Source organism: Crotalus tigris, unplaced genomic scaffold (genome assembly GCF_016545835.1).
Source record: "Crotalus tigris isolate CLP2741 ecotype Arizona unplaced genomic scaffold, ASM1654583v1 scf7180000018686.200002167:472752, whole genome shotgun sequence".
NCBI lineage: Eukaryota > Metazoa > Chordata > Lepidosauria > Squamata > Viperidae > Crotalus > Crotalus tigris.
Genome location: NW_024097146.1, coordinates 406 through 72,494, shown reverse-complemented (window position 1 = coordinate 72,494; position 72,089 = coordinate 406). Strand labels below are relative to the sequence as shown.

Here is a 72,089-nt window from a genome sequence, read left to right as displayed (position 1 = left end):
TGATTTGGTTCTACTTTTTGTTTTTAATTATTATTACTGTAATGTTATTAATAATCATAAAAGGTGATTGTCTTGTTAGACCCACAGTTAGCCATTTTCTCAGCCAAATAAATACTCTGATCTTTTTAATCTTTCAGGTTATAACTGTTGTTCAGCCTACATTTAACAACCATAGATTCTTCTAAGCAACAGCATGAGCATTTGACAATGAAGTTAATTCACTCTTACAAAACAAGAGGCTACTTAAAAACCCTAAATTCTTCCAGCTACCTGTGCTGACTATGAGAAACATTGCTAAAAAAAATGAAGTAATATGGAACTGTTGAAGCAAAGACAGAAGCTTTACTTCAGGATCAAGACAAAATATTTTAGAAAAACAGATGTGCAAAACAGAACCCATGGATCACTGTAAATGGATTCTCAAAATGTTTAGTAGAATACTACAGTAATTCAAAGTACAATGCACTTTATATAATAATGATCTGCATGGGAGATTTGTCAAATGAAAAACTTTTCTGCATTGCACACCAAATTAATTGTCTAAATTATGTGAACTAAATCTTGATAAGTTTGAAATTTGGGATAGGTATGAGCTTTGAGCCGATAAAGCAAAATCAAATTGTTCAGCAACAGCAACATCACATATGCTTGGGGAAAAAAATGACAGGGCATTTGGAGAAAGAAGCATCTTGCCAATAGTTAAACAAAGAAATGGTTTTATTGTGCTTTGGGAATGCTCAGCAGCCAGTGCACAGGAAATACTGTGTGGGTGGAAGGAAGAATAGATTCAGCTGTATATTAACAAACTGCAAAATGCTACACAGAGACTGAAGGAAAATTAAGCTGAAAAGAGGTTGAGTATTTCAAAAGACAACAATCCAAAATATATCCTGAGATTAACCATCAAGTACCTACAGAGAAGGAAAAACAATTTTGAAAGTGGCCTTAATAGTCCCAGATTTGACTCTTACTAAAAACCTGTTGAGGGGGATATTAAGCATGGAGTGTGTAGAAGGGGATCTAAGTATATTTTTATATGAGAAGAATTCTGCAAGGAATAGTGGAAACTGTTCCTAAAGTAAAAATAGAAAACTCTTATCAGGTTATAGGGTGTGCTAGGAAGCTGTAATTTCTATCCAAAAAGGTATTACTGATTCTAATACCTTGAAATTTCTCCAGCTGCCATATTCATTGCTTTATTATTTTCAGTTATAAACAACTGTATAGAAATAATAACCTTGCATTCAGATTTTCAAAAACAATTTCCATACCATGTAGAGATTGTGTCAGCTTCTGTTCACTTGTGATTCATTGATATATATAATTTGACCTAGAGAAACTAACTATAGTAGGCAAATATAATTTTAATCTAAATGTCATTTACTTTCTGTTTGAATAATTATTATTTTACACTTTCTTAAATGCATGATCTATACTCTTCAGAAGATGACAAATTTATATTAGAACTTTAGGTTTAATTATACATCACCATTACAGCTAAGACATACAAATAATTAATATAAAGAATATGTGAGCTACATAAACAATATTAAATGAAAAATGATAAGTAATTGCTACATGGCCAAAACTGGAAAGATGGGTGTAAATCAGAAGGCATCATTTCCAAAGTGGTTTTATTTTAGAAATTAAACACTACTGCTTGGGACCAATGATATATTACAGAATATTCTGTTAGCATATTGCAGCAATTAAATATTCGAAATCTTTTGGCAGTTTCTTGCTTGCATTTCTTTGATGTTCAGTCAAATGTGCATGTAACCACACATCTATTTTTTTATACAATTTGGCTCAAGTCACATTTTCCAGACAGAGTTTCATATTTCATGACTACAATTCAAAGAAAGAGATACCTTTGATCATATTAATTAGGGAAGGCAGAACACAGAACTTATGAAACTCAAATTAATTTTGATTAATTCAATCAAAGCAGTTTAAAAATGAAACTATGTGCATTTAATAAAATAAAATGTATATGTATTAATTTAAAACAATTAAATATTAATAATGGAATTATTTTAAGGAACCTATATAAGATAAGATTTTCTTGCTGTCTACATTTTGTTATGAGCAAGGCTTTTTTGTCATAAAACGCCCAGAATGGAGTTCTGGCACCTTTTTGGGATGGAACCTTGTAGGGTAGGAAGGCAAGTTGTATGATATGTGTGAGTTCCGGCACCATTTTTTTTCTTTACAAAAAAAGCACTGGTTATGAGCATTCTCTCCTATTTTCCATCCAAATACAACTGGAGCTTATCAGAACTGGATTCAATATTCAGGCTGCTGAGAAGTAATGACCAATTTCAGAACAGACCATTCATCCCTTGAGGTTTAGTAAACATAAATACTCCTCTGTGTCTCTGACTTTTGGCTTTAAGGTGGCCTAGAGACATGTCTTACTTAGAATGTATCTGTGTTTGGTCAAAGTCCAAGACTGTTGACCTAAGGGCAGAGCAACTTGGTTTTCTGATATAGGCTTGACTTCTGGGACTCAAGCTAAACTGTTTCTTGCTTTAAAAAGTATATATTATTATTATATAAAAGTAAAAAAAATTAAGGTTTTATGTTACTATCTTATTCTACTGCACCAAAAGGAGTCAGAAGTCAATGTCTTTTTTTCCCCTCTTCCCCCTTTCCCTCTTTATCTTTCTATTATCTTTACTTTCTTGATATGTTTTGGATTTTATATTTTGATAAACCAATAAAATTTGTTAGTGAAACAGGCAATTGCTAGAGCTGCAGCCCTATACAAGACGAAAGGAAAGGAAAGGAAAGGAAAGGAAAGGAAAGAGAAAAGAAAAGAAAGGTGGATCATGACATGGTCACTGAGATTTTTTTACTCGTATAAAATAAATCAACTTCAAACTTAAACTTTTGTGCTTTAACTCTTTTAAATGTCAGTACAACGTGTATTTCCTTATTGGTTCTTCTGAACCAAAATACTTGAATAACTCCATCTTTCCTCAGTTGCAGTTAAACTGAGCAATTGGGGGAGAAAGAATTTAGTAAGAGAGGTGACCAAGAACACAATGGTTACTCTGACTGAGCTCCAGGGAACCTGTGTGGAGATGGGACAGAGTTCCAGAAGGACAACTGTTAAATATTCAGTTCAATGTGACATTGAAGAGGCAGTAGGTGAAAAACAACTCTATTTTAAAGTCAAAACAGAAACTAACAACCAATGCTCCACCCATACTTATACACTCAGCCTAAAGGTGGCAGCCAATAGGAACACAGTATTCTCCCACTTAAATGCATAATAAGTAGTCTGCAGAGAGAAAGTGTGGCTTGTTGGCCACGTGGCCTGCTAACCATTTTTCACAGTTCTCAGCAACTCAATTCTCAGATTTAACTCTATACATTACAACAACCATCACTGCAGCCCTCCATGGTAGAGTGGCTAGATGGAAGCCACTCCTGGTGCAAAACACATAAAAGCCCACTTGGAGTTTGCAAAAAACCACCTGAAGGACTTCTCAGATTATGAGGAACAAGATTCTCTGGTCTGCTGAAACCAAGATTGAACTGTTTCGCCTCAATTCTAAATGTTATGTCTGGAGGAAACCAGGCATCGCTTATCATCTGCCCAATATCATCCCAACAGTGAAGCATTGTGGTGGCAGTATCATGCTTTGAGAAAGTCTTGCAGCAACAAGGACTGGAAGACTGGTCAGGGTTGACCAAAGCTTAATGGAGCAAAGTACAGGGAAATCCTCAATGAAAACCTGTTCCACAGTGCACAGAACCTCAGACTGGGCCAAGGTTCACTTTCCAACATGACAACGATCCTAAGCACACAACCAAGACAACATAGGAGTGACTTAGGGACAACTCTGTGAATGTCCTAAAATGGCCCAGCCAAAACCCTGGCTTGACCCCTATTGAACATCTCTGAAGGGATTTGAAAATGGTTGCCCACCAATGATCGTCATCCAACCTGACTAAGCTTAAAAGGATTTGCAAGGAAGAATGGCAGAAAATCCCTCAATCCAGGTATGCCAAGGTTGTCATGTCATACTCAAAAAGACTTGAAGCTGTAATTGCTGTTAAAGGTGCTTCAACGAAGTACTGAGTGAATGGTATGAATACTTATGCCAATGTAACATTTCAGTTTTTTTTAATAAATTTACAGACATTTCTAATCTTCTGTTTTCACTTTGCCATTTTGGGGTATCAAGTGTGGATTAATGAGAAAAAAAAATGAATTTCAACAACTGTAGTATCAGTCTGCTGCATAACAAAAGTTACAAAAATGAAGGTGGTCTGAATACTTTCTGAATGCACTGTATATTGCTAACATCCATTCATCCCATACATATATCTCAGAGGTTGATACAGGTCTGCCTAACATGTGTTCCATCAATTGCCTTATGCAGCCTGTGGGCAATTTTTGAAAACTCATTATAATCACTTCCTCTAAACAAAACTGCCACCAGGAAGGATTCCTGAAGCAGTCCCATAAGATAGGCAGCTGAGCATCTCCAATACCTCCAGGCCTCACTAACATTGCCAGATTGATTGCAAGCTGCAAGACAGCTGATGGTTATGCCAGGTATTCCTTTGTGACCCAATGCTTTTATTTATGAATGAGGCCCTTCCCCCTCCACAAGCTGTGAAGATCTGAGTTAGTATTATGAGAATTTATGCACAGCACTATTAATTGCCATAAATACAAACGATAAAATTGTCCAAAGATTTCCTGGCTACCTGGCTACTATTCTATTGTGTTTTAAAACTGTCTGAAAATAAAGTAATAGCAAATTAGCAATTTTGCAGCCACATACATCCCCCAATACATTTTGCTATGGCAATTAATTGATACAAAGAAAAGTAGGTTTCAAGCAATACATATATATAGGAAGAGAGAAACTTTAGAGCAGGACCTCCATGGGGCAAGGAAGACTAATAGTTGGTTTAACCCAAAGATGATTTTTCACAAAGTAACTGGACTTTCTTGTTTTTCTTTGAAGATATTTCACTTCTCATTCAAGAAGCTTCTTTAGCTCTGAAGAAGCTTTTTGGATGAGAAGTGAAAGATCTTCAAAGAAAAACAAGAAACTCCAGTTTCTCCTGAAAAGCATCTTTGGGACAACTATGACCTGGATGACTGAGAATCACCATAGACAGAATAGCTAGTTTGAATTCAACAACCAGCAACAAAGTTCAGTGCAATGATAAAGCCAGCAAACATCCCCCAAAATCTGAAGAGTTGCAACAGTTTAAAGAAAACTACTAGTTCTGCAGTGATTTTGAGTTGACTCTTTAAAGCATCAAGGAATGAAATGAGATAGATCCAAATATCACCCAAAGTACCACAAAATATTGGTATGGAAATGCTCATTGTAAGAGAATAATTCCTATAATTAGTTATGCAGATTAGTTATGCTTGAAGGAAAAAGTTTTAGAAAGATGGAAATATATGTAAGAGAAGGTATCAACACGTGTAATAGCACTCTTTCCCAAAGTAAATTAAACTGGAAAAAAAACCTTACAAAGCTCCTTGAAGATGAAAAACTAAAGAAAATAGAAATGTTTTTGACAGATGAAACTACCGTATTTTATGGTGTTTAAGACGACTTTCTAAACCATGCAAATCTTCTCCGAAGTCGGGGGTCATCTTATACGCCCAGTCGTCTTATACGCCGGAAAATACAGTATAGCTGTTACTTTACTAGTATGTTCAGAACTGATTTCATGCTGTCTGGAATATTATGAACATGACACGAACATAGTGAAATCACATGTTTGACCTAACATTAGAAATAGGTATGAAAAAATTAGATTCCATTGTAAATATATAAAGCCCCTCTGAAAGATCAAAAGCATTATATAAATCTAATTAAAAATTGTCCAATGACTTTCAAGTAACTAGAGCACAGTATGCAAAGATGTCATGGTAATGTTAAAGAAAATGTTAAGATAAACAAAACAAGTGGAGTTTATTATTATTATCTGGTCACAGCAATGTGAACTCACAACTGCCAATTGGCTTTCATGCACATGAGTCCTTCCCAAGAATTAGGATGTCATAATGTATTGAGTAATACAAGCAATGTGGCATTTTATAATTGATATATGGAAATTTTGTCTAAGTGCTGTCCAACATTTTTGGGTATGGTACTAACCACTGGGATGACCATGGCTAGTTTCTACTATAATCTTTCAACTTCAATTTTCAGATCTTAATACTTTGTCATCTTTAATTCTTTATCTTCTATCCCACTGTCTCTTGGTATCACCACATCAATTACCCACACTTTCTTCTTTTCAACCATATTATATATGAAGTATAATTTCCAAGATTTTATAAATTTGCATTCAGATAGCCTACAATATTTTAACCTATTTTAGACTACTTTTTCAATTATACGTTCTTACCAATTTTTCATTACAAACATAATACTTTCTTCAGAGGTTCCAGTGAATCATTTTGGCAACTATATTATGTCATTGTCTATAATCAGTTTGTGCAATTTTCTGGCACAAACTGCTTATAGAGAATGACATAACACTATTTCTGTAAACAAAACCAATCCATTTGCTGCAAATACTAATTGGCCATAATAGTGGCAACTGTAATTAAAGCAAACTGTAAATTTTTAAAAAGAAAATATTTTAGAAAATTGGTTCTTTTCAAAATGTTTTTTTTTCAGAAAAATAAATTCAAAGGCACATTTCTTCACAAATTATTTAACATTTATTATTTAAAGAAAAATTGTTAAGTGTAAATATATAATATGTAGTTTGTCAAATAATATATAGTTATCTCAAAAGCCTTGAATTTAATTCCTACTGAAGCCTTATTTCAAAGCCCAGATAATCCTTTACAAAATTAAACTCATACAATTTCAATTTAAATATTTTGACTAATTGTTTATTTTCATAAGATGCTTATTCAATAATATAACCTTGTTATAATATCTGTTTTAGGAAAAATAATTGCACTGAAACTAAATAATCAACCATTTTCTTTATCTTTCTAATAAATTATTGATCACCCAAAATATATATATTCAAAGGTTATTTTGAATATGTTTCCACTGTGATAAAAATCATAGAATTATAGACTAAGAAGAAATCATTTAGATCATTAAATGCAGTGTATTTCACATAAAAATTGCTTCTTTGGAAAGACATCTGGATCTCTGAATAGTTATTACCAGTGCTTTTTTTCTTAAAAAAAAAAAAAGGTGCCGGAACTCACACACATCATACAACCCACCTTGCCTACCCTACAAGGTTCCATCCAAAAAAGGTGCCGGAACTCAGTTCTGGGTGTTCTATGAAAAAAAAAGCCCTGGTTATTACCTGGTATATATTCCTTTTACTTTTTAATTTTAATCCTGAAGGAAATACAGTACACTACATGAGATACAGTGTGATGTTACTGTATATGCCAGTGCTCCATAGATATGCAAAAACCTAATTAACTTATTTCTTAAATATAACAGCCTGATATTTTCTCTAGTTATCCCATAAATCAGTTTGATGCTAATGGAACTTAGTATTATTTCAGGTTTGATAATGTCTTGTTATTTTAGGTTGTGGTCTGTTTATTTTATTTAGCTCAATATTATGATTTCTGAAAAGCTTTCTTAGCTAATTAAATATAAATTTATCTCTAATTCTGACTTGAAACAAACAAAACATAAAGAGAAGGTCTAGAATTTCTTTTCGGGGTCCAGAACAAGATATGTTTAATTAAGCTCTGTGGCCAAACTATTAAAGCAGTTGCAATTTTCCCAAAGTTCACACAACTGCTTCTACAAACACACACATATATATTTGTAGACTTTTGAAAACAGTGAATATAATTGGGCTTGCCTTCCATGGGATTTATTGTGATCAGAAAGAAGAAGAGCAGTACATGCACAGGATCGCGCTGTATGATTAGACAGTATTATTTATCCGCTTATTGTAGATGCATTTTAATGCATAGGGACTGTAGAATACACATTGTCAAGTATCTGTAAATTCCCCATTATGATTTGCAATGGGTTCATTGTTAGTATGGTAGCCATGAAATTCTGAACTACTCAGAACCTTCCTGCATGGGCGGAAGAGTGAAATGACCCAATATCAGAAGCCCAGGTGAGATCTAGCATCTTGGACAGGATTACTGCTGAACTGGAAGGCCAATACAACAAAAGCATCCCTAGCATGTCTCTTTGGCCCAATTATACATATCCACTAACGGGCAGAACTGCAACCCAAGCCATCATCAAAGTCCTGTGCAGTGTACAAGCACTATACTCTCTCTATGTTGGATTTAGGCTAATGTAATACTTGGAGCTTATGTTGCATACATCTTATTCAAAGACACTTGCTTCCCATTCAGGTTTCAGAAGTGCATCTGCTTGTCATCCAATCTTAGACTGTGAGTTGTGCAAAGTTCTTATTAAAAGTACACCAGACATTCAGTATCATCAGCTTGAAACCAGATTCTTGAGCAATCTGGTTATATGACTCCTAAGATACCTAAGATGCATTAGGAAATGGTATCTTTAGCATTTCTCATTCTTACTTCCTTTGCAGATTGGCCACCATAATGCCATATATCATGTATTTCTGATATAAGTGATTTTCTCTTTTTCCATATTTCACAATTGCCTCCTCATTCCTGTCCCTCCAACCCCATCTCAACACTCAATATTTCAAGACTGGTTGTATTGTGTCACCTAAAATGTCATACTAAAGAGCCCTATCTCATCGACACAAATCATGTATCATGGATATACTTGTATGAACTGAACTTCTATAGTAGCTTTTATGCAGGGCTTTTTTTGTCATAGAACGTCCAGAACGGAGTTCTGGCACCTTTTTTTGGATTAAACCTTGTAGGGTAGGCAAGGCGGATTGTATGACGTGTGTGAGTTCCGGCACCTTTTTTTTTTTTTTTTTTACAAAAAAAGCACTGCTTATATAAAAGGATCATCAGTGTTCTGATAGGATTAGATTTCTAACTGGTATAATAGCTTTATAACAAAATAAAGGAAATCTGGCAGTTAATATTTGTTTGGATACAGAGAAAACTCAAGTGAGATTAGATTTATTATCTTTTATCCCAGAATTGAACTTGAATGAATTTGTATTAAAGTTAATACACACACACACACACAAACATACACATTACTTTGGGTCAGTGTTAACTCCTAGTGACTGCATGGACTAAAATGCTAGATAGATAGATAGATAGATAGATAGATAGATAGATAGATAGATAGATAGATAGATAGATAGGATAGATTTCAAAAAGGCAATTGCTGAAAATGATAAATTACAATGGCCATTTTCATTATGCTAAATCCTGGCCCTTAGCAAAGCTTTTAGAACAAAGAATATATATAAATTATATATAATTCAGCACTAGGGCTTTAAAAGTAAGATGTTAAGTACAGTTATATAAATAGGGATTTATCTTTTCATTTTGCAGCTTATAAATTCACCAGCATGAAACAGATTTTCTGCAGTTTCAATTAGTTTACATATCCCAGTTTATTAAAAAGTGGTAAATTGATATTTTTTCCCCTGAATCAGCACCAGGACTAAATAATCTACTTCTGTAAAAATGCTGACATAAAGGGGAAAACTATATAATTATTTTATTTAGTTTTATTAACAATAACAGTAGCAACAATTGTATGTGTTAATATTTGAACGAAGTTTCATTTAACACTGCACACATCTCTTACTTAGAATCATAGAGTAACAGAGTTGGAAAGGACTTAAGAGTTCTTCTTGTCCAACCCCCTCCTCAAACAGGAGACCTTATACCATTCCAGACAAATAATAATAATAATAATAATAATAATAATAATAATAATAATAATAATAATAATAATAATAATAATAATAATAATAATAGTAAAGTTGGAAGGGACCTTGGAGGTCATCTAGTCCAACCCCCTGCTCGGGCAGGAAACCCTACACCATTTCGGACAAATGGCTGTCCAGTCTCTTCTTAAAAACTTCCAGTGTTGGAGCATTTACTGCTTCTGGAGGCAAGCTGTTCCACTGATTAATTGTTCTCACTGTCAGGAAGTTTCTCCTTAGTTCTAGGTTGCTTCTCTCCTTGATTAGTTTCCACCCGTTGCTTCTTGTCCTGCCTTCAGGTGCTTTGGAAAATAGCTTAATTCCCTCTTCTTTATGGCAGCCCCTGAGGTATTGTTGTTGTCTAATCTCTTCTTGAAAACTCCAGTGATGAAGCACCCACAACCTCTGGCGGTAAGCTGTTCTACTGATTAATTGTTTTCACTGTCAGTAAATTTCTCCTTAATTCTGGATTGGATCTCTTGTCAATTATCTTCTATCCATTACTTCTTTTCCTGCACTCAGATATTTTACAGAATAGACAGACCCCCTCTATGATAGGCCTGCAAGTGTTGGAAGAATGCTATCATGTCACCATTACTCTTTCTCTTGGCTAGATTAGACATACATACTATTCATAACACAGTTTAGCATCCAGACTCCTAATCATCTTTGTTATTCTTCTCTGCACTTAACCTTTTTTTCTCTTATGATGACGAGAGCTGGATGCAGTATTCCAAGTGTAGCCTTATCAGTGCAGTATAAAGAAGTTCTATCACTTTATTGGATGTTGATGCTGTTTATTTATTGATGCAGCTTATGACTGCATAGGCTTTTTTGCAAGCTGCAGCACACTACTGCTTATATGTAAGTGGTTGTCCACTAGGACATCTAGAGCCTCTCACACTTACTGGTATAGCCAGATACTACCTATTCGATACCTGGGCATTTGGTTTTTTTTCCCTAAGTGTAATAGCTTACTTTTGTTACCAATGAACTGCATTTTATTTGGATAGGCCCCAGTGTACAAGTATTTCAAGATCCTTCTTGATCTTGAATCTATTTTCTAAAGTTTTGGCTATTTCCGTAACCTTAGTGACATCTGCAAATTTGATGATTTCCCCTTCTATTCTCTCATCTAAATTATTGATGAAGATATTGAAGAGGACTGGGCCTAAGACAGAACTTTGGGGTACTCCACTTCATGCTTCCTTCCATGTAGATGCAATTCCATTGAGGACAATTTGTTGAGTGTGATCAGCCAACTGTGAATCCATCTGGTAGTGGTACAGTCTAACTCATATTGTTCTATCTTATCAAGACGTAAGCTGTAGCCTACTTTGTCAAATGCCTTACTAAAGTCTAGGTTAACTATGTCCACATATTTCCAAGAGCCACAAAGAATGCAATTAGGTTTTTGTGGCATGATCTGTTTTTATGTTAACTTTTAGTAATAGCTTTGCTTGTTTCTAGGTGTTTGCAAGTTTATTTGATTATCTTTTCTAGAATTTTCTCAGGTATTGATGTCAGGCTGATTGGCCTGTAGTTTCCTGGATCCATTCTTTTCTCCTTTTTTGAAGATTGGAACTTTATCAGCTCTTTCCAATCACCTGGTAGTTCCATGTTGGAATGGGACACCTCATCATGGCCATCTCGCTGCAGCCAACTCACCATGGTACAACTTGTGGCAGCCAACTTGCCATGGGAAATTCAACACAGGATAACTCAGTGCAATAAGGGCAATAAATAAATGCAATAAATCCACTACTGTTTCTTTGACATTATTTCCATTGACAAAAATGTCAATGGAACATTTATTGCATTGATTTATCCTGCATGGATTATCCAATGGTGAGTTGTACCACAGAGAGTTAGCTGCAGTGAGCTGTCCAATAGTGAATTGGTCATGGCAAGATGTCCATTGTGAGATGGCCATGGCATGTTGCCGCATCTAATTGGCCGTGGTGAGATGGTTGCAGCGAGTTTTCCTAGACCCTTCTCTGTTGCTGCAGGAACATTGAAAGATTTAGTTCAGTGGTTCTGAGTTAGAGAAGACAGCTAGCAAATAATCCAAATCTCTTTAGCAACTGCCAGAAAGATTAAGAAAGATTGAGATGAAGATGCTTTCACCCATAGTTGTGCACATTAATTTCACAGTTGTACCCATAGAAAGTTCTCTGTGCGGACTAGACATCCTTCTGCTGACTGTAATTTCTGAAAGAATAACAGTTTTTTTTAATTTATTGAACCCCATGCTTCTTTATTTCTGGAATGGCCTAAAAGTAAGATCTTTAAGTGGAGATAGTAGAGTGTCTTTCTCCCCCACTATTAAACATAAAATATTTAAATATAAAAATATTTAATAGTTAAATATTTTCTCCATTCTTATTGTTACTATTCTGAGCCATCAGGAATCCATCAAGTGATAGATTCCACATCACTCACTTCACTTACTGCTTTTTCATCACATAGTCTCCCACAACAAGTGGTTAAATCTTCTGTATCCCTTGGCTTGACTATATAGATTGCTGGTTATTCATAGCTTATCCCATGGCTGCTCTTATTTTTCCTGCTTTCATACTAAATCTGTAATCTTCCTTTTTAAATGGCATATACTTCCACTAGTATAAATGATTCTATGTGATCAGTAGGAATGTGTTTCATTAACATCTCTAATACATGCTGCTTGCTGTGTACATTTCATGTAAGAACAAAGACATATAAAGCTTACTTTCCACAAAAATTAATACTGCAAATTAATCCAGCTAAAGGTCCCTTGTATTCATCTGAATTTTTATGTATCTAAGTGCACTCATAATAACAATGAACAGATTGGTTTCATTCTTAGAATATCAATGCCATTTAAATAAATTTCAGAGATGAACTATTTTTATATTTGATTGTCTGTCTAGAATGATTTGTAATTATTTTCATTTTAATGAGATCAAAACCTGTAGTTTCAAAATCATTTTAGTCTGTCTGTTTTCCTCCCTCCCTCTCTCCCTCCTCCCCTTCCCCTCTCTCCCTTTTCCCATTACATATCTAGCAGGAAACAGGATAAATTTTGGGTAGAATCCAGAACACATTAGTCTTCTGTTTCATGCTGACCTCACGCAATTAGTCCAGGAGAGAAAGGAGTCTTCTGATACAAAATTAATTAATAATGGTATAAAAGAGTCTTTCTGAATGTTACCATTCATTTAAATGTATTTTTCTAAATTCTTGGATAGACTTATCTCAAGAATTTAGGAATAAACAAAATGGTATAAAGTGATGAAACAAATCTGCACAAGAACATACAAGTTATTTAGTACACAATATTCCAATAATGACCTAATTAATACTATGGCTTTGGATTTCTTCCCAAGTGATGGATCCTGTCTGTTGTATCACTTTTGTCTAGCAAGGGACAAAAAAAAAACCTTTGGGAGCTCATAGACAGTTATCACCTGAGTCAAATGTCCAATGGCTTATCATGTCAGAATTATGGTACCTATTGATCCTATTAATATAGCATTAATTTGCCTAATACATTTTGCTGTCAGAAGTGAAAGACAAAATCATACATCCTGCTTGGTGCATACATTAAGACCAAGAAAATCAGTAATCAAATCTTATGTCAACACCATTGACAGAGTAATGTTCACCAATATATTGAAAACACAGGAAATTTAATGATCTCCAGGAGACATTCTGTGATGGATACCAATCTTTTTTCAATAAATAGAATAACCCAGATAACCTGCTGTCTGAAATGGCCATTTTATTATTTATCAATTCAGTCAATCACTCAGTCAATAATATAGGGTATGGTATGTTAGAAGGCAAAATTATTGTATTATGCAAAAAGCCATATGTAAAAGGATAATTTTAAAGAGAAGCTAGCTTTATTTTAAGGATGTGCCCAATCTAGAGATAAAAGGAAATATTTTTGTAACTATAAAAGTAAGTAGCAAAAGACATATCTACTGTAAATTGGTATTGCTACCAATTGGAACTCAATTGTGTATAAACTAAATACAATTTCATAGTAGACTGCAAAAAAGGAGAGAATTTTAACCATGAAATGTGATTATAGAAATAGATTAGCAAATAAATAAGCACTCTAGCATCATGTTGTTCCCTGGTTTGCAAAAACATTTCCACTATATCATGAACTTTCTGTAACACCCATTGACATGAACACAAAAAGATCAAAACTCTGCCTAAAATAGTAAATCTGCCAGTTTTACTTTCTTTCATATTACTGTTGATTTGAAACTCAAATAATTTCCATTTCACTTATTAACATATCTGAAATTTTAATAAATTCTCATTTTTAGAAAAATATTCAGATGAAGTTTTCACCCCTTTCTAATAGCAAATTGAACTATAATGTGATGTAATTTCAACCTGTGGATTGACCTTGCTTCTGTAAATACAGGATTATTTCCCTAGGCAAGAACTATGACAGATTCTCTAGGAAAAAACTATGACAGATAGACCATGGTACTATTTTTAAAAGTAGCATTCTCTATAATAACTGTTCATGACAGTATAAGTTCACACATGCTCATCTTAACTTGTGCAAAATAAATGTACTTTATTCTAAATTAATTCCAGATCAGAACATAAAGCTAAATAATTTAGTAGTTTTCCCATAAATATTATATATTTATAATATTTTCATATCATTATATTCTACATAGCCTCATATCATCATAGCCTTATAATGAAATTAAAATTAAATCTTTTATAAAAGTGTTGACAATGTACATAGGTTATCTAATTTATGGTGTGAATTCAAATTGACAACAGTTAATGGAGACAATTCTGAAGACAAACATCTGCAAACAGATAATACTACAATCATTTGCTTCAGGAAAAGTAGTTAAAAATGTTTGCACTGGATTCAAACATGTTAAATCTAAAGTTCATCAAAAAGTTGTATTTTTTCTTAATTGTTTTGTTTAAAAGCATCTTTGATTGTGTGTAAATCAAGAGCACAATGTTTCATTTACAGCAATTCTGTGTCCACCGTTTTTCCTCAACAGCCTGAGTTTTCTGTTATGGGATGAAGATAATAGTGGAAATCCCTAAATTCAAGATACTACTTTCACATAATTTATGACTGATAGACCCACAATGTGTGAATTAAAGCCTACTAAAATTCAGCTTTTTTTCTTTAACTTAATCTATACTGGTAATCATTTACTGAAAGAATCTAGTAACAGAAGGTTAGAAATATGTGTTTTTCTGATTTCAGAAAATTGGAAAATTGATGTTTTACAGAGTTATAATAAATTTATATTGGAAAATTAATGTTTTACAAACTGAGACTTCATATTTCCAAACAAATCTATGTAGGCAGTAATATTTTATGATAAGATGTAAAGAAAATGTGATTAGCAAAATGAGTTGTTTGGTAGTATTATCTTGTTATGGATATTTTTTTTCTAAAAAATCACCAGATATCTTACGTTTGCTGCTATGTTTAAGTCTCAAGTTAAGCTTTTATTTGCTTAAGCTTCTAAATGAACAGTAATTCATATAATTGTAAAAATAAAATGATAGGAGATTAAATGTATTCCTCTGGACTTCTTGAATGTTATGCCAAATGAAAATGGATATGATTAATTTCCAGTTGCAATAGTCTGGCACAAAGCCATTCAAGAAATTGCACTCAGATGAAAGGATTTCAGTGCCAGCTGAAAAACGAAATCATATGGTTCTTCTTAAGGAAGAAGGAAATAACCTTGGGTTAGTAATCAATACAGCAGACTACTAAACAAAGTCACCATTGGAATTCATTTCTGTGAAAAATATGTCTTTGTAATTGTATTGAAGAATTTTAAAAAGGAAAATAAGAACTAATAGAAAGTAAGAAAAAGAAAAGAAGCAAGCTAGAAAAAGCTAAAAGTGCAATAAAGTAAAAAAGTAAAAAAATTGAAAGAAAAAAGAAAAATAGCTTTCAATCTTCTATACAGCACTTATAAGTACAATAACTTAGAATTATTGAAAGACAAAAATAATATAAAGAACAAAAACTATTAAGAATCAAGTTAACTGAAAATGAAAGCAGAACCAGAAAAAATCTAATTAATTTAAAATAGAAATCTGTCACATTAAACTTATAAAAAGCAATTACAACATACAGAATACTAATTCAGTATGAGTATTAGTAGCATTAAGAATGCTAATGTTATTCTTTTAAAATATTTAAAGCCTTTTTCAATAAAATCAACATTTAAAATTAACTTGTACTCACTTTAAGAGAGTTATTAGATTTCCAATTTAATTAATTATCTATTATGCCAAAAATGCCTTGAAATAATATAATGTTTTCATTTTCTTATAAGCATTTGCTTATTTTATATGACTTTCTCACCAACCTGATTAAATTACTCTGTGTTTACTTACTTGGCATTCTCTTCTCCTATTTGGATACTGCTTGCAACATCAAATGCAATTTCTGTGGTTTCAAGTCTCTTAGCCCCAGAGAGTCTGCTGAATACATCTAGTTTATAGTAGTCTAAGATGTCTATCATTATACTTAATTGTACAATTAAGTATAATTTCACTTTGAAATTAGTGGAATGTGTGTGTGATTTCAAGCAGAGAGAAGGAGCTATTACAAAAGTAATCATATAACCAAGTGTGAGATATAGCCATGTATGCCTTCTGTGGAAACATACTGACAACATTTTATAAAATTTAAAATATTTCTATGCTTCCCTCTCTTGAAAGCTCTCAGAGGCTAACAATAAAAAGTATCATACAAAAAAAAACATTTGAAAACTGTTTGGAAGAAACAAATCAGTGCAGTGAATATATTAAGTATCTGAAAAGTATTATAAGAAATGGATATACAGTATATATTGTATATATAACATCATACATCCACGAATGCACCCCAACATTCAATGTATGCCCTTTCCCTGGGTTAAGATGGAAAGGCCAGGTATTAATTGTTCCCCTGTTACCTTAAAATGGGTTGCTGGACAACATTCAGAAGATGCAAATATTTTCTTTTTTGGTGGGCTCAAATAATAAATTTTCAACGTCTTCACTCAGCAGTGTTCTAGATGTCTCTTTGGCTGTTTCATCTCTCTAAGTTTTTCAGAGAATGCCTTCTGAAAACCAGTAGGATCTATTAACTCCTGAGGTAAAGGGAGATCTAATAGATCTTCCCTATTGCAACTGTGCATCAGATTGAAAAACTCTACCATCAGAGAATTGATGGGGCTAAGCCCATTGTCAGCCAATTTTAAATCACATTTCACCCTTCCTCCAAAACAAAAAAACAGTGTCACCCTATGTGCATTGTGGTTTCATAATGTATGGCCATCTCCAGACTTCTCATCCAAAGAAAGCAGATTGAGGTCTTCCGGCAAAACACAGTCTTTTGCAATAAGGTCCAGAAGCCTGGAAGGGATGCCAACAGACACCACAGGAAGTTGTATACAATCAACAAACCAACCAGGCCAGTATCACAAACAAGCTGACATCTGATTTTCAATGTTTGAAATATTTTCATTTTTTCAAATAACATTGGTGTTTAAAAAACAGAATGCTGGATACTTGTTCCACTATTATGTAAGGTAAGAGACTATAATGCAGTGATAGAAGTCCCAGGCTAAATTCCTGACATTTCTAGATAGCAAATCATATTAGGTGGACTTTATTTAATTGCAAAGACCAGCTGCACATTGCAGGAATACATCTGTTCATAAAAACAGTAACAGTTATTAAAAATAAAAGTATGAACAAATAGATTAGACTTGTATTTAGCATTTAGCATTTTGATTAGTCATAAATTTATTTTTAAAAAAGATTGTGTCAGAGATATCCAATCAACACAAGAACAAAAGTTTGTAATCCTCCTGAAAATCTTAATAAGTAAAAACATAAGCCTTTTCATCCCATCTTTAGCAACTATAATCACTTTAATACAAAGCCTTGTCCTTGAGTAAGATCTTCATATTCTTTTCCTCATGCATTTTTGAGCTCTTTCTTGCTTTCTGTGATTATGCCTGCTAGATTTAGAAGATAGTAAGCATAGGACAGTATGCATTGTTATGCATTAGTTCGTCTATTATATTGTCAGAGTTGCTCACAATTAATTAACATGCTCTCATACTTTGGTTTTAGATCATCCATGTCATTTATTATTGTTTTGTATGTTGAAATCTTATGGGATGCAAGCTGAAACTTTTATGCCATCTCATCAAATGGCATTTTTCTAAGGAAAATCAAGATGGAGGAAACTCCAGATCTTATCATCCTGAGACTCCATGTTATCAACATCAAGTTCTCCCTCTAAATGACACATTATCTCATATTTTAGGATACCAAACTTTTGTTTGGCCCCACTGAACAATTTTCTTTGCCAAATAATTAGCATTTTATTTTATTTTTCATTTGTTCTATTTAATGTAGGCTTTTAAGTAGTTTTATTACAGAACAAATATGATGGCATATCTAATTTTTTATTACAATTGTAATTTGCAGAGAAATTTGCACATTATATGAGAATGAATTGTACTGAAATTTTACAAAAAGTAATACAGAAGTTTTACACTCCTTTAAATTCATTATTTAGGGTTAGAACAGTGATGGCGAACCTTTTAGAGACCAAATGCCCAAACTGCAACCCAAAATCCACTTATTTATCACCGGGTGCCAGGTGATAAAGGTAGGTGTGGCCCACTGAGTGGGTGTGGCTGTGGTGGTCATGACAGATTGGGTGGGTGTGGCCAAGGTTGGCATGGTCACCTCAATGTTGCTCGTGTGGAGGGACGCCTGTGGGGACCGGGCAGGGTTGGGGGAGATCCAGGGGGTCTCTCTCAGGTGGGGCAGTGGGCAGGAGGCTCGTCCTATGGGGAGAGGCGAGCCAAGGTGAGGCAGGGTGGGGGTGCCATTGTCGCAGGGCAAGGTGAGGTAGGGGCTGGAGTCGCTGTTGCCTGAGACCATTGCCCCCACACACACAGAAGCCAATGAGCGCATGGGGGCTGACAGTGTCCGTCAGCAGCCACAGCCTGCTGGCTCCTCGACCGGCGCACTCTGTGGCTTCACAGCCCTCCACCAGCAGTTCAGAGAAGCCGTCTCTGAGCTGGATGGCCATCTGACAGCTGAGGAGGCGATGCAGTGCGTCGTGCCCAGAAGAAAGGAGAGCATGCCAGGCCAGGAGGGATGGGACAGGGGGAGGGAAATCAGCCATGCTAGGATGCATCCGGCCATGTGGGACCTCAGTGAATTAGTGGGCAGCTGGTTGAAGACGGATGGTTGCCATCTCCGGGGCATGGCGCGCGTGCCCACAGAGAGGACTCTGAGTACCACCTCTGACACACGTGCCATAGGTTCACCATCACTGGGTTAGAACACCACTGTATGAAATTGGCAGCACCAGTAACTTTTATGGGACTAAAACCCATATCAAAATTTAAAATGGTAGGTTAATTTGTTATAGTTGTTGAAATGAACAGTTCTTTGGATATGGTGTTTATTGTTTGGCTTGAAACAGAAAGGATGAATGATCATAAATTATTTTATACTTTCATGAAATTCAACTAATTAATGCATTAAAATGATGCACAACAATTTAAAAGAAAAGATTGGTGAAGCACAGCTATTACATGGAACATAAAGCAAAGCTCTAACCTTACTATCTTCACAATGTCAATGTCTTAGTGCAAGTATGATATTACTAAGAATCAGTCACAGAATCCAGCACATTTATTTATTCAATCATCCATTTATTCACTCATTTATTTAATTACATTTCTGGATCTCCCCCCCACCCATCTCAATGAAAGAGGGACTCTTTTCCCCATTAAGTTTACATAATATAGTAGTTCCAAGTTAATGAGTTTGGGGTAGCAGTTTCAGTCAAAGTTTCTGGGTTATTTATGTTTAGATCATATGTTAGAATTTTGAAGTATATCTGACTAACCACAAAGTAGAAAAACAAATTCATATTAATTATTCAAGAACTCTATTATAAACCTGTGTCAGGAAGGTATACATGAAAATTTTATTGTAATTCCAGAGATTTGAAGTTACAATATTGTGACACATGTTTAATTAATTGCAGTCATCATATGTATGTGTACATCATAAAAATAAAACTGCTGAGAAGTTGTAGTGGATTGTTGAAGGAAAAGTCTTCATCAGGGTTCAGTCCAAGCCGGGAATAAACAACATGATGACTGTTTAGAAAGAAGGTTGCAGTTTATTGAAGAGGAGAGCCAGACAGAAAGATGGCTCTGGAAGAAAAGAGAGGGAGCACATGTACGGAGTGGGTTTTATACCCTCTGAGGCTCTTGAGTTTGTTTTCTGTTCCTGTTTGAGGCTTTGTATTTCTTGTGTCATGTACTTTGACCTGAGTCTGAGTGTGCCCCTTTGGCATCTGTGGGTTAATCCTATTAGTCCTGTCTTAGAATTTGGGTGGGGTATGCAGATTTTAGGTGTCTTTGTCTTCTTAATCTTCTATCTGGAGATCTTCAACTTTCCTGAATGGATTATTAATCTGCATTTCTACAGAGCTGGTTTCTGTTTGGGGGAGGGAGACTTGGGGCTATTAAGAAAAACTGGGCATGCTTTTCTGCCTCTTTAAGATCCTTGGAAGAAATATAATATTCTGTCCTTTTAATATTTCCTTCTCTAGGGGGACTGACTTTCCACAGAATGAATCAAACAATCTCAGGATTAAAAGATAATCTGATCCAACTTTTAAAAATATTATTTTAATCATAATTTTACAATATGCATATTAATACTGTGGTATGTATATTAATCCTTTTTATGATTCAGAACTAACCTGAATACCATGTCAATATATTTTCTCTGTCTCTGTGTCTATGTATTCAGCTAAAGGATGGTGATGTTTCACAACAAGAGAGAATGTCTCAATATATCTTCATTTATTAATATATTAATAACCTATATTTATTCCCATGTATGGGAATCTTTTGTGTTACCAATATTATATCATTATTACTGTTATTGCTCCATTGTTTGTTTAGAGTAGCAGTGATGTGATAATAATGCTGCAGATGACATTGTCAAATATATAACAGAGAAAATTTCAGGAACTTGATTGCAAACTAAGTACATTAAATCTATCAGAAGCTGAGCTACCTAATTTCATCCCTATTTTGACAAAATCACAACTCCAGATACTGGCATTCTGCAATGAATTTAAACAGTACAATCAAATATTGGGAAGAATGGCCATTCAACTGATTTTTTTTTTTTAATAGAGGCTTGTGTTTTTAATCCAGATTTTTACAGAGAGTAACAATCTATTCTAGAATCAGGCTGTCTTTTAGATTGCCAGATTATCATTCCCATTCCCCTTTAAGATTGTTTTATGAGTTTAGAAAAAGCAATACAGAAATAAAATATTTGATGAGGTTGGTAATAGATGTTGGATTGTGAATACTTTTTTTAAAGTTTACTTTCTTTCCTTTTTTATTTTTCCACTGTTCTAAGAAATCTACATAGATGGAAAAGGAATGGAATAATTGGGAAATTTTGTGTTTCAGACATGAAGAAACCAACATTTTATTTTTTCTTCTTCTAAGTAAATCTGAATAATAGATACAATCTTAATAAGATCTGGTAAAACGTAATGTAAATGCTAGCAATCTGTTCAGCAATTAAATCCATTCCCTTTGTTATCTGGCCTTCCTTACCATTTCTTAAACACTGTAGATTGTATATACAAATAAGAAAGCATAGGAAATATTAGTCTATTCAAACATTTCACTCAGTTTCTGCTGCCATAATGCCAGATTTAACCATTTTTGACAGGATCATCCATAACTATGAGCAGCCAAAGAGTCTTGATCTCTATTCCTGAGTTTCAACCCCTATAATATTTCCATTGTTTCTAAAATCAAAACAAAACATATTAATGGCATATCTTGTTTAGAGAAATGGCTGAGATATTAAGTCCATCTCCTTTGAGACCATGGTTATTTCTTTTTCTTTTTTGTGGACACTTAAAAGGCAAAATTAGAGCTAATCACCCATTCTTTTGTGTGAGCTTTTAAATTTTTCCCCAATTCTAGATATCTGAATATGTCTTAATTGCTGATTATCAACACTGAATTTTTCAAGCATATATTAGGTAAAAACCTATTTGTGTCAATGCAGCATATCTTTCTGCTTCTATATAATGGAAGTTAATTAATGGAACATGTTGCTAATTTCTGATATCATAAATCCTATTGAATTTGCACCCTTGCATATATTTGGCTGCAACAGTTGTTTAATTCTTCTCCAGTTTACTACCAGTTCCTATGTTTAAAGTTCCTGCAGCAAATGAAGTGATTTCTATGTCACTCTTTTTAATGAAAATGTCGTTGGTTGTTGGCAGTGAGAAGCTGACAATCCCTGAACATATTATTGTAAAAGGCAATACCAGGATTTTAAAAACTGCTCTGAAATTCATGAATGTTGGCTCCAGATTATTGTATGCAGTTGAGGCTGGTTTCTACTGAGCTATAGAAATCAGATTACTCAAACAAAACCAATTCTATTATGAAATAAAAGTACTAAAGTGTTAGACACAGGGAAAGGTGCAATTGGCTATTAAAGGTGCATTTGGCCATTATGTTATGAAACACCTTTTCAAATGGAGAGAAAAATCAGGCATGAGAATAATTCAGCAAGAATATTTCTGCCTCCCAATATCATCCAAAACAAGAAAAGATTTTTTCAGATGGTCAGTTGCATTAATCAAAACGGAATTTGCTTCAAACTCTTTCACATAGCTATGTTCTTGCAGCCAGTGAGTTATAACATTTATTGATCAAACTGCGAATGGTCATTTTCGGAATTAATCTATATGAAGATTATTTGGTGATTGATTTTTCCAGCCTGTTATTTTTCCTGATATATTTAATGCCATGTGAATTCATTCTATTTCCTAGTACTTTTTTTTGTATTGCCAAATAACTTATCAAGCCCCGACACCTATTTTCCAGAGAATTAGCCTTTATTATCAACTCTGACTTGCCTCTATATTGTCAGCTGAGATTACATGAAACTGTAATTATATTCTTTGTCATTTCAATAACAAAAAAGAATTGACTCTAGTCAAATGACTAGGACAGTGATGGCGAATCCTTTAAAGACCGAGTGCCCAAACTGCAACCCAAAACCCACGAATGCATCATCAGGTGCCAGGTGGGCATGGCCCATTGGGTGGGCCGACTATGGTGGTAACAGCAGACTGGGTGGGATTAAAAAGTTCAATCAATCAATTCCAACTTTGCAAGATCTTTTTTTTCCCGCGAGTAGTTGAAATTAACTGATTGAACCTTTTTTTTTTTTTGGTGCACGGCGGCAGAGGCCTAAAGCAAAAAGATTTTATAAAAGCCAGCTGAAGGCCTAGGACTGGGGCGACGGCACGTGTGCCCACAGAGAGGGCTCTGAGTGCCGTCTCTGGCACTCATGCTATACATTCGCCATCACTGGACTAGGATCTAAAGAAAGCCAACAACATGTGCACAAAAGAAGAAAACGCTGCCTCAACAAGTGTAGGAAAAACAACTGAAAATTTCCAAAGGTGTGTCTATTTGAATTTTCTTGTAGCTGACAACAAATTGTCTCATGTTTATTAATAGGCTGACAAATGGATTTAGTGGACTTAAGATCTTCACATTTAGTGCCTGATGTTATTACAGTACAAAAATATTTCTGACCAGGGGATGTCCAGGCAAGGAATCAAAAAAATCAAGATGGCAGCTACGAGTAAAGTTTTTTTATGTGGTTCATATTGCACACTCAAAGACCCCACTTTGATATTTGATCTTTTTAACACTACTGCCCCACCATGAATAATCCTATTCCTGATGGAGTAACAGACACCTAGAATGTCCAGGAAGAAATTATTTTTGGAATTCTGAACTAAAGCACTTCACGCTATAAATTTTTGTCAGAAACCTTGCTTATGTAATTATGATATGAAAACAAATCTGCTATGAACATGTGAATTTGAGAAGCCTAAATGCAATGGGGAGAGATGAAACAAAGCAGTGTTGACTGTTGTATCATGTTATAGACAACACTTCCAGAATATTAGCCGTGAGCCTTGTTCAGTGCTCAGAGCTATGACATGCTGATTCCATTACCATGAGAGAACAAAGCTAAGATTTGTAGCTGGCCACATTAAAGAAGCCAAAGCAACATTATCATTATCATCCCATAAAGTTCTGATAGGCAGAGAATACAATGGGGTAAAGAACTCATTGCCTGATTATTCATATCAATGTCAGAAAGCACATCATAAATATTTATAAATAAATATTCAGCGCTTCCTACCATCAGTATTTTCTGTTTTGAAAGATGCTTGCAACACTGTATATTATCTGTATTCATTCCAGAAGCAGCAGAAAATTCACTGAATCTGCAAAGCTCTTTACATCAAAGGAACTCTCCATTTCAATTCACGTGTCCATCATAGCAGGTTGCTGCTTCAATTCACAGATACTCCAGTGTAGATTCAGACAAACCTTTATCAATTTGAAGTGAAATTTAAAAGCTTTATATATATCTAGTTCTCAAATCAGCAATCAATCATATCACACTCTTCCTCACCAATAGATAAACAGAAGGATCTCTAGCAAATCAGTTTTCATCAGCTAGCCCAGAAGGGGAGAAGGCCTTCCTTATCTCCCCATTCCACCCCAAAGTGAAAGATAATAAATTTCAAATGTGTTATCAGTCTGCTATAGGGATATTTCCCATGACATGGCTATGTATTAAAACCACGTGACATATTTGAACTTTCTACTATAATTGGACAACAAAATTGGAATGCAGAAAGATATTCACCTTATCGGGCGACTCTATCAAAATAATACTGCAAATTTCTTTCCTTTAAATATCACATCTGTAGTAGAAGGAAACCAAGACCAAGTATAATACATTTTCAATGACAGCATTGGCTGCCGCATGGCAGTGTGAGCTTCCATCACTCGTTCCAGCTCCTGCCAACCCAACAGTTTGAAAGCATACAACCATGAGTACATAGATGGGTACCACTTTGGTGGCAATTTAACAGGGATATGAAGTGAGTCCCCAACTGGGTATCCTCTGGCAACAGTGTTGTCACTGGCTGATCATGGAAATGATTTGGTGCTTCTTACACAAATGTACAGTAATACAGAGACATCATTGGCTGATCTTTGGATTGAAGTGAACATCTCAGTTAGTTTAGAGAGCAGATCTGAACCAACATCCAATAGTGTCCAGGGGCTGTTGTCATCATACAGCTAGAGAAAACAAATATAATCAGAGGAAAAAGTGGAATCAGCCCAAATCCCTTCACATTTAATTGCATTTGTATTTACAAAAAAGCATATTTTCAATGGCAAAAGAGGGGAAAAGATATTTATTTATTAAATTTATGTGCCCCTCATCTCACAATTTGATGACAGCATCCATACAGGCATGTTTCATATTCATTTATTTCATTAAATTTATTATAAGGAGGTGCAGTGGTTCAGTGGTTAATGATGCTGAGCTTGTTAGCTGGAAAGCTGACAGCCCCAGTTCAAGACCCAAGTACCGTGCAATGGGACAAGCTCACATTACTTGTCCCAGCTCCTGCCCACTAGCAGTTTGAGTAGATAAATAGGTATTACTTTGTGGGAAGGTAACATTATTCCATGCACCTTGGCGTATAGTCATGCTGGCCACAATGCTGGCTCCCTCGGCTAAGAAATGGGGATGAGCACTGTCCCTTAGAGTTGGACATGACTGGACAGGGGAAATTTATATCTTTAAATTTATTATATCTGCCCATTGCAACAGTCTCTGGGCAGCTTACAAACATACTTTTGCAAAGTGCTGTAATATTAAATTTAGTGTATAAAACATCTCCAATACAATAGTCATTGAACTGAGTAAAGACAAAAATTTTGCATTAGATTAATAAATAATTTAAATTTAGAAAAAAGCCATATTTGGCTGCTCATGCCAGTGTTTGACAACAATACTTTTAGGAGTAGCAAAAATGATACCAAACCAATTTACATGGACAATTCATTTCCAAGCTATTATATCAGACTCATTCAAATTCCATACCATGTTCTTCCCAAAATCATCATCATTAGATCCTGGGGAGAGCACATTGGGCAGCAAGTGTATTGAAGCAGTTTCTATCATTCTCAGCATCGTTTGCATCATCCCAAGGTACATTACTAATCTTCCTTAAATGTTTTGCGCCAAGTTTTCCAAGGCTGGCCTCGTTTTCTCTTTCCTTCTCTTCCCTTCAGTACAATTTCTGGATGTCGGTCTTTAAGCATACATAAGACATGGCCAACAAACTGGAGTCAATGTTCATTCACAGTTCTTGATATGTGTTCTCAATCTGATCTTTGTAGTACCTCTTAATTAGTGATGTGGTCACAATATGATACATAGAATATTCTTCTCAAGCAGCATTGTTGGAAAACATTTAACCGTTTAATCATTTTGGCTGTACGCTTCAATGTTTCACAAGTATATGTTGCAGTTGGTATAGCAACACTCTTGAAGAATTTTATCTTTGTGGCAATACCTATAGTTATCATAGACCAAACTGGAAGCAAGCATTGAAACACAGTTGCTGCCATTCCAGTTTGATGGTTAATGTCCTTATCTGTACCTCCATCAATAGACATAATTATACCATGTTAAGCACATTGTTGGACTTGTTCTATAGCCTGGCTATGGACTGTTATAGGCATATTATCCTGAGCACTTCCAACTTGCATAAACTTTGTCTTTTCAAAATTTATACATAAGCCAATCTTTTTGGCTTCAGTAACTAAATTGGAGGTAATTTCTTGAAAGCACCCCTTTGTTTCACCAACCAATGCAATATCACCTGCAAAATCTAAAACCACAATTGTTGGAGATGAGGAAGATGACACAAGTGAAATATATACATCACAGTATGAACTTTGCCCTTAGCATTTGCATGGGATGTTGCCCTGCAAGTATGAAAGGACAAAGTTCTCAAGTCACAAGGAGTCTTCATGCCATCTTGGAGAATGGTTGTCCAATCTGTTCTTGAAAACCTCCATCAATGGAACACCCACGACTGTGGGACGCAAGCCATTTCAGTGATTTAATAATTCTCAATATCAGGAAATTGTTCCTTATTTACAGTAGTTCACTTTCTATTTTCCAGTCATTTCAAAGAATTTTAAAGTTGGCCATAAGGTCATCTTCTTGCTGACTTTTGAAAGCTGAGGATAGTCAAGGAAACCATAATTAGTGGTTCAGAATCAATATGCTCTTCAATATGCTCTTGACAAATAGAAAATGCAATCTCCTACCTCTTGAGTTATAGTACCCCTGAATAAGGGGGAAAAACGTAGTTTCATATGTAAACCCAATCAAGAGCAATTGCTACTATTCCCTAATGTGTTGTTTGCATATGCTTGCCTTAGCTCTGAGCTATGTTATAAGAAAATGGTATCATCCTTTGTATATCTATATCCCCACTGAAAATGAGTATCACATACTACCACAGTTTTGCAGCAAAGTATTTTTCTCAACATCTGCAACTGTGGTGATGGATTATAGCGTAGACTCTCTATGTAGATAAAGTTGAGAGGAAAAACAAGTAATAGCTTGCTTGAACCACCAGAAAGGCCATATTTCAGTGTCTGCTGTTTATATGAGATAGAAAAATCAAGACAAATTTGGAAAAGGGAATATTATTACTTGGAATAGTGAAGATGATTAGAAGGATTAAGGTTGTCCAGTACTGTTTGTTCCAAGCTCAGGCTGCATAGTCAAGTTAGCCAAAAATTCTTACCACTGGACAATGCTTCAAGTGAAGCCCTACACAGCACATGCAATTGCTTGAGTTGGTTTGTAGAAGAAATGAGTTTGGCTCCCAAGGAAGACAACTCCTATGAGCGGAGGCATGTAGTGCCAATACTGAAGTGATGTCAAATCCCTGTATGTCAATATTCTAATTCCTTAACGGCAGTTTTACAACATGTTTCACAGTTGCAGTGAATAACTGTGATCAGAGGGGCATGGAGCTGGTGACAAAATAGTGCCAAAGTCCCATGTAGAAATATCCTTAATCCTATGCCATTATAACTCTAACTGGCACAAATTAGAGTTCTGAAGAGTTAATGCTTGGCGGAGGGACAGACCACCTGCTTGAAAATGCGTCTGAAACAGCTGGATTTTCTTTGAATATTATGAGAGAGTGTGATGCTGCTGAAAGAGAAAGAGCATAAAGGATAAAAAAGAAAGCGTCTTTACCTAACTAGATCAGAGCCAGAAAAGGATTAATTTATGAAAGAAGAGTTGCTAGAGACCCAAGTATTAAACTGTACAGTAAGCTATTTTGGGAAGAGGGGACTTGCAACAGGATATCAATATTTTTAAAGGCAATTCTTTCAAGACTCATCTATGGGCAATATCCCTACGCAGACACCAAATTAACAAAGCTGGAGAAAGCAACAATCTGCACTGTTATCAACTGAATCCAGCAATTAAGACTTTGCAATTGCTGTACTATACAGTAGGTGGTAAAGCATCACTGCCTTTTACATGTCTCCTTGTCTCAGCAGATAAGAGTGCTTGTCTGATCTTGCCTGGGCTTGAGAGCTTAGAGTTGGGCTTAGTAGCTAATATTAAGCAATGCATTTAGATGGAAGACTTCTAAGGAATACTTAGAAGGTTATAGGCTAGACTGGGAATTTAAAAAAAAAAAAAAAGGGATTTCCAGATTGTTTTCAAAGGACACTGCATAGATATGTCCACAAACACAGCAAGGATACAAGGAATGTATCAAGAGATGCATTCATTTTTTGAGGATTTTTTTAACACACATCTTATGTTTCTCAATCAACATGTACTGGTTTTGAATGACACAAACAGAAGAAAAAATATATTAAGACATCAACATTACAACAAGACTTAAAATTTGTTGATGCAAAGAACAGGGCAAGTGAGACAGGCTCCCATGATCAGCTGGGAAAAGTTAAAATATAATTAACAATTTGGCCAAATTAAGATTGGTAGCTGAAAATGGAAGCAAGAAAGGACACATGTGGATCTTTTGCTTTTTTCATGGTCTTCTTCAAACCAGAAGGATCAGCCATGAAATCCTTCTTTGCAAATAAGGAATTCTGACATTATTGCTTATTGAATAATGATTATTATTGATAATAATAATAATAATCAATTATTACTAATAATCAACAATGTTATTATTATTTGAAATACCACATTATTGCTGTTATTAAAAGTAACAAATTTGATAACTATATTAATCTATTGAAGTAAAAGCAAATAAGAACCTTTTTACATCTTAAGGATTAAAATACGTATTTGGCATAAACTTTCAGGCATAACGTTTGATCCAAAAATATTCAAACTGTAATACTTTTGTTAATATTTAAGATATTACATATTTAAGAAAAAATAATCAAGCTTAAATATGTTCATAAGCAAATTCACTTGGAAATATGTCCTGATACACCTAAATGGAACTTACTGCTTGATAAATGGGTTTAGGATTACAATGTCAATTTTACTGGAAAACTGTATGCATGTTTTCCTGAAATGTCTTACAATCATTAATTCAGCCTACTAAACAATAACAGTTTTTGGGATTGTAATAATATTTATTAGCATCACAATTACTTAGAATGATGCCACACAGTAAGCCTTGCTGGAGGTATGCTTGACAAAGTGATGCTGCATTTTACCCAACTGAAAGTTACAAAGTATCAAACAGGCACAAGAGCTTAGTAGTTAAGAGATAAGATTCTAGCATGATGTAATATCAGAAGGTATCGTAGTATAATTAAAATTCTTTTCAAAATATTTGTTCACTGAAGTGTCTTTCTTGCTTTTCAAGTTTTATCACTGATGTGGAACTCCACCCTTATGTGATTTTTTTTGTTGTTGTAAGCCTTATGACAACTGAGGTAATTTCTAAAAATAATCTCTATTAAAACTATTTTACATTGGTTCATCATCTTGAAAAAAATATCTTGGATGTTATTCTGAATTTTTAACATACCAAATTTGAAGCTAGTTCTGGACTTACCTTTTTCTTTCTACTAGTGTATTCATGATTACAATCAATGTAGCAATTTATAAATTTCCAGGCTGGGAGAGAAAAGATAACGATAAGATCAAGTATATTTTTTCATAAACCATATTTTAGAGCTTCTTTTTATCAGAACACCTTAACATCTCTAGAATTATTAATTCTAGAAAGGTAAGCTTTGATTCCCAGGAATGCCTGCTATGGCTGAATAAGAGTTTACTCACTTCTCAAAGGGCAAATTTGAAAATAGCACGGTTACTGACAAAGCAATTGCTGTGCAAAGAATACATAATAATCCTGACTGTTCTCTTTTAAGTATAACTTGATTATACCATCCACTAAGAGGACTTCTATTTCCTGAGTAATATTCACTTGCCAATATAAGCTAAGGCATTTGGACATGCAAAGTTACTAATGAGTCTTGTGATAGTTAACAGTTTAAATTTCATATGTTGTTGACAACATATGCTATAGACAACAGTGCTATAAAATCTGCAACTTGAAGCCACCACTTCATTGTCAAGGCCAACTATATTGACTTTGGCATTCGCTACAAATACTTTTCACCTCAATTAGTATTTTTATTACCTTATAAAATGTAATGATTCATCCACTTACCATATACAAAATCAGGGAAAATCCCTACTCCATGTGCCTTGATTATTTCAAAAGGAAGGAGGGCTGAAACTAGGTAACTTCCAATGTGCCTTTTTAATTCAATCTGGTTATAGTGATCAAAAGAGGCAAATTTTCATTTTATCTTAACTCTGTTATACAAAGTTTCACTGAGAATAACAGAGCAAATCAAATCATACATACTATATATTCATTACTAACACATGTGACACAAATGATGCAACACAAGCAACTCTGGAACTTACAAACATACACAGGTATTTGCTTCCTTTCTAATACATAAAATTTAGGAATTATAGATTTATTATGGGAATGCTATATATATCCACAGAAAACTTAAATCTTTGATAAATGACAAATTTAAACTTGGTTTAACAATAACAACACAGACTTGTACCTATCTCCCTCAGCAAAAGGTTTTGTATAGTTCAGATTTTTTTTATTTAGTAAAATGCATTTTGAAACTTTGATCTATTCCCATTCTCTGCAGCTGCTTTTTGTGAAATATTAAAAAATGCTAAGAATTTATAAAATATTTGCAATTTTCCTTTCATCCCAAGAAGTTGTTGAAAGAAAAATGTTTATCAGGGTCCAGTCTGAGCAGGGAATAAACAAAATGGAGATTGCTTCAGTAAGAAGGTTGTGGTTTATTGAAGAGCAAAGCCAGACAAGCATGGTTCTGGGAAAGCTGACCACATGTAACTGGGAATGGTGGGTTTTTATACCTTCTGGGGCTTTTGAGGTTGTTTCCTGTTCCTGTTTGAGGCTTTGTATTTTCTGTGTCATGTACTTTGACCTGAGTCTGAGTGTGCCTTTTTGGTACTGGTGGGTTAATCCTACTATGTTTCCTATCCTTAGAGTTTGGGTGGGGAATGTAGATTTTAGGGGTCTTTGTCTTTCTAATCTCATCAGCTTCTAGCTTCTTGGCTAAACCATTCTGAAAGGATTATCACATCTGCATTTTTAAAAGTTGGTTTCTGCTGAGCTTTCTGGCTGGGGGGGGGAGAGGTTTCTGTCTTTTTAAAAATCTTCTCCATTATTCCTTTGGATAAATATATTCTGCCTTTTTAATATTCCCCAAAATATTTCTTTCTCTGGATTCTTCCCACAAAGTCCAAAATAAATTTATTGTCAATTCACTCCTACTTGTCACCAAAACAACTGAACAACTAAGCATGCTCACCTCCGTTTTTGTTTTGAATATGGATAGGAATGGTGGTGGAAATTGTCAAATTCAAATAGCCAGAAGTTTTCTATTCTATTTTCTACATAACAAGAATCCTGTGTGGTGAATTGGGCTGAGTGAGAGTGACTGTCCCAAAGTGACCCATGTCACTTTCATGTCTAAAGTAGGATTAAAAGTCCCAGTTTCCTGGTTTTTAGTCTGATCCCTTAACCACTACTAGACCATGCCTTTCCATCATTTTCATATTAAGAGTGCAACTTTATTGCTATGTCAAAAAGAGCTTCTAGGCAAATTAATTTGTAAGCCTGAATCTTATTTTTCTCACATTTTCCCTCCCTCTCTTTCTCCCCCCTTTTTTTTAAAAAATATTCCAATATAAAAACCCATCTCTGTGTTATGATGTAGAATGTTTTGCTGCTGCTTACTTCAGAGCAAATCGGGTAGTAAAAAAAAAAAAAAAAATCCTGCTACAAATTCACAAAGAAGTAAAAATAGCGAAGAGAATGAAAAGGGTGGCTGAAGCCAACCGAACACAAACGAGCAAAGGCAATATGCCAGCCAGAGTGGTTACTCAGCCGGTAGCTTTCTGACCTGGCCGGGGGGCTTTTTTTCCCCCTCAGGTGATGTAAAGCAGCATCTTCGCGGCCTAACCACACCCCTTCCCAGCCCCAGGATAAACACAAAACAGCTTCCACCCGGAACAAAAGAGGTGTGGCCAACAGCGGAAGGCGTGGCTTCGGAGCCGAGCAGGAGGCGGGCTAATGAGGCAGGTTAAAAGAGGGACGGAAGAGAAAAGGGGGCGGAGGGTGTTTGGCGTTGGAACCGTTGGGCTCCGGAGGGCCGGCGCTGCGGGGCATCGCTAGGCTTTCGGCGAGGGAAGAGCGGCGGCCACGCCTGTCTAAGCCTTCGCCCGCCTTGGGGGAGCGGCTTGAGCGCGGGAGGGGAAGAGCCAGCAGCTGCTACCGCTAGTGCCGCCTTGTCCAAAGAAGAGGAAGCGGGGGAGGTAATTGAACGGAGGGCCGCCGCTCCTTTGCCAACCTCAGTTGGTCAGGCTGGGTGTGGAGGGAGCGCCGGGGAAGGGCCGCATACAGCCGGCGAGCCAGTCAACCAGCCTGTGCCGCTCTTGTGGTCGGGACAGGGCTGAAGATAGTGCCGCGCCTTCGGTTCTGCAAAGACATTTCAAGCCTGAGCTACAAATATGTTCTTTTATCTCGGTGCAAAGACAGCGTCAGGAAGGAAGAGGACGCCGGAGATTTACCTTGGGCTGTCTTCCCCGAGTAGGGCTTTGCTACTTGCTATTTTCCAAAACTCTCCGGCCGGCCCTTCCTGTCATTTTCCTGCCCGGACGCCAGAGCCGTGCAGAGCGCCGAAGGCACCGCCGTGTCTGCGTTGTCTTCGTCAGCGCGCGCCTTCTGCGTCCGGCACATTTGCTGGCTTCTGCGTGCACCGGAGCTCTTCCGTGCTTTGTCTTGCGGTGCTTGTCCTGCAGCCCCTGCCCGTTCGCTCGCATCTTAGCACCTTCGGCGCCAGGCGTCGCTTCCTCGATTTGTTAGCCAGGGTCCCTCGCTTCGTCTCGGTTTAGCCCCGGTATTAAGCGGGGAGAAAGGGCGGGGGTGGCGAGAGAGGGTGAAGAAACGAGCATCGGGACCTGGAAGGGAGATCTAGTGAGTTGTGGGGCGTGTTTGCGATCCGGAATCTCGCGAACTAGAAAGAAGAGAAAGCGTGTGATCGAAGTTGGGGAGGGGGTAGAGGAGGAGAACGAAGAAGCTGGGCTCTTGGCTCCTCTTCTATTTCCTCCCCTCCTCACCCGAATTTCGAGAGCCAAGTGTATCGATTGGAGGCGAGGCGGAACAGAGCGGTCGTTTCTCTTCGCCGGTCCGGCTCTTTCTGCCGTCGAGCCCTGTATGCGTGTCCCCTCTGTATGGTCTCCGTTGTGCTGGCGCTGGGGGAGGAGGAGGCAGGCGGGGGGGGGGATGGGGACAGGGCGTGTGTCTGTGTCGAGTGGTGGATCCGAGAAGCAGACGGGCCGCGCTTGGGCCGCTCGAGTGAGTCCACTTTTTTCTCGGCCTCCTCCCCCGCCCTTGCTCCTTGTTCTTATCCAGTGGCCAAAAAGCGTTTTAATATCGAGAGCAGGATGAAAGGGGCTTGTTGCGTCCTGCCAGTTTTATCAGCTGAAACGCGAAGCCTAGTCGTGTGAGGCTGAGAGACAAAAGCCTGGGGACGAATGAAAAGAAAGCGTTGCTGTAGGGAGCAGCCGAACAGATGACAGAAACGGCAAGCTGCAGAGCGACAATGCGAAGGGAGCGGGAGGGGGAGCCGGACGGTAAGTTCAAACGTGGCTTTGGAAAGCTCCGGTGTTTCCTAAGGCTTCCAGGCTTTGAACAAAGAAGGCTAAGAAAAACTGTAGGGGAAGTCCTGAGGTATAAAGGGAGAGAAGCAGGTACAGAGTGGGTTCAGATGGCAGAGTCTCATGGGCGATTCGAAGCTGGAGGTCTGTTCAGAATGAGACGGGGCTGTTCATGGTTTCAAGGTCACTTGCGGTCCAGATAGAAGACAGGAATGTAATTCTAGGTATCAGCAAAGCTTTAATGCTTCTTATTTTGGAGAGAGAGAGAGAGAGAGACTGCTTTGTTTATAATTTTTTTTGCTGGCTATCTTAAACCACAGGACAATATATTATTTATCATTCCGGTGTCGCTGTGTTGCTAGCCTGTATACAGGAAATAGATTTGGGGGGGGGGGTCATCCTGTTTATACATTATACAGACGAGTGGCTCTGTTATGCAAAATGAAGTTCACTGTTATGTATAAGCTAACAAATGTTTGGTACTTTTATTCTCAGGCCAGGACAGAAATCCTGTGGTTTAACGGTTGCAATTGAAAAGAGGTTTACTGAAACACGGGATGACAAAGAAAGCACTGGAAAGAAAAGTTCTTCTATTTCTACTTTACTGGGTTCCTGAAGCACCATGATTTGAAGGACGGATTTGGACTACAGAACTTTGGAAATCTACGTATCAAATGAGGCACAGCCATATGTTTGCAATATATGCTGCATTTGCTGATGGAAAAAATGATCTGTTTTTAGAAGATGCTATTCTGGGGAAATCTAAAAGCCACATATATTTGGGAATGACTGGAATTTAGAGAAGAAACTTGGGAATTCTTCATGTTATCTCTACTTTGGATGCATTAATCTCATATAATAGCATGCAGCATTGTAAGTAGCAACTATAGTCATGGCATTGTGCAACCTTTTAAATGATGCATCATTGAGCTTTGCTACAAACATAGCTATATCTCTAAAGAGGATTTCCAGCAAAACAAGATCAGACATATTTGGATTGAAAGGTGCTTCTTGCCCAAAGATGCCACTGACTATTATGTGAAGGCATGAACAGATTTGTGGATTGCATTCTGTCCTGTGGCATAATTCCATACACCAGGCACTTTGGCTTGGATTTAAGAATCTGTTGTCTTCAGTGAAACCTAAGATGTGCCCTTGATTTGGACCTGTCTCAGAAGGTAGTCTGTAAAATGGCTCAGACCAGCTTGCTGCAGGGGAAACAGTTTTATTGCAGAGAGTGGGTTTTTCACAAACTACAGCACTGCCTCCAGGAAAAGACAAGCTTCAGCAATAGCTCTGCCAACAAACCATCCATTGTGCTGAATTCTGGATCTAATGCTTGTGTTGTCCCTGGCAAAGGTGCATCCTGGGGTGTATTGTTAGTAGGAGGTCCTGGTAGTGGCAAGACAGCAGTTTGCACTGAATTATTATGGCCAAGCTCACCTGCAAACTTACAAAGAGGTTTACACCACCAAGCACTAGCCTTCCATTTTTGTAGGGCACAGGACTCTGATACTCTCTGTGTGGGGAGGTTTATTAGAGGCTTAGTTGCCCAGATCTGTCAGAGTGGACTGATTCAGGGTTACGAGGACAAAGTGAGAGATCCTGCTGTTCAAAGTCTCCTGCAACCTGGGGAATGTGAGAGAAACCCTGCTGAAGCTTTTAAAAGGTAATAAATGACACTTGAGTATGTTTCCTTCATACTGCTTGATCAAATAAGGCGCTTTCATAAAAACAGAAATTGCTTTTCATGTGGGTGGTATTTTCTGCTTACAGGAATTGCTCAAATAAGCCTGTGGAAAAAAGTTCACATGGAAAGATAAATATTGGGGATGGTATCCTGAGAAGTTGGTATGAAACACATTCTAGATTGGCATCTTCTGATAACTGGGACTGGGAGTTGGGAGGGAAGAAGAAACATGAAAGGTAGTTAAAGATTAGAATGTCTCCATGGTTATATTGATAGAAGCCCTTGCTTTTAAAGATAAATATCTGTTTAAAGTTTTCTCAGTGGCTTTCTGGGAACTCTACAACAGTAGACAAATACCAAACAAATTTGGCAGGTTGATCAAAGCATGCGCTCTGGTGCTATCTTGTTGATAATTCATTTTCAATTATAGTTTATGTTCAAGTATAATTTGAAGTTTATTCAAGATAGGAAAGTGTTAAAGAATGTTGATGTTGCTGCCCAAAAATCTGAAATACCTTTTTGCAGCTATAGTGTTGAAGGATGAAAAGCTGGTAGGAGCATTTTATTCCTGAGTAAAGGTGCTTCTACCCCCAAAACTGAAATTCTTCCTTCAGATTATAGAAATGGAAAAGCTAGCAAAGGTTGAAAATGAAATAGTATCTTGAGCATATGTCATGAAATTCAGTAAGTGCTGCTCTGAAACTTTACAATATTTGATGACTTAGTCTGTTTTATTGTCTGTAAAATAAACAATATATGAAATAGATTTTTGAGGCTATTTCATTGGAGTTGGATTTGCTGAGCCCTGGGCAATGTGTACACCTGTAAAGAACTTGCTTTTAAACAAAGTGCATCATTAACAATTTTTAATATATTAGGCTGTATAAATATATAAGTAACTTTCATTCTTGATTTGAAGGCCTGCAGGAATACCTTTTTTATGATAACAGTATGAGTGAATACAGGATCATTATTGACAATGATGTATATTGAAACATTTGGTAGTCTGACTGTGTAAGTTTTATTGTTAAATCATGCACTAGATATAAATTTCATGCAAGTTAAAAGCATCATAATATTTGCAGTGTAACTACTGATTTTATAAGAAGCAACAGTAGATATTAAAAGCTTACTATAATTTGCCAAGGAGGACTATTAAGAATATAAGTCATGATGGCATTTTATCTTTTGTGAAATTTAAGTTGTAACCAGAGGAAGAAAACTTGCATTGGTAGCTATGATCTATAATTCTTTAATGTTCTAGATCACGGGTCCCCAATCCCCAGTCTATGGACCGGTACCGGGCCATGGCATGCTAGCAACCGGACCACACAAACAAAGCCCCATCTGTGTGATGCAGGCAACACACAAAACCATGCCCACTCTGGTCTGTAGAAAAACCTCTCTCCATGTAACCAGTCCCTGGTGCCCAAAAGGTTGCGGACCTCTGTTCTAGATCAAAGCTCACCCCAGATGTTTTGTGTTATAGATCCTATTAGCACTCCCCTGTATATTCACTGATGAGCAATTGAAAATTTGTAATCCAATGCACTTAGGAGGTATCATGAACCTTACTGTAGTAGTAGTAGTAATAGTGATGGAGACCTGCATCCTTATATAGTGCTTTCACAATATATGAGAAATCATTGTGCACTTCCCAATGAGGAGAATTTCCCCCTCCAAATCAGAATGTAAAAGAACAAATAAATAGAAGAACCCTAGTACTTTCATTGTTGATGAGGAATAGCGTTTGCCCCTTACTTTTAGTTAATTCCATTCATGCAGAAATTGATGGGAGCTTCTCCTCTCCTACTTTACTTGATCCTTTATAATTGATTTCAGTTGAGTTATACAGGTCTTTCCTAGTGTAGCCTATATAAATTTTGCATATATAGTCTTTTTGAACGTCTACAAATTTCATATATTGGTGGACATCAACTCCTAGAATTCCATTCATCTTCAAGCTGCCAAGATTGAGAAATACTGATCTTTATGGAATGCGTGTACAGCAGTCTTCTAGACAATTGTATATGGAATTGGGTAAATGCCAGGTGAAAGAACTACCCCAAGTGGTGATGAACAACATAGGAGTATTTGTAAAATAGTCTACAAAATTTCTGTTTAATAGATTGCCTTAATGGTTGTATTTTTCTATCTGCTCAATTACTCCTAACACCTTCTGTGCATAGAAGCAGTCTTTTATTATTTGTAGGCTAAATTATTTACTATTGTTATCTGTTACTTCTTTTTAGAACCATTGTGACATCAACTTGATAAAAATCCTCTTGGAAAGGCTGTGCTACTTTTGTGATTCTACAATACTTAGCACAATAATGCTAAGGAAGTACTGAATAATCGCTATTTGTTTTTCTGAAATAATCCTGTTTAGGTAATACTGTGAATTAAAAAAAAATGTAGGAAACTATGGTTTTTCACCTGAAGTTCCAGTAGAAGTATGGTGAATGATGAGGGGATATTGAAAATTGCTAGTCAAGCAAGCCATACAATAGGCTCTTCATCCCTAAATTGAGTAGTAACACTAGAAAAGAAATGGCATCTGGATTTGATACCCCAAGGTTATTGCCATTTTTCTGTCTTTTGCAATCAGAATCTTAAGAAGAGCTTTTCTTTATCTCTTTGATAAAAATACATGATACTTACAAACCTTAAAAGCAGCAACGGTTATTATGACTAGCAACATTGATGATAGACAAACTCAGGGGAATATCTCACACTGTATTTCAGAAACTGATTGTTTCGCCAAAACCTAAGAATTGTTTTATTATTTCTGCTCCATACTAAAATCTTGGTTTCAGGTTATTGCGGCTTTAAAACCCGTAAACAAAGCTGCAGCTTGAAGTTCTGCTTTTGAAATGCCTATAAAGTCAGTCAGTCAATCCTCTCTTTAATAAAATCACAAACTAGAAATGGAGTTTGAATCTTCAATTGTGGCACAACAAAATGAGAGTAATTTCTTTTTTTGCACAGACATGCTAGTAATGTGAAATTTGTGTGCTTTAACATGTAAATAAGAAGGTTTCCTAGAAATATATTTTAAGATTAACTTTATAAAAGAGGAGGTAACAAAGGCTTGCCCATTAATGGGGCTGAGAAGGTAATATTCATACTTACTAATTTTCATAGTCCTATATGGAACATATTAATCTGAAAGTCCCAATGATTTCATTTAATACTTTAAAACACACAATACCAACACACATTATAAAGTACCATTATATGTAACCAGAAAATAATTTGAGCAGTTATCTTTTATGTACATTTGTTGTATAATTCCCAACCTTCAGTACTGGCTGAAAATCCTGGAGTTGAAGTTCTAGATCGTATGAGAACATAATGTTGAGGGAAATGTCTTTATGTCTTAGTGTGCTCACATCGGAATTTCCAAATGTGTGGTATTAGTGCAGTTATGTTCAATTTGTTTAGGCTAGTCCAAACATAGTAAGACTTGTACCAGTGTGGTGGGAATCTTCACATAGTGTTTATATTCTGAGAGCAACTTTCCAACAGAGATAATAAAATGCATCTACATGCTTTAAGTGCTCCGATGACATTTAGGAAAATCCCTTCAACTTGGTGAGAAAATATTGTTAGCAACTACAGGTCTCTTTAGAGCTGCTAGTGGTGGATGTTCTTTGAACTGGACAACTATACTGGAATCATGAGCAGCGTTTCTAAGTACATTAAAAATGCAGGATTATGTTTCTATTCAGCTATTTGAATATGGTAGAATTTAGAATATTAAACTTACCTAGAAAGAAAATATATGGATGTGCCATGTATAACTTCTATAATTATTTAATTTTCATTTTATTCATTTTTAACTCAAGATGGTGAACCTATCTAATACTCTTTCCTCCTCCTATTTTCCTTTCAACAACAACTGGGTGAAGTGACTTGGGCTGAGAGAGAGTGATTGGGTCAAACTCACCCACCCAGTTTTCGTGTCTAAGGCAAGACCTGAACTCACAGTCTCCGGGTTTCTAGCTGGGTGCCTTAAACACTAGACCAGTGGTTCTCAACCTATGGGTCGGGACCCCATTTGGGGTCGAACGACCATTTCATAGGGGTTGCCAAACAAGGCTGTCCGCCATTTTTTCCCCTTTTCTTTGGCCACGCCCCTGGCATCCGATGATGTATAAGTGGTTGGGGGTCACCACAACATGGGGAACTGTATTATGGGGTCGCAGCATTAGAAAGGTTGAGAACCACTGCACTAGACCATAATGGCTCTGTCAGATTCTGATTGCTTTCAGATGAAAGAGGTTGTATGAAATATATTATTACTACAGGACATGTAAGATCCAGTTTCCTAAAATGATACTATGTATGTGTTGTTGTTGGTGGTGCATTATAATATTCATTGGCATGATCTAGGTTGTAGCTTGAAAAGAAAATCTATAAATAGCAAGTCATGTATTTTAAAGACATGTCTGTACCAAAGCAGTTCATATATTATGTGGTTTTGTGAAGGGTAGTTTCCTGACTAAACTACAATTTGCTGGGTGTGCACAATATGCTCCTATCAAACAAATCATATTATAGAGGAGTTTGATACCATATTAAAGTGGTGATTTCTTAAGATCTGTATATATTGAACTGGTAAGGCTCAAGTCTCAGTCTATATATGGGTTGCATACACTGGAAGTGTGATACAGTCTTTAAAAGTGAGCAAAACTTCTAGATTACAGTCACTTTAAAGATAGGTGTAGATTTTTTTTAAATTGAAATGTTTAGTATACTATGTTCTTGAGTCATTCCATCATCTATCTGTGGGGCTTAAGTGCCTTTGTATCTATTATATTTTAATTAGTGCACCTGACCAACAGTTGCTCAATTTCTGTGAATTCAAATAAAGAAAAACACTTTGAAGACTTTGTGGCCTCCAGAGATTGACAGCCAGTTCTGTCATAGTATGTTGAAGGAGGAAAAATGGAGTATGTTGAAGGAAACCATTTTCAGGGCAGTTATTCAGCAAGATTTGGATGGGAAGCCAAGTATAAAAGACAAGACTCTTTATGCACAATTGTAAACTGCTTACTTAAAATGCCTTTAATTGCAGACTGAAGTAAAAATGTGGAGGGGAAATGTTTTAATTACTATTGAATACAGTTCAGTTTGTCTATAAATCACCTAAAACTTTTATCCTTGGAGGAGTCAATTTTTAACTAGGGGAGTCAGAATGAAGTGTACATTTGTAGTACTAACTTGGTGATGGAATATATTACACATGAAAGACAATAATATCTTTGACAAAACTAGTATATTTTGGCTGCAATCCGATATATGCACCTGGAGGCAAGTACAGTGATAAGGCTTAGTTTGATAGAGAATAAATATGTTGCATTGATTAGGTGTGAAAACCATTGTTTTATGCAGAATCGAATTCCTTCAGATGTGCATATGTGTATTTTCTATGTGTTAGCAATAGCAGTAAGACTTATATACCACTTCATAGTGCTTTACAGCACTCTCTGAGCAGTTTACAAATATCAGCATATTGCCCCCAACAATCTGGGGCCTCATTTTACCAACCTTGGAAAGATGGAAGGCTGAGTTGATCAGGATCAAATTGCTGGTAGTTAGTCATTCCTAATATTTTTTTTTTCTTTCTCATAGTATTTTAGATTGGTTCTTTCTACTATTTCAGGAGGGACCTGTTGGGTAAATATCACTTGGGCCAGACCTTGCTATAAATGACAGATTTGAAATAGGTCCATGTTAGTGAGAAACAATTAAAAATATGTTTCACTTCTTATTTAGTTCTCTCTATAAAAACTATTGCAAAGTGACATTTAACATAAAATAATTGGAGCAGTGATATGCCTCAGATTGATAAGACATTTTGGTTCAGATCTTAAATTACACTGCTGTAAGGTATCAGATCAAGATTTTTTTTGTGTACTGATTTTGAAGTTTGTGTCTTTGCACAAACTACACAGTCATACAATAATATTCACACAATATTATTAAATCTTGTAACCTCAAAATGACTGTTTTACCTTCTGGCTTCAGGGTTTGAGACAAAGTTCTGAATAAAATCTTGATGCAAAAGTGTGCTTTTCGAAAATAATAGCTTTTTGAAGACTAGTGAGTAACTTCTACTTGTAATTTCACACAAGCACTCACTGTTTTGTCTACAGTAGTAACTTTTAAATAATTGGTTCAGAAAAACTACATTTTACACCAACTAGATAAGTTAAGAATTGCAATAAAATACCTTATAGCAGTGTAATTTAAGTTCTAATAGTCTGCAGTTGCAATGCCAGTCTAATGTTATTGTGTCATTGCAGTTTTGAATCAGTGTAGCTATGTCAGTGAAGACTTAAAGCACTGGCCACCAAACTTTTGGGCACCAGCGACCGGTTCTGTGGAAAGAGGTTTTTCCACAGACCACAGAGGGCATGGTTTCATGTGCTGCCCGCATCCCGTGGCCCAGTTTCTGCCATGCTGAGGGCTGATAACCCCTACTTTAAGGTGTGTGGGGGAAGATTTTGAATCCTTTGATTCTTAGTTGCCCTTTGCAAATTCCCACATTCCCAATGAAACATAAATTTAGTAATTCTGACGAGCAGAAATTCATACGAGATACCTTTTACCCTCTTTGTTTGTTTGTTTGCTTCTGTCTGCACATGCAACACAGGATAACTGTAAGTCAAACTGTATCAACAGAAAGTTACAGCTTCACATAATCATTGCCAGTAAAGGAACAGCTGTAAAAGTCTGGATTCTGTGTGTTGCTTTGGGGCTGCCAAAGTGTGGGACGACATTTTTGAATTAACACTGAATCATACAGATGTGGATTTCTGGGTTAAAAGGTCTCTTGAGTAATTGTAAGCAAAGTGCTCTAAGCAAAAACCAACTATTTGCGTTCCACAGTATTTCATATTTTGACATCCTTGGCTTGTCTTATTTTTGTTTTTAATTTAGGGAGGTACACTAGAAAACAAAGTAGCAAATCTTTTTTCTTTCTGGTTGTTACCTGGAGCTGGTTGAAGGAATGAAGAAAAGTAGAGAAATCTATTTAAATTTATATTCCCTATGTGTTATATAGTGATTTCATTTTCAGGAAGAGTCTAGATGTGAGAGTATATAATGCAGATACATTAAAGAAATGTTATGATGCATTTCAAGCTGCAGTTGTAAAAACAAAAACTCCAAAGCCACTTTCAAGTTTGCAGGAAAAGAGGTTTATTCTAATTTTAGTTTCTTGCACATTTTGGACTTTAGATCATCAGTTCGTTTTGGCTTTTGAAAAAATGTATAAGCAACCCACTCTTTTCTTTTCTCCAGCACTGGAGATGGATAATCCACGCAGTGGGTTGAGACTGTATTCCTGGCCAATCAGATCAGTCAGCCAAAGTTGCCACGCCCCGTCTTGGACCATGATCCTTTAGTCTTGACTGATCTGGCCATGCAGAGACATCTACAACTTTTGGCTCCTGGGCAGGTATAGTTCCTTTCCATTAGGGGGGATTTTTTCTAGTAGCTGAAATTGCTTAGTTTAAAAGTTAATTAGAGATAATTTAATTCAATTTAATTGACCACTCAAAAATTTCCTTGCTAAATTGTAAAACTCAGGAAGTCAGATTCCTACAGGGGAAACCACCCCCACTTAAAAGGGGGAAATCCCTAACTCCCCTCCCTAACCAACCCCAGCCACCTTCCAGCAGCCGGCAGCCGCCTTAAACAAATGGGGAGGCTCGGACAACCCCTCGCGTTTAAAACAAACCAAAAAAAAAAAAAAAAAAGACAGAAAGGCAAGCAGTTAGTGAGGGAAGCGGAGGACAAAGGGGACGCATGCTGGGAGGGAGATTGATTAAGGGAAACAGCTGGCGTGCGAAGGAGCAGTCTTTTCACTCCAGGCTGCTCAGGATTTTTTAAACGAGGCGCCATTGTCTGCACAGCTGGAAGCACGCGCAGCTCTTTGTTACAACCGCACGTGGCATAGGCAGCCTTGTTAACACATGCGCAGTAGTTTCCTGGCAGCGGCGGCCATATTTTTTGTCCAAACAGGGGAGTTAAAGTTCCTTAAGAAAGCTAGGTTCAGCCGCTGGAGTGAATTAATAGGCAAGCAGTACTGGGGTACTAAAGCATCTATTATTCATTCAGAGACATTCAAATCAGACACATAGCTACTGGTTCCAGGACTTGGTGTCTTCTACCTAAAGTAAATAAGAACCTTTCATAACTAACTGTGTTTAGTTGCCTTTGGCTCCTTCCAGACTTCGGGTCCCCCATTAGTGGCCCGTACGCCTCTGGATTTAGTGGTGGGTTCCAGGCATCCCCAGTCGCGTGCCTGTCCTTACCCACCATAGTCAAGCCGGGTTCCAGGCATTCCCATTAGCGTGCCTGTTCTTATCCGTGCACAGTGACTAACTCTGACAATTTGGCAGAGTCTGCTCCTGAGTTCCAGACGCCCCCAGTAGTGCGCCTGTCCTTACTCAAAGTTGGAGCTCTCCTACTACCTGGGTCCCCCCTATCGTGGCCCAGCGTTAGTGGAGAATGGAGGAAGCAATCATTCCCTCCACTGGAGCCCCGCCTTCATCCTCTGGAGCACCTGCTTCAGAGGATTCGGAATCCTCTGCAGCCCCTAGAAAGGCTGCAAGGAAGTCATCAAAGAAGGCTGACAAACAGGCAATCAGAAGACACCAAGCCCTAGAAAAAGAGTTCGACAGAGCCCAGAAAAGGGCCAGAATTGAAAATAGGCAGAATGGGGGAATAGGTCCTGATCTACCGCTGGGTCTCCCTTCATCCCCACGGGCCATTTGGTCATTAGGGAGCTCATCACAGTCCCAAACAGAGGGTGGGATAGGCGAATTCTCATCGCTCTCCCGATCCCCCTCCCCACGGAGGTTACAGGAAACCCCGAGGACCATGCTAACCACAGCACCTGCAGGGTCGCAGGCAATGGTCACTCCTCCTGCATTGACGGGGGATCTGCTAGCTACCCTAATAGCACAGGCAGTGGACCGTGCATTTGAGGCCAGGGCTCAAACTTCAAAAGCCAAGTCTCTAGGACTTAGAATGAGGCATCGGGAGAAAACGGAGGACCATCAGGACCTCTCCTCCGTCTCAGACTCGTCGGTCTCTGAGGAAGCTTACCTGGACCAGCCAGGTACGTCACAAGGGATTCAAATGTCTGAGGAGGAGGAGGACACCTCACCTCAAGGGCCGTCCTTCAGCGGCCTGTTTAACCCTTCTCTTTTTGTTACTATTCTGCGCAAGGCTGAGGCCACAGCCCATCTGGGGCATGGGACACCAGCGGAGCCTGTCACAGTTGACACGGAGGCTGAGCCGACGTTCGCCGAAAAGGTAACCACTCAACACCGCATACCATGCCCGACCATGTTCCTAAACACAATAAGGAAACAGTGGGCAGCGCCAACCTCCCTACCGCTTCCTAGCAATGCGGAGAGGAAGCTATTTAACGTAGCAAGGGAGCTAGAGGGAACATTGGAGGTGCCGGTGGTGGACGAACCCATAGGTCCCCTGATATCGGACACGGCCATATCAGGAGATTTTGCTGAGGCTCTTAAAGCCGAGGACCGAAAGAGTGAGTCCAACTACAGGAGAACGCACCAGGCAATAGCTTGGGCTACCAGGGCGTCTACCTCCGCGTCCTTTTTCACCAGAGCCACACTTTGTTGGCTCCGTGAGCTACAGGGCCGGGTTCCCATGGAAGATATACGCACTCATCAGGAACTCAGCAAAATGGTAGCGGCCACGGAATATGCGTCGGACGCAACACTTTTAGCGACCAAGTTTTCAGCCAAGGCAATGGCGGCAAACAACACGAGCAGGCGCATCCTCTGGCTAAAGAACTGGCAGGCGGATACCAAATCCAAGTGGAAATTGGCTTCGGCTCCGTACCAAGGGGCAAAGCTGTTTGGTGAGGCACTAACGCCATACCTGACAGAGAACAAGGACAAGCGCAAGGTCCTTAAACACATGCTTAAAAGGCAGGACAAGAGACCCGGCTCCTGGGGAAGGAAACAATCCTTTCGTACGGAAGCCAGGGTCAACTACTTTCAAAATTCCCAACCCTTCCAAGCTAGACAGGATAGGGAAAGACAGGGGGACAGACAGAACACAAGACATAGGCAAACACAGGGAAGACGGCCCTTTCGGGGGAACAACCGCCCCTTCCGCCGTACCAGATGACTCCCGCCCAGACCTTCCCATAGGGGGCAGACTAGCAGGGTTTGCTCCCCAGTGGGAAGAGACCACCACGGACGTATGGGTCAGGAACACCATACGTCATGGTCTATCTCTAGAATTTCTCTCAAAGCCCCCGAACCGCTTCCGCCCGTGCCCCTGTCCCACAAACCCAACAAAGAGAAGGCTCATGAACGAGGCCGTTCAGCACCTTCTAAACATACGGGCCGTAGAGCCGGTGCCTATGAACCAGAGAGACCAGGGGTTTTATTCTATCCTCTTCGTGGTCCCAAAACCCTCGGGGGGTTGGAGAGCCGTTTTGGATTTGAAAAGGCTAAATTTCTACATAAAATACCGCAAATTCAAAATGCAGACACTACGCTCCATCCTTGGAAGCGTAAGGAAAGGGGATTTTCTGGCATCGATCGACCTCACGGAGGCATACTTGCACATCCCTATCTCTCTGGCTCACCGCCGCTTTCTACGGTTTGCCTACAGGGGGCACCATTTTCAATACAGGGCACTTCCATTCGGCCTGTCATCAGCGCCCAGGGTGTTCACCAAGATTCTGGCGGTTCTGGCAGCACAACTAAGAAACGTACCAGTCAGAGTCCAGTGCTACCTGGACGATATTCTAATCCAGTCATCGTCCGCCCAGCAGTCTCGGGCGGACCTAAAGTTAGTGATAAAAATGCTGCAGGACCACGGCTTCTCGGTGAACTTTCCAAAGAGCCATCTAACCCCAACTACGAGAATACTCCATCTGGGAGCGGTCATAGACACACAGGAGTGCAAGGTGTACCTATCACAGGAACGCCTCAGCAGCATAAAAAAAGCCGTAAAACAGGTAAGCCGCGGTCAGTCAGTGACGCTGGTCTTCCTCTCCCAGCTGCTAGGGAAGATGATATCGACCATAGCAATAGTTCCTTGGGCAAGGCTGCACTCAAGAGAACTGCAGTGGTTCATGCTCCCGTTTCAGAGACAGCAAATCAGTGCATCCCGGAAGAGGGTAGGCATACCTCTGAGAGTACGACACTCCCTCAGGTGGTGGCTATCTCCAGCTCTCCTCAGGGGGTCCCCCTTCAGGGAACCAGACAGAGTAGTAGTCACAACAGATGCGAGCTTATTCGGCTGGGGAGGCCACTTGGGGACCAAGTGGACACAGGGCCGCTGGTCAGCGGTGGATCTCTGACACAACATAAACTGACTCGAGCTGCGGGCTATTCACCTAGCGTTAAGGCATTTTCACAGCATAAAAGGCAGGCACGTACTGGTCCTGACGGACAACGTGACAGCCAAGGCCCACATAAACCGTCAGGGGGGCTCACACTCTCGCTTGCTCTTGGCCGAGGCCCTCCTACTGGGGGCCTGGGCGGAACAAAATCTGGCCTCCATAAAGGCCGACCACATATCGGGGGAGGCAAACATCCAAGCAGATCTGTTGAGCAGATCAACAATAGATCACTCAGAGTGGCAACTACACCCGAGGATCTTCAGGGAGATCTGTCACCTCTTCGGGCTTCCCCAGGTGGACCTTTTTGCCTCTCCTTCCAATGCCCACCTAACTTGCTTCTTCTCCCGATTCCCATCCAGGGGAGCAGAGCAGACGGACGCGTTACGGAGCCCATGGCCAAGGGGACTCCTGTACGCGTTTCCACCCTTACCTCTCCTTCCAGCGGTAGTACGCAAGATTCTGCGGGAAAGGGCCGAGGTAATCCTTGTGGCCCCTTATTGGCCAAGGAGACCTTGGTTCGCAGACTTGAGGAGTCTCTCCCGCACGAATCCATGGCGGATTCCTCCGGAGAGGATCTCCCTCAAGCAGGGGGAGATCTCCCACCCAGAGCCACAATGGCTACAACTAGCCGTCTGGCTCTTGAACGGTCAATTTTAGCCAAGGGGGCTTGCTCACAGGGTGTAATTAGGGTCATACAGGCATCAAGGCGCCCCTCCACGAACCGTATCTACGAGGCCACGTGGAGAAGCTTCCAATCATGGTGCTCTAAACAGGAATTGTTACTCGAAGGGATCACAATTCCCAAGATCCTAGAATTTTTACTAGATGGCCTAGAGAGGGACCTCTCGCCAAACACACTGCGCAGGCAAATCGCCGCCCTCTCAACTATACTTTCTGCCAGCCCCGGTGAATCCTGGGGCAAGCATCCCTTAATACGATCCTTCCTCAAGGGGTCTGCAAACATCAGACCGCCAACCGTGCACAGGTATCCATCGTGGGAACTACCACGAGTACTACAAGCTCTTATCAGAGCGCCCTTCGAACCACTCAAAACATGTGACATTCGCTATCTGACCCATAAGGTAGCATTCTTGGTAGCCATCACGTCAGCTCGGCGGATATCCGAGTTAGCTTCTCTCTCAATGAGGAAGGACCTGTGCCATTTTCACAGGGACAAGGTAGTCCTAAGAATAGACCATTCATTCCAAAGGTCAACTCCCTTTTTCAAAGATCACAGGAAATAGTCCTACCAGACTTCTGTCCAAACCCAGCTCATCCCCTGGAACAACAATGGCACACCTTGGACGTACGCAGGGCACTAAGACATTACATTTCACGCACAGCGGAATTCCGATGCTCGGAAGCGCTTTTCATATCCTTCCACCCTGCTACTAGGGGCCGGAAGGTCTCGTCCTCTACCATCGGTAGGTGGATTAGGGCATGCATCACGGGGGCATACCAGGCGGGGTCCTTGCAAGTCCCCAAGCATATCACAGCCCATTCCACAAGGAGTGCTGCCACCTCAGCAGCATGGGCCATGCAGGCTTCTATTGAAGAGGTATGCAGGGCAGCCACTTGGGCCTCGCCCTCTCCATTCATTCGTCATTACAAATTCAACAGGTACTCCTCTGCAGAGGCCTCCTTCGGTAGGAGGGTTCTCCAGCAGGTGCTAGACCAAAGTTGCACACGGGACCAGTCTATTCCCCAACCCAAGGGACAATAGGCTTTGGTATGTCCCACTGCGTGGATTATCCATCTCCAGTGCTGGAGAAGGGGCGTTGACTTACCTGAACGCCTTTTCTCAGCACGGAGATGGATAATCCACACCCACCCTTATAGACTAGAATAATGGGGTATATTTAGTGGAGCCAAAACGTCTTACTGTCAGTCAGTGGCTGCGCTCGAGTCAAGACTAAAGGATCATGGTCCAAGACGGGGCGTGGCAACTTTGGCTGACTGATCTGATTGGCCAGGAATACAGTCTCAACCCACTGCGTGGATTATCCATCTCCGTGCTGAGAAAAAGCGTTCAGGTAAGTCAACGCCCCTTTTCTTCATCATTATCTTGAAAGGTATTTATTTATTTATGAGACTTATATACCGCTTTAAGTGCAAGCACTCTCTAAGCGGTGTACACCAGTAAGCAATGTATATATATATATATATATATATATATACACATTGCCCCAACAATCTGGGTCCTCATTTTACCTACCCCGGAAGGATGGAAGGCTGAGTCAACCTTGAGCCGGTGAGATTTGAACCGCTGACCTGCTGAACACAGTCGACCAAAATGGCCTGCAGTACTGCACTCTAACTGCTGCGCCACCTCGGCTCTTTTTAATAGGTATCCCAGAGCAATCTTCCTTCATCTTTTTAGTTACCCAATTTTTCAGAATGTCATTCTTGCAACAATATTTGGCATGAAGAAGAACTTGGACAATTAGAAATAAGCCATCTTACTTTGTGTTTTCTGCTTTTATTTTATGCTAGTGTGGACAGTTTGACAAAAATGAATAAGAATTGCACCCTAAATTGTATGGAATTGTAAATTAGAGACATTGTAATACCTATAATACCAGAGCAGTTTTGTTACCATTTACATTGTGTAGACATTTTGAGGCCTGTTCTAACACATGTGAAGAAATAGCATGCAATAGATTAACTTATTACATAATGATCTAAAAGTTAACTTTAAACTTTAAAACTTTTAACTGTACCAGTTACTTAGGAATTAGCCAGACTGAGTCAGATATCCATATATAATTGCAGTGTTGAATGTTGATCTACTTATCAGTGTTATTGCAATTTATGCTACACTTGATCTGCATCAATTTCTTAAATTATTTATTAATAAATTATTAGAGGAAGAGTGAACCATAGTAAAATAGACTATTTTACAACATTGACAAAATAGTTTATTTGTGTTAATTTATGATTAGTATTACATTAGAGAATCTGGACAAAGTGTAGCAGAGTGAAAGAAATGTTTAATTAAAATGTGTAAAGGAGAGGGTGATGTAACTAAGGTAGAAATGATAATATTCTAATCTAATATTCTGGAAAAGAGCAGCAGCCTTCAGCTCGGGATATCATCAATTGAACTAGCATTTTCTGCACAGAAATAATTTGATTTAGTAAGGAGCCAAGTCCTTCTGATTAATGATGATCACTTGGTTTCTACTGCAAATTTACTAAATGAAAACTTAGGCTGATCAAAATCTTTCCACCTAAAGGCAAGTTGAAAGAGTAGAAATGATGCAATCATAAATGTTTTCTAAGGTAGTGTTGAGGGTTTTAATGTAGAAATTTTGTAATTACAAATATTTCATCTATAGAAAAACATTTTATAGTTTATGATTGCTGTAAACCAGGGGTCCCCAACCCCTGATCCATGGACTGGTACCGGGCCGCAGCATGCCAGCAACAGATCCACACAAACAAGCAAAGCCCCATTCCTGGAATGTAGGCAGCACACAAAACCATGTACTCTCCGGTCGGTGGAAAAACCTTTCTCCACAGAACCAGTCCCTGGTACCCAAAAGGTTGGGTACCGCTGCTGTAAACTATAGTTGCTGTATTAAGTTTTTGTTTCAGACTCTGAGGTACGTGAGAAATTTGATTTAATAGATTTCTCTGCTAGATCTCCCATTTCACATATCCATTAAGAGAGAAGTGTCTAATTGCCATACATGGTAGTGCTAAATATTGCTATTGATATAAATCAAAATGGTATAGACAAAAAGAATTTGGCTTGCTTTAGCATATATTATAATCTAGAGAAGTACTTGTGACTGGAAGAGGTCAAATAAGAGATTTTGAATTGCATGTTACCATAAATGGAAAGATGTTGTATCTGCTACAATGTTCCATTTTAAAAGCATGTCATAATAAACTTGTTACTGACTGTTTTAGTATAAACTTCAGGAATTTAAATGACTTGTGTTTAACATCTTAATGATTTGTGAAGTGATAAAGAGGTATATTTAAAATAGACTACAGCTAAAGCAAATGTTTATAAAGCTATATTGCTAGTAGATTATTATGGAACACTGAATTTATTAGCTATTGTTGCTATATTAGTTTTCAGAAGTATAGTTTTACATTTCATCTTATTACCTTGACTATGTTAGCTGTGAGTATTCAGAAAAAAAACCTCAATACGAATAAAAGCAGACTCTTGTGTAGTCAGGAAGGGAGGTATTCTAAGAAATACCTCTTACTCCTAGTCTCTGCATCTTCAATTCAACAAAGTAGACTATTTTTATATTTTAGCAGGACATTTGCTGTTGTCAAAAAGGTTGTGCATAATTCTGTAGAATATAGATATACCGTAAATAGTTTTTGCTATTAAATTAAATTTTGCTGTTAAATTATATAAAAGAGGTTTCCATAATAATTCAAGGTTGAAGTGTATTGCAAATCCAAAGTAGCTCTTGGAAGATAGTCCGTAAACGAAGAGGACTCAGAATGTGGAGGCATGCTTCATGAGTTTTTAGTTTTGGAAGTGTCATGCCATTTCCATGTGAAACAGTTATCCTGGTTGCTCATTGCCTTTGCAAACCAAGTGAAGCTGCTGGCTTTGATGAACAAACTGTGTACAGCTTACATGCAAGCTATCACCACTCTCTGGTCATTAGCAAGTCACCTTTTACTGTTCCCCTTTAGATGTGTATAAAATCAACAATAAACTCTGCTTTTTTCCTACATTGAAATCTTTTGTGAGTGGAGAAGAAAGTTTCTGATATGTTCCTTTCTTTTTATAGTTATAGAATCAGGACATATAGAATATAGTGAACATCGATGCTAATCAGTTATTGAAATATAGTCATAGAAAAACATCTTTACAGAGTGAAGGATAATAAAGCATTTAAATATTGTCTGGAAAGCTTATTAAATGGTATGTTTTTCTTCTATAATCTGCCATAATGGGTGATGATCTAGTAATTTCTTCAGAGACAGTTTGGAAACAGTGAATTCTAGTCACACCTTGAGCACAACTCAAGTTATCTTGGGCCAGTTGCAGACTCTCAGCCCTAGGAAGAAGGCAATGACAAACCACTTCTGAAAAAACTTGCCAAGAAAACTGTAGGAACTGGCTCAGGCAGTTGCCAGAGTTAAAAATTGATTCAAAGACACACACAACACAAAGATTTTTCCCATGTTTCCAATAATGTGAAGTAGAAAAGAGCTTCTCTGTGAGTTCTAACATGGTATTAAATTATTTTGAAAGCATTCCCTCCACCTAGTTAACTTTTGTAGTCTTCTGAATTTTTTAACTTTGGTTTTTCACTTTTAACTTGTACATTTTAACCTTGTTCTTAATCTTGTTTTTAACTGGGTTTCCAGTCATGTGTTCATATTATTCATATTGCGAGATTTTGATATAAGATGGGTGGGTGTATAAATGTTTTAAACAAATACTACTATACCTGCTGCTGAATCTTGATAGTTTATCGTGTTTCCAAACTGCTTATGGCTTTTAATGACTTCATTTTCCCTTGAATGAAGGTATTGTCAGAGCACGCAGTTATCTTACAACAGGTATTATTAATTCTGCATATTACTGACAACTGTGCATTTGTCAAATTGTGCACTGACTGCCTTTTCTGTACTGATTTGAGGACAATCTAATGTAGATCATTACTAGCAGCCAATTATTTCTGCCTAAGAATGGTCATAGTTATGTGGCAGGGCAGTTGAAGCTGGCCAAAATCAATTTAGGCCACTGTGGCTGTTGTTATTACATCTTGTTAGAAAGGAAGCTGGAACTTTTATTTTCTGAAAGACTGTAATTCAGTTCTCATAATTGGAAGTTATTAAACACAAACTGTACACTTGATTGTCTTCAAGAGTTCAATGTTTGATTTGTTTTTCTCCAGCAGGATGACTGTAGAGTCCAAATGGATGGGTTCTATGACGGCCTTCCTGCCTGGCAGACTGGGTAAAAACTTCGGCCACACCCCTTCCTTTGGGCGTGACCCCAGTTTTTGACTCAGTCTCGAAGCCTGGTAGAAGTGCGAGAAGCAGCTCTCAGAACAAACTAACTTAACTTAAAAAAAAAAAAAAAAAAAAAAAAAATCCCCTCTTCCTCCAGTTGAACGAAAATTTGTCTGGCAGCGGATAGGACTCGAGAGAGGCAGCCGGGATCGGCGGATTCGTGAGTGGGGCGTCAGGGACTAACGGGAGGCTTGGAGCCGGACCGGATCGCTCGCCCGCCGATAACCGGCCCACCGAGCAGCTGTTGGGGCGGGGGTTTCACTACCGGATTGCTCGCCGCTCTCCGGGGCCGCCAAACAGCTGAGCGGTTCGGGCGATAGAACGAGGCGCCGCTCAGCGCCAAACAGCTGAGCCGCGCGGAAAGCGTGATTGGGGCCGATAGAACGAGGCGCCGCTCAGCGCGAAACAGCTGAGCCGCGCGGAAAGCGGCTAAACCGCGGCGCCGCTCGGCATAGACCAGCGGAGCGGCGCGAGAGCCTCAGAGTCAAAGATCCGCCATTGTTTGAACCTCGTGGATTCCCGGGCTAACATTAGGAGGCGTGGTTTCTTCCCCATTCGCCATTTTGAGCGAACGGACCTTCCCGCCGTTTTCCCCTTGGGGGCGGGGCCATCCGGACTCCATTCCCTTGCAGACAAAGGGGCAGCCCTTAAGCTAAAATCCGGGATTATCGCAAGAAACTGAGACAGGAGGAAGGAAGAGGGAAAAGGAAGAGAACCTTTCTGATCGTGGTCTGCTGCCACAGCCACAGACAGGGGGAGAGAGAGGTATAAACTGCACTTTCTCTGGACTAAGTGAGGAGGTGAGGAGGAGTATTTTTCTCTGACTGTTCCTATAGTGACCTTTAGTCACTGCCTTGCAGGATCTTCTGTCCAAAGACTCCTGTCTGTCCGGCCATTGTTTGTATAGGCAGAGGAGGGCTCAGCCCCAAACATCTGCATCTGATCTGCGTATCCTGTCCCCCACTCCAGGCACTACCTACTCGGGGTGTCTGGCACAATGGCAGACAATGTCTCGTATTCAGTCACACAGGTCCCTCAATTGTCCCCCCCACAGCAACAACAAAAACGCAGATCTTCTGAATCTGAGGTGGGGGGGAAGAAGAAAGCTAAAACAAAACACCTTTCTCAGAAGGGACAGTCTAAAACGGCTGAGCGAGAGGCTTTGAGGAGACATTTGGCTTTAGAAAGACAAATTAGCAGGGCACAGAGAACCAATGCCAATGGGACAAATTCGGTTTCCCCTGTCCCAGCGGTGGCACCCAGCACAGACCCTACTGCCGAGGAAGTGCTTAAGACTTGGTCTCCTCCTGGGGAAACTGAACAGTTAGACTCCTCCAACCCCTCCTCACCAGCTTCTTCACCCGACCGCACCCCAGCGCCTCACTCTAACGACAAAGCGCAGGAGGGCATTTGGTCGGCACAATTCCATGCATTCATGCAGGATGCATTCTCCCAGTTCATGGCTTCTAAGGGACAAGTGGCCTTTCACACACCCCGTAAGGGTCGGGCTAGGCCACCCCCTACCAGCACCTCTGAAACTTCCTCTCAACTGGGAGAGGGTGACTCAGTGGACCTCGACATGTCAGACATGCCCCTCTCGGAGGACGAGGAGACGGCACCTGAGCAGGCAACGAGCTCTGGACTCTTTAACCCAGCGCTCCTAAAATCACTCCTGGTAAAGGCTGTTTCCACAGTCAACCTAACATCAGTACAGGATGAGAAGCCCTCAACAAGCAAGGAGGCCAATCCTCTGTTTGCCAAAAAGGTTCCACAAGATAAGTACATCCCATGTGCGGAGGTCTTCATGACCACGCTGGAGGAACAATGGTCCTCACTTGCAAGCCCACCGGCACCAAACAGCGCGGAAAGAAAGCTTTTCAACCTATCTCCCTCCTTCTCTAACATGTTAGAGGTTCCCACTGTCGATAACCCATTAATCTCATTATTTTCTACCTCCGCGATTCCAGGAGACATGGCGGAGGTCTTGAGGCCTGAGGAGAAGAAATTTGAACACTCACTCCGGCGTTCCCATATGGCTGCAGCCTGGGCGGCCAGAGCAGCCACTTCCTCATCTTTCTTCGCGAGGGCCAGCATCATGTGGCTGAGGGAACTGCAAGGCACGGTGCCTCCAGACCAGGTCAGAATACACCAAACATTGGCCAAGCTCCTCGCGGCCTCGCAATTTGTCTCAGACGCTTCACTGTACGCAACAAAGTATGCGGCTAGATCCATTGCGGCCACAGTGGCCTCACGTAGGCTACTATGGCTCAAAAATTGGAAGACAGACCTGAGGTCCAAATGGCGTCTTTCGACGTCCAAATACAGTGGAGTAGACCTATTTGGTTCCATTCTGGACCCACATGTCAGCGAAGGCAGAGACAAGAAAAAAATCCTAGTACACCCATCAAAGAAGTTAGACAGGAGAGGCAGTCAGGACTTCCGGAGACAGGGTTCCCGCCCAGGAAGCCCCTGGGAATGGAGGCAGCCCTTTCGATCAGGGCAATCCTGGGACTGGCCCAGAGGCTCACGATCCTTCTACCCCAGACAGGATCGAACCCAGGATCGCCAGAGCCCGGGAGCCAGGGGCCAGTTCCAGTCCAGACGCCCATATAGGGGAGCGGGAGGCAGATCCTTTAAACGCACCAAGTGACGCCAAACAGGATACTCCCATTGGGGGTCGGTTAGGAAATTTCATCAGGGTCTGGGAGCAGACCACGACCGACTCCTGGGTCCTGGAAACGATCAGACATGGCCTGACCTTAGACTTCTGCTCTCCCCCACCAAACCGGTTCATCAGATGTCCCATCTCCAGAAGAGCACACAAGACGAGGCTGATAACTTCGGCTATAGTCCACCTCCTGTCAATTCAGGCCATAGAGAAGGTACCAAAGGAGGAGGAGGGAAGAGGATTTTACTCTATCCTCTTCGTCATCCCAAAGACATCAGGAGGGTGGAGAGCAATCTTGGACCTGAAGGGCCTGAACTATTTCATAAAGTACAGGAGGTTCAAGATGCACTCCTTAAAGTCCATACTAGCCAGCGTCAGGGAAGACGATCTACTATCCTCAATAGATCTCACAGAGGCGTACCTACACATCCCCATCCACCCCAGCTACCGGAAATTCCTCAGATTTACCTACGCGGGGCGACATTACCAATACAGGGCATTACCCTTCGGACTGTCGTCAGCACCAAGGGTATTCACAAAGATCTTAGCTGTACTAGCGGCCCATCTCAGGTTGATTCCGGTTCGCGTCCAGTTTTATCTGGACGACATCTTGATTCAGTCCAGATCTCGGGAACAAGCAAGGACAGATCTCAAGACCACAATCCGAACCCTACAGGGGCACGGATTTTCGGTCAATCTAAACAAGAGCCACCTCATTCCCTCAAGGAGACTGCAACACCTGGGCGCGGTGATAGACACGTCACAGTGCAGGGTATTCCTTTCCCAGGAGCGACTGATCAGCATATCCAAGCTAATCCACCAAATTCAAAAGATCAGGAGAGTGCCCTTGCTACAACTCTCGAAGCTCCTGGGAAAGATGATATCTTGCATGGGCATCATCCCATGGGCAAGGCTCCACTCGAGGGAGTTGCAGTGGTTCCTCCTACCCTACCAGAGGAGGAACCTCAGCACCTCAAACAGGAGTGTGCTGGTACCAGCACAGGTGATGAAATCACTAAAATGGTGGCTATCCCCCATGACACTCAAGGGGAGCATATTCAGGGAACCGAACAGGGTCACGCTCACGACAGATGCGAGCCTGTTCGGATGGGGAGCCCATCTGGGGACCCAGATAGCACAGGGCCAGTGGGGTCAAAAGGACCTGTCACACAGCATCAACTGGCTAGAGCTCCGGGCCATACACCTGGCCCTCCGTCATTTCTCACACCTAGTAACGAGGAGACACGTCCTCGTGCTTACAGACAATGTAGCAGCCAAGGCACATGTAAACAAGGAGGGAGGAACGAGATCAGTGGAACTAATGAAAGAAGCATTGGTTCTGGCTCGGTGGGCAGAAGCCAATGTGAGTTCCATCAGAGCGGAACACATCTCAGGGGAAACAAACACCCAGGCGGACTCCCTGAGCAGAGCCAAGGTGGACCAGTCGGAATGGCGTCTGGACCCGGCTCTCTTCGAGGAGATCTCCCGGAGGTTCGGACAACCGCACCTAGATCTATTTGCCAACCACAAGAATACACAACTCCCCAGGTTCTTCTCCAGATTCCCGTCCCCGGGATCGGAGGGAACGGATGCTCTCAGGTGCCGGTGGCCGGCGCAACTCCTGTACGCCTTCCCACCGCTGCCACTAATACCGGCAACCATACGCAAGATGATCCTGGAGGGCGCAGAAATGGTCTGCATTGCCCCTCACTGGCCACGGCGCCCGTGGTTTGCCGACCTCGTGGACCTTTCGATATCACCTCCGTGGAGGATTCCCCCGGACAGGGTAAAACTCAGTCAGGGCAAGCTTGTACACCCAGATCCCCAGTGGCTACAACTAGCCGCTTGGCATTTGAGCGGCAAAGCTTAACTAAACAATCTTATTCTGCAGGGGTGATATCGATCATACAGGCATCACGAAGGGCGTCCACCAATAGGATTTACGACGCTACATGGAAGGGATTCTGTAGGTGGTGCGCTTCGCTTCACCTAGACCCGACCGCAGTATCTATCCCCAATATCCTAGACTACCTATTGGAGGGTCTTAATAGGGGCCTGTCAGTCAATACCATCCGCAGACAGATATCGGCCCTCTCAACCGTACTCTCCTGCGACAACTTAACTTCCCTAGCACAACATCCAGCGATTAATGCCTTTTTAAAAGGGGCGTCTAACACAAAGCCCCCAGTCATACACAGGTACCCGTCCTGGAACCTGCCTAGGGTCCTTCTAGCCTTGACATCTGCACCCTTCGAACCTCTTGAAACATGCTCACTCCATCACCTATCACTGAAGGTAGCTTTCCTTGTGGCAATTACTTCGGCAAGGAGAATTTCAGAACTAGCAGCTCTGTCAGTAAGGAAGGATCTGTGTACCTTTTTCAAAGACAGGGTCGTTCTTAGACCAGACCCGACCTTCATCCCGAAGGTAAATAGCACCTTTCACAGATCTCAGGAACTTACGCTTCCTGATTTCTGTCCAAGACCCAAACATAAGCTAGAACACAGATGGCACAAGCTAGACGTACGGAGAGCACTGTGTTTCTACGTGAAACGCACCTCGGCTTTCCGAAAGACTGAAGCATTATTTGTGTCCTTTCAACCATCAACTATGGGAAAGAAGGTATCTTCTTCCACCATAGGCAGGTGGATCAGAGCCTGCATAGCGCAGGCCTACGTCTCACAGGATTTGCCAGCACCCACTCAGGTGACTGCCCACTCAACTCGGAGCGCAGCCACATCTGCGGCGTGGCTAACGCAAGCTCCGGTGGAAGAGATTTGCAGGGCCGCAACCTGGTCCTCACCTTCGGTTTTCATTCGACACTACCGTTTAGACTCCCTAGCAGCAGCAGACGCGGCTTTTGGCAGAAGAGTTCTTCAACAGGTCGTATCTGCTCAGAGTTCGGTAGCCTAGACATTCCCTCCCAGGGGGACATGAGGGCTTTGGTATGTCCCATCCATTTGGACTCTACAGTCATCCTGCTGGAGAAGGGGCGTTGTCTTACCTGAACGCCTTTTCTCAGCAGGATGATGTAGAGTCCAAGCCCACCCAGAGGATAGGTCTAGGCAGGGATATAATAAAGATATAATAAAGAGCTGCAAGGTTAATTCCAACAAAGTTTCTCGCCTAAGTCAAAACTGGGGTCACGCCCAAAGGAAGGGGTGTGGCCGAAGTTTTTACCCAGTCTGCCAGGCAGGAAGGCCGTCATAGAACCCATCCATTTGGACTCTACATCATCCTGCTGAGAAAAGGCGTTCAGGTAAGACAACGCCCCTTTCAATCAGCGGGTTTCTGGCTATATTAGGTATACAATTTCCAGAAGTCTAAATTAGTGTGACTAATACCTGCTTCAAGTTATAAAGAATGCTAGTGCCAATCTATAACACTTGCATAATAAACAAATTGTAAAAAATTAGGAGTCCTCAACAATATCAAGAAAATATTTTAATGTGTATAGTAAGGATAATTTTTAGATGCAAGTTCCACTCACATAATTTCTAATAATGTGACAGAATGTATTTATTGGACAAATTCCAAAGAGGCTCTTTGTGTGCTATGTTTACATATTGAACTCCTTTTCAAAGTTTAAAATAGCTTCTTTTTTTACAATATGTTTGATTACTTTAGAAACTCTTTTGAAGTGTCTGAATATCATATATTGAAGCAGAATCAGAGCTTTTTTTCTCATAGAGCACCCAAAACAGAGTTCCGGCACCTTTTTTGGATGGAACCTTGTAGGATAAGCAAGGCGGGTTGTATGACGTGTGTGAGTTCTGGCACCTTTTTTTTTTTTTTTAAGAAAAAAAGCACTGAGCAGAATTGGTGTAGAAATGCAGAGTTAGCTGGGAAAGAAGAGCTTCTGAAGCAGCAATAAAAGCCTGGAAAAATTGCAGATACTTTAATTATTTGAAAATAGATACTTCTCACATATTTGTGCATGTTCTTTTTAAGCCATTGCTTAACCCTGGTATTAATGTACAAACAATGATTTTTATATTTCTTCCTTTTTTGTTTCAGGTGCATTTTGCTTCCACTTCTGGGAACCAAGAGCCCCCAACAAAGTTACTTTCTCTTGGTGGATTCGGTAGATGAGGGGTGCAATATTGCTGAAGGTGACCAGACCTCTACAACCTTATCTGGAACTATAGCTGAACTTCTAGCTACTCACTATGAATTTTTCCCCCCATGGTTGCTGCTCCTCTGTTCTGCTCGAAAGCAGAATAAAGCTGTCACTAAGTTGTTTACAGGTAAGTACATGTTTTAGTGACATAACAGTTATTTCTAATTTGTGCAGTGTTTTAAGAGGATTATATAAGAAGCAATATACAGAAAGTAGTATGAAGAATACTGTATATTAAAACATAGATAACTATACCATTAACTTATATGAACAATCTATATTCTTGGGATATGTACATTTTGTTTAGGATTTATAAACTCCAGATTTTACAACCTGATTGACCTTATTGTTATTTGACAAAAAGAACTTAAATGGGATCAGACTTGGTTTGTAATTAAATGTGAAATCACCAGGAAATCTTAGGATAATAGTCTAGATCAGTGGTTCTCAACCTATGGGTCGGAACGACCATTTCATAGGGGTCGCCAAACAAGGCTATCCACCATTTTTTTCCCCTTTTCTTTGGCCACGCCCCTGGCATCCGATGATGTATAAGTGGTTGGGGGTCACCACAACACGGGGAACTGTATTATGGGGTCGCGGCATTAGAAAGGTTGAGAACCACTGGTCTAGATTGTTCTTACCAAAGAGCACCTGGAAAAAGGCAATGGCAATTGACTTTCATACCTAGATTTTCCCATTTAGACCCCAGAGTCAAACGTGAACTAAACAAATGTTCTGTTTAGTCTAAATATAAATGCAGGTATTCCACAACTTATGACCATATGTTTAACAATGTTTCAAAGTTGGAAAAAAAATAAAAACCTGTCCTCAGGTTACAACTATCATATTACCCCAGCCAGTCATGTGATTGCTATTGGGGCACTTTGCAACCAGCTCAAATTTACCATCGTTGCAACATCTTGTTATGTGATCATGATCTGCAGCTTCTGATAAGCAAAATCAATTGGGTAGCTGGATTTGTTAAGCTTAACAACCACGTGACTTGCTTAATGACCCCAGTGATTCATTTAATGGCCACAGTAAAAATGGTCATAAAATTAGGTCCAGTCACATGATTACTTTCTTAACAACTGCAATCCTTAAGAACCAAAATTATGGGCTTAACTAACCATAATTTACAAGTCGTAAATCAAGGACTACCTACATTTGAAAAGTACTGGGTTTAAGAATGGTGGTACATACATTTGTTTGTCTTTCTAAACATTCTAGATTTATTACTTTACATTTTAGGAATGGAAATTGCATTTTGCAAGTTTATTGAATGGGTGTAGCTGCATTTGATTATGGGAGTGCTGTTGGCAAAAGCTATTGGGAGTCTTCTACAACTTGTTGTTCCAGTCTTGACTGACTTGTAAGCTTATTTTGTCACTCTGCTGCTATTGTTCCTGAGACTTTTCTTAAATGCAAAGAAGTGTAAGCAGTGGATTTCTAGCTTGCCTACAAAGTTGCTTATTTTAAGAAAAGAACTTCAGAAAAACCTCTTTTTTTAAAAAAAGGCAAATTAGTAAGACAAGCAATATGTTTATTTTTCTCTGTTAATAACACATGTAATATCTAATTGGCACCAATGCTCTGGTAAAAAAATGTTTTGGTAAAAAAAAATGTTATGGTAAAGGAAAAAAAGGTGTGGATTGGGGGTACTGAGAAAGAAAAGATTGAAATAACTCCCTATGACAGGAATTCATTTTGTTTTGTGTTGTATTTTTTTTCTTTCTTGCGTTTTTAAGGAATTAATTTTCTATTCTCAGAGCAAAAGTTCACAACTTGAAATGAATGAATCATAATTAAACTTCTAAAACAATAAAATATATGGGTCCAAATATCAGATAGGTTGATTTAGCTAATGAAAGAAGAGAGGAAGACAGTATCTGGTCCTCTTAACTTTACTTGAATTGCTTTACAATTATGTAGTAGAACTCATGGAATCTAAACAAACATTTTGCACAATCATGTCTTGGTGTATATGTATACATGCATATGGTTAAACAAGATTTTCCTTAAAACTACCCACAGCTATTTTAGCTTTGCCTCAATGATGAAGTGTAAGAGTGAACATACAAAGCTATGCAACATGCTCATTCATGCTTCCTGTTGCTTTTTGTTTTACCTTTGCTATTTGTCTCTTATTGCATAACTTTCTTACCTTATCCTACTTCACTATTACAGAGAAAAATGGTTACATATATATACATCTGTCCTCAAATACAATATAAGATCCTCAATTTTTTAGAAATCTAGAATAAGCCAAGATAGATAAGAAACTCCAGTGGCTTAATGGCTCTACCTGAATCTTTTCTGTTGTAGAGATGTACAATCAAAGCTTTCAAGAGTGTCTTCCAAAATTATGTCTGTATGCAAATCTTAATATAAGTGAACTATGTCAACCAAGGTATTTGGATAAGCCATGAAATATCAGGAGATCTATGATTATCTATTGAACTATTGGAGGCCATAGGAGGCTCCTGAATATCATTTGTACATTTAATAGAACAATTTTATGTTGGGGAGGAACTAGGACAGTGGGGAATTAGTGTTAATTGTTGGACAGAATTAAGAAATAACCTGGTGAATTGTGGAACAGATTCACTGAGTTTGGGAAAGGCTCTCTGGTCATTTGTTTTCTGACCAGATAATATGTGTTTGCTAAGCGCAGAGAGAGAGGTCTGTCTATCTGAAGGCCCGCAATGTAAGAGCACCAATGAGAAAAGAACACTGGCAGCTGTCCAAGAGGAGATGTGGTGGGCTGCCCTTCAGAAGGACAAGAAAAACTGTACTTGTCAATAGTCATGCATTAATGGAAGATTTAAATTAAAGTGGAGAGAGATATGCAACGACTCAGTGGAGAATGCTGGGCATTGAGAAAATGGCTGTATACCATAATGGTGGAGCCACTAGTCCAGGAATGTCAAAGTCGGGACGTCACATGATGTCGTGCAATGTATCGGGCCAGTTTTGCCAACAATGGGGTGGGTGCGGCTTCCATGTGACGTGTCCAACCCGTGGGCCGGCAATTTGACACCCCTGCACTAGTCAGAAAGCAGTACTTAAAATCCAACACATCAGTGCTAACTAGATAGATTTGTAAACAACAATCTTTCTAATCTTCAGTGTCTATACACTATTGCCCAGAGAATACATAACAAGAAGACAGAAGTAAATACTAACCTGGGAAATCAGATATTGCTTGGTTAAAAGAAATCTCATGGGATGAGAATCAAGATTAGATAACACTAGTGAAAAGATACGGCTTGTTCAAAAGATATATACCCTATAAAGAAGGAGGCAAAATAGCTCTGTATGTATAATAGCAATAGGCTTGTGAACAAATATATGCCCCCAAACTGGAAATCTTGTGGAAAGCATCTGCATCAAATTAAAAAGAAAAAGAAATAAATCTGACACTGTTGTAGAAATTTGCTGTTGGCCAGTTACTAAAGCAAAGGAAGAGGACATTCAACAAATTGATTTAGGCAATGGTAGTAAATGATATACTCAAATGATTCTTAACAAGATTCTTAACAAGCCTTAAGAAAGTCCAGCTTTAATTCTTTTTTCTCTTGCTGCCAATTTCTTTTTTTTAAAAAAGAAGAAATCATGGTGCCAGTTATCTTAGATTTAATACTAATGAGCAGAAAATAATCACTGAATAGATGGAAGGTATTTAGCATCTTGGGAGAGCACAGCAATATCAATGCAGCATAGAATTGTTTGAAATCTGGAAGAAGAAATAAGTTGGTAAATGAACTTCCAAAACCGGATTCTAAAAACATTATGTACAAACATATTCCTTATTAGAAGAAAATATAAAAAAAGCTTTTAAGGGCTTCAATAGATGAACTGTAGAGTACTTGTTATAATTAGATCCAGTTTAGTGCAGTGATGAAGTGACATAAAACTTAAGTCCTGGTCCTGTCCAGCCAGCGGTGATCTTGGGCCAAACCCATATATTCAGCCCTAGGAAGGAGGCAACAGTAAAGCATTTCTGAAATCCTGTGAAGAAAACTACAGGCAGTAGTTCAGATATGGGTGAGATAGATATGTAGATCACAGATGTTGAGAAACAAAAAATAAAATAAAATAAAGAAATTGTCTCAAGATCTGATACAAAAGGAAGAATAAAAATTGGCAGCTTATTGTTATAGTAAAGGAGCCAGAAAATCCAAACCTCAGAATAAGATGAGGCTAATAAACGCTCTAAAGTACTGAAACAACAAAGATCACCAAACTGAAATTAAAAGACAAAAAAAAAAAAGCTGATTTTGAGGAAGAAATTAGAACGAGCTGTGAAACAGATGTGACTTGTTTTCCCTGGAAGATTAGTGATAATAGACTTTATTAAAGAACCCATCTTTAGGAACAGATTTTCACTTTTGAAATCCTTACATTCACATTCACCTTTAAAAAAAACTATGCTATGAAACATTCAATCTTGTGGAACAGCATCTATTTACTTTAGCTTGCGTATCAAGTAGCATCCCATATTTAAACTTTATTAAATGAAAAACCACAATTTTGTGGTAATAAATATTTGTAGACAACCATATGGTCCAACTTTGCATTAGAAAATTCCAAGTGACTTTCCTTAACTTAGTCTTGTATTCTAAATTCTAAGTTCAATACCATCTCTATCTTGTCAGATTAAATTTGCTTTACATCTGATATTTCTTCAATAACATTTTTTGGATATAGTCTGTTCATAGAAACAGACATTATTATCGAAATGGTTGATATTGTGGCTACCATTTTCTGATTCCATTTTTTAAAAGTCTCCTTCACTATTTTTATTGGCATAAGGATCTTGTAAGAAATTTTCTACCAAAATCCTTTAATCCTGCCTAGCGTACAATTCTTGAAATCATAAAATTATTTATGTTGTGTCTTATAAAAATCAAAACAGAATTTATTTCCCATGAGAAGTTGTTTGTACTTTATAATTAATTCCAAAATCTTACTATAAATTTCAATATTTCAATTTTATCTGAGCCCTTAGTCAATTTATAACTTTTTAAGATCAAAATTTTATTTAGTTTTTTGCTGTTTATATCAGACTGTAAATTATTGAGCTCATAATTAGTGTTTTTTCATTCAGGAATGAAGACAGACTCATCAGGTGTTGTCATGCACAAGGTCTTTTCAATATTAAACAAAAACCAAGAACATGGGGACTTAGTCGCAAGCTGACAGGAGGAAAATTCAAAACCAATATTAGACAGTATTAGTTCACAGAAAGAATAGCAGAAACCTGGACCCAATTTCCAACAGAGGTAGTGGGTCAGTTATCAGTAACTGAGTTTAAACATGCTTGGGATAAACGCATGTCCGTTATCTGACAAAAAAATTAAAAATAAAAAAAAATTCAAAGAGCAAACTCTGGATCACTAGGTCTTTGTCTGCCATCAGTTTTCTATGTTTCTATGTTTCTGTAGTTAATTCCATTGTTTCCCATTGCTCAAACCCATGGAAACCTCTTGTCCACAGCCACGTTTAGGCAATCTCCTGTCTTCTCCTTATCTTTCCGACCTGTCCTTATCCATAATAGTCCCAAGCATCTGATCTACTCACCACTTCCTTGGTCTTTGTCACAATCAGTTCACTGCCCCAGCCCTAGAAATTTCAATGCAACGTCCCGAGCCTGCTTTTGCAGGCTCAGGACACAACAGCTAACTTAATAATAATTGCATAATTTTGGTTGATAGAATTGTTAATTATATTAGTGTTTTGTGGTTATAGAAGGAAAATTTATTATCAACAATAATTTTGCAATTATGGTAAAGTTATGGAAGCAAAATTGTAGGTGGCAAAATCAGTCCATGGCTTCTAACTTGCCTTAGGAATGAGAAAGCATTCTTCATTATCATGATATTGCCTACTTGGTTGATTGCTTGCAGATCTTTCATTACCCAAATTCAGAGACCATCAAGGCTCCACATTCTACTTTATGTCCACATTGTGTATTGATTTCCTCATAGAGATAAAACAAGGGTAAAATATTTGCCTCAATAGTTATCTATCAAAATTGCCAGTTGTCTTATAAATTAAGATACTGATATTGTTAAGTATTACTTTAACCCATTATTGATAGATTTTGTTATTTTTATTGTAAATTAATGGGATTGAATAAAAAGAAACATAAATTATTTTAAGGTTGAAAAAGAAGCAATACATTATATTAAGCTCAAAAGAACAGACTAAGGTTTGGGAAGATTTGGCCTGCATTGTTATTAAAGTAGATCTACACAGAATTTTGGGCTTTGTGATATATATATATATGTTCAAAAGGATAGTATTGAAGTAAGCATATATATTCGAAAGGATAGTGTTGAAATTTACCCAAGGCTCACAAAAGCCACAACCAGAAGCAGTAGAATCTCAGAAATATTGTGCTTTGGGAAAAATAAGACATAAATGTATTTTTAAAACTAGAGAGCAGAAAACTGGAAGACCCTGTTTTACTTCATATTATTAAGTATAAAGGATGATGGATGTGTCTTGTGATGTCCTTGTCAGAATGTTTTGAGGAAAACCAATATGTATTTCAATCTAAACTGCTTGAGAGAAAAGGGTCTGAAGCTACAGTCTTCAGTTATACTGTATAAAATCTGTGAACCCAGAGGTCTCAAGAGCAAGTGTGGCATATTGTACAGACTTATTTTGCAAAAAATATAGTTATTGAAATTACAGATCCTCAAACATTCCTATGGAAATGCAAATTCCATCTACCAAAAATCTGTCTGGTTTCTGCATACTCGCTTATCTTGGAGTAAGGACCAAAGTCAATTGAAATCCTTTGATATTTTTTTTTCTTGTTGATCTCGCCTTTGAACTTTTATTATTTCAGATTAGTGACTGCATCCCAGGTTTAAATTAGACTGACTTAGACTAGAATATGTTATCAGTAGATATGTTTGCCAGAAGAGTAAGGAATGTTGCTTAAATACATGCATTCAAGTTATACAGAAGAAACTAATGGGTTCCATCGCATCTTGCTTCATACAATTATTATTTGGGGAAAGTTGTACTTATTATTACCAGATTATAGAAAAGGTGTGGTGCAGAGTTAATATATACAAAAGGGAAGTAAATCTCCCAGAACTTTTCATAATTTATCTGATGTTGTTATAGACTTCAGCATTCAGGATTATGAAGTCTGCAGATATTTGTACCTATCCAAAGTCTGAGGTTTTTAAAAACTGAATGTTACTTTCCCATTCTGCTTCCACTGGAAATATTATTTAACAATATCTGACTCAAGATCCTGCAGGAAAAGGGCAGTGTGGACAACCGTGGGATCTGGCAGGGTGAGAGCTGTGAACCATAAACACAAAGCTTTCGCTGTGTCCCTGCACAACAGCTACAGTGCCCTTGCTGACCTTAATAGGGACATTAAGGAGACTTGTAAAGGTATTTGTGAAGATAACTCAAATAAGCAGGGGATTGTGGTCCGAGATGAAGAACTAGATTTTGACAGGGAGAAGTGTGAATCAGGTATTGCAAATCAGTCATGCAAGAATAGAAAGGCTCCCAAAAAGAGAAGCTACCTTCTGGTAGGTGATTCAATTATAAGGGATGTAAATTTAGGAAAGGACACAGAGGCTTCGAAAGAGGTCAGGTGTCTTCCAGGTGCTACTGCCAGTAGGGACAAGAAGCGCATTTCTAAAATAATCAAGAATGGCAGCAAGGACTGTGATGTGGAGGCTATTGTACATCTTGGCACTAATGATCTATCCCAAAAAGATGTACTCTCTGTGCAGAATGATTTCCAGAGCTTGGGGAAGGAACTTAGCAGAATAGGCTGTAGGCTTACTTTCTCAGAGGTTTTACCAGTGGATAAGGAGCAAAACGGAAAAGGCCAGCGCATAGCACAATTCAATATGTGGCTAAAGGAGTGGTGTAAAGGGGAAGGCTTCGGATATATTAGTCACGATTCAGTAGCTGGTACAATCAAAAAGATGTACAAAGAGAGGTTTCATCCATCACAAAGGGACCTGAGTTACCGGCTATAAAATTCACAGATCTTTCTGAGGGAAATTTAAACTAAACAGCGGGACAGGGAGTAATGATACGGAAACAACCCTGTCCGGCAATTTTAAAAAAACTATAGGCTATCAGTGATGTAGCATAGATGGTGGGGACAAGAATACCAACCTTGCTACCAATCAAAATGAAGCCTCTAATAGCGAGTGCCACATAAAGTGCAATAACCAAATAGGTGGTAAGACAATAGGGGAACTCAGGCACCACACAGGTTATGTAGAAAGGAAACACAGGGCCACCCACAAAGGACTCAAATGTTTATACACCAAAGCACAGAGTATGAACAGCAAACAGGGTGAACTAGAAATTCAGGTTAACGAGGGCAGATACGATATTGTTGCCATTACGGAAACATGGTGGGATGAAACTCACACATGGAACACACAGCTAGAGGGATTTAAATTATTTAAAAGAAACAGACCAAATAAAAGAGGAGGTGGAGTTGATCTCTATATAAGAAATAACTACATCTTCACAGAAATAGAGTACAACAATGATAAAAACTGTCTGACGCATTGGTCAATATAAAAGGGGGGGGCGGAAAGACCTGCCATAGGTGATTACTACAGACCACCAACAAACAGAGGAAATTAGATGAAACTTTTTGTGTCAGCTAAGAAGGTATGTAGGCAAGCACACCACCATAGTATGGGGGAGACTTAATTACACGAAATTAAACTGGAGACAACTCCGCACAAGTGGAAGATCAAATCAGGTTTTTTTCCTGGCAACAACCTAGCAGACAAACTTTGTCTCCCGCTCTTCCCTGTCTCATGTTTTTTTTTTTTTTCCTTCTTCCTGTCTCCCAAAAAGTAGAGAAGGGAACTAGGGGATTAGCCATTTTGTATCTAATTCTCACGAACAGAGATGAAATGATAGACGGTGTTGAAGCCATAGGAACCCTGGGAGGAAGTGATCATGCAATATTAGAATTCAACATTATAGAAGCACAACCAATAGAACACAGTCAAACTAGAGTCTTGGACTTCAAGAGAGCTAATTTCAATAAAATTAGAGAGGGCTTGGGAAGGATTCCATGGATGAGAATCCTCAAGGGGAAAACAACTCAAGAAGCTTGGAAATTTTGAAAAATGAGATAATAAAAGCACAGTCTAGCACAATACCAACAAAGAGGAAAAACAACAGCTCTCAAAAGAAACCAGCATGGCTGCATAAAGAACTCTCTGACAAATTGAAAGATAAAAAGGACAAGTACAGAAAGTGGAAAGAGGGGAACATAACTAAGTCAGAATCTCAGCAAATAGCCCGAGCCTGCAAAGATGAAGTGAAGAAAGCCAAGGCTCAAAATGAACTAAGGCTTGCGACCAAAGTCAAAAATAACCAAAAAAGCTTCTTTCAACATGTAAAAAACAAGAAAAAAGTGAAGGAAATGATTGGTCCATTAGTGGGTGGAAGTGGCAAGAAGGTGACAAGCAACAGGGAGAAAGCAGAACTATTTAACTCATTTTTTGCATCTGTCTTTACACAAAGGGAAAAAACAGACCAACCTATCAAAAATAGTGCCATAAACAACAAAACAGAAACACAAGTTAAGATAGGCAAGAAAATGGTTAGGGAGCACCTGTCCAGCCTAGATGAGTTCAAATTGCCAGGACCAGATGGATTACACCCCCGAGTTCTCAAGGAACTGGCAGATGTGATATCGGAGCCACTGAACTATATTTTTCAAAGATCCTGGAACACAGGGGAACTACCAGAGGACTGGAAAAGAGCTGATATAGTTCCCATCCTCAAAAAAGGAAAAAAAATGGATCCAGGAAATTACAGACCTATCAGCCTGACCTCAATACCTGGGAAGATCCCGGAAAAGATAATCAAACAACGAATCAACGAACACCTAGAGGCAAACAAAGTCATTACTAAAAGCCAACATGGGTTTGTCAAAAATAGATCATGCCAGATAAATCTTATTGCATTCTTTGACCAAGTGACAAAATTAGTGGATCAGAGGAATGCTGTGGACATAATTTACTTGGACTTCAGTAAGGCATTTGATAAAGTAGATCACAACCTACTACTTGACAAGATAGAAAATGTGGGGTAGACAGCATCACCACCAGATGGATCCGTAGCTGGCTGACCGGCCGTACTCAGCGAGTGGTCCTCAATCGGAACTGCATTATTATGGAGGGAGCCAAGTTCGGGGCGTGGTTGGCTTCACCGTGTAGTGGGGTGCCCAGGGGCTCTGTTTCTGGGGCCCAGTTACTCTTCAAACATCTTCATCAACGATTTGGATGAAGGGATAGATGGGGAACTCATCAAATCTGCAGGATGACACCAAGCTGAGGAATAGCCAACACTCCAGAGATAGGCTTCAGCTACAGGAAGGATCTGGACAGACTTGAACACGGCACAACTAAACAAAATGAAATTAATGGTGAAAAAAAGCAAGGTTCTACATGAGGCAAGAAAAAACCAAACCCTGACAAATACCAGCATAGGTGGCACCATGCTCAATAGTAGTAACTGTGAGAGGGACCTCGGAGTCCTAGTAACAATCACCTAAATATGAGCCAGCAGTGTGCTGCAGCTGCCAAAAAGGCCAACACAGTGCTAGGCTCCATTAACAGAGGGATAGACTCAAGATCACGTGAAGTATTAATACCATCTTCAATGCCTTGGTAAGGCCACACTTGGAATACTGCATCCAGTTTAGGTCACCACGATGTAAAAAAGATATTGAGACTCTAGAAAGAGTACAGAGAAGAGCAACAAAGATGATTAGGGGACTGGAGGCTAAAACATATAAGGAACGGTTGCGAGAATTGGGTATGTCTAGTTTAACGAAGAGAAGGACAAGGGGGGACATGATAGAAGTATTCCAATATCTCAGGGGCTGCCATAAAGAAGAGGGAATTAAGCTATTTTCCAAAGCACCTGAAGCCAGGACAAGAAGCAACGGGTGGAAACTAATCAAGGAGAGAAGCAAACTAGAACTAAGGAGAAACTTCCTGACAGTGAGAACAATTAATCAGTGGAACAGCTTGCCTCCAGAAGCAGTAAATGCTCCAACACTGGAAGTTTTTAAGAAGAGACTGGACAGCCATTTGTCCGAAATGGTGTAGGGTTTCCTGCCCGAGCAGGGGGTTGGACTAGATGACCTCCAAGGTCCCTTCCAACTTTACTATTATTATTATTATTATTATAGTGACAAAGGAAATGGATTTTTTTCAAAATAAACAAGAAAAAAGAAACATCACTTCAAAATGTATGGGATATGGCTAAAGCATATTTCAGAGGGTTGGCTATAACCTATGCCGCTAAAAAGAATAAAGAAAAGAAACAACAACAGTTAAAGTTGAAGGAAGAATTCAGAAATTTAGAATCAGAATGAAAAATAGAGTCACAAAAGAAAATACTTAAAAAACAAATGGAGATAATAAAACACAGATTAAATCGAGCTGAGATGGAAATAATGGCTCAACAGATTAAAAGGATTAAACAGAACTTTTTTGAAAATGCCAACAAACTGGGGAGGTGGTTAGTACATGGACTGAAAAAAGAAAAAGAAAAAAAACTGATAAATAAGGTGCAAGATTCAAAAGATGAATTATAGTTTCAAAATGATACAATTAAAAAAATTATCAAAGACTATTACGAGATACAATGCAGAGGAAATTCCAAAAGAAAAAATACAGCAATATTTTAAAAAAGCAGACTTACCAAAAATTTCAGAGAATATTCAAAATATATTAAATGGAAAAATATCAGTGATGGAGATTATAGAGGCTATAAAAAGGCAAAAAATATGATAAGACTCTGGGTCCTGATGGATTACCTGCAGAGCTTTATAAATCATTACAAGATATACTAAGTCCTATATTAAAAGAACTGTGTAATGAAATACTTTTGGAGGCTAAAATATCAAATACATGGATTTGGAAAAGTGGCAGGGTTGAAAATAAACAGAGAAAAGACTAAAGTGCTAACAAAAAATCTAATAGAAAAACAAAGAAACCAACTAGGAAAAAAAAAACAAATCCTCAAATAGTTAAAAAAGCTAAATACTTGGAAATTTATCTAACAGCAAGATGTGTAACAATAAAAGAAGATAACTATGTAA

General features: G+C 38.9%; 2 long non-coding RNA genes across 6 annotated transcripts; one reads left to right on the top strand and one right to left on the bottom strand.

Annotated features, from left to right (window-relative positions):
- Window positions 1–25,100: 25,100 nt before the first annotated feature.
- LOC120313474 lies at window positions 25,101–33,742 on the bottom strand. Of its 3 annotated transcripts, none has more exons than XR_005558152.1 (4): window positions 32,971–33,742; window positions 30,509–30,611; window positions 29,888–29,949; window positions 25,101–27,053 (listed from the first exon to the last, which is right to left on the bottom strand). It is a non-coding gene; the product is annotated as an uncharacterized LOC120313474 (long non-coding RNA). The 3 variants fall into 3 exon arrangements; XR_005558154.1 differs by lacking the exon at window positions 32,971–33,742 and adding an exon at window positions 32,304–32,405; XR_005558153.1 differs by lacking the exon at window positions 32,971–33,742 and adding an exon at window positions 31,710–32,397.
- Window positions 32,558–67,303, top strand: LOC120313473. 3 transcript variants are annotated; one of them, XR_005558149.1, is made up of 3 exons: window positions 32,558–32,715; window positions 34,555–35,728; window positions 59,845–67,303. It is a non-coding gene; the product is annotated as an uncharacterized LOC120313473 (long non-coding RNA). The 3 variants fall into 3 exon arrangements; XR_005558151.1 differs by lacking the exon at window positions 32,558–32,715 and adding an exon at window positions 32,724–32,989; XR_005558150.1 differs by lacking the exon at window positions 32,558–32,715 and adding an exon at window positions 33,773–34,035.
- The last annotated feature ends 4,786 nt before the right edge of the window (window positions 67,304–72,089 follow it).